Source organism: Rutidosis leptorrhynchoides, chromosome 4, assembly GCF_046630445.1.
Source record: "Rutidosis leptorrhynchoides isolate AG116_Rl617_1_P2 chromosome 4, CSIRO_AGI_Rlap_v1, whole genome shotgun sequence".
Lineage (NCBI taxonomy): Eukaryota > Viridiplantae > Streptophyta > Magnoliopsida > Asterales > Asteraceae > Rutidosis > Rutidosis leptorrhynchoides.
The window spans coordinates 459765225-459837313 of record NC_092336.1 but is presented as its reverse complement, the minus strand read 5'-3'; the positions used below and the strand labels follow the sequence as shown (position 1 = coordinate 459837313).

The 72089-nt window shown below is 35.3% G+C and overlaps 3 protein-coding genes across 5 annotated transcripts; 2 read left to right on the top strand and 1 right to left on the bottom strand.

The window, feature by feature from the left end:
• The first annotated feature begins 25429 nt into the window (after positions 1-25429).
• Positions 25430-25945, top strand: LOC139842231 (uncharacterized). The gene has a single exon (XM_071832400.1). It carries the CDS (start codon positions 25430-25432, stop codon positions 25943-25945), a length of 516 nt encoding a protein of 171 aa, XP_071688501.1.
• Positions 25946-30845: 4900 nt separating this feature from the next.
• On the top strand, positions 30846-34507 carry LOC139844440 (two-component response regulator ARR2-like). Of its 3 annotated transcripts, none has more exons than XM_071834659.1 (6): positions 30846-31255; positions 31675-31827; positions 32029-32400; positions 32501-32577; positions 32740-33819; positions 33923-34507. In XM_071834659.1, exons 1-6 carry the CDS (start codon positions 31033-31035, stop codon positions 33998-34000), a joined length of 1983 nt encoding a protein of 660 aa, XP_071690760.1. In that variant the 5' UTR covers positions 30846-31032; the 3' UTR covers positions 34001-34507. The 3 variants fall into 3 exon arrangements, with proteins under 3 accessions (XP_071690760.1, XP_071690761.1, XP_071690762.1); XM_071834660.1 differs by having other exon boundaries at positions 30847-31255; positions 32776-33819; positions 33923-34505; XM_071834661.1 differs by lacking the exon at positions 30846-31255 and adding an exon at positions 31354-31465 and having other exon boundaries at positions 33923-34505.
• Positions 34508-43635: 9128 nt separating this feature from the next.
• LOC139844439 (COBRA-like protein 7) lies at positions 43636-47307 on the bottom strand. The gene is made up of 2 exons (XM_071834658.1): positions 46767-47307; positions 43636-45278 (listed from the first exon to the last, which is right to left on the bottom strand). Exons 1-2 carry the CDS (start codon positions 47302-47304, stop codon positions 43849-43851), a joined length of 1968 nt encoding a protein of 655 aa, XP_071690759.1. The 5' UTR covers positions 47305-47307; the 3' UTR covers positions 43636-43848.
• Positions 47308-72089: the final 24782 nt, after the last annotated feature.

Sequence of the window (72089 nt, the reverse complement as noted above, 5' to 3'; positions counted from 1 at the left end):
ATTCAAGTTCTATATTGCTTGAGGACAAGCAGCGCTCAAGTGTGGAAATATTTGATAATGCTAAAAACGAACATATATTTCATAGCATTATCCCTCAAGAAAGACAAGCTTTTAGTTGCAATTGTTCTATTTACAAGTGATATTCGTTTAAATAATAAAAGGTGAAGACAAAAGACAGATTCGACGATTTGAAGACGCAAACGACCAAAAAGCTCAAAAGTACAAAGTACAATCCAAGAGGTTCAATTTATTGATGAGAAACGTCTCAAAATTACAAGAGTACGAGACGCAAAACGCAAAGTACAAGATATTAAATAGTACGAAAGGACGTTCGAAAATCCAGAACCGGGACCAGAGTCAACTCTCAACACGCGATGCAACGGACTAAAAATTACAAGTCAACTATGCACATGAATATAATATAATATATAATTAATTCTTAAAATTATATATATATCATATTATATATTAAAAAAGTCGGCAAATTAAAAAAAAAGTATTGTGAGCTGGACAGAGGGGCCATGTGATAGCATGGCTTCTGTGCTATATCCCCATGCGATCGCATGGTGAACAGTAATTCGAATTTAGCCTATAAAAAGTCGGGTTCTGATCGAGCAAAAACACATCTTTTTCTAATCTCTCTCACACGATATATATATATATATATATATATATATATATATATATATATATATATATATATATATATATATATATATATATATATATATATATATATATATATATATATATATATATATATATATATATATATATATATATATATTATAATTTTAATTTTAATTTAAGATTAATAATAATAAGGTTATGTTAGCGAATGTTGTAAGGGTGTAAGTTGAAATTCTGTCCGTGTAACGCTACGCTATTATTAATCATTGTAAGTTATGTTCAACCTTTTTAAATTAATGTCTCGTAGCTAAGTTATTATTATACTTATTTAAATTAAAGTAATCGTGATGTTAGACTAAATATTAAAGACGGGGTAATTGGGCTTTGGACCATAATTGGGGTTTGGACAAAAGACCGACACTTGTGGAAATTGGACTATGGGCTATTAATGGGCTTTATATTTGTTTAATTGAATGATAGTTCGTTAATTTAATATAAAGATTTACAATTGGACGTACCTATAAATAACCATATACACTCGATCGGATACGATGGGCGGGATATTTATAAGTACTAATAATCGTTCATTTAACCGGACACGGGAATGGATTAATAGTTAATAGGCTCATTAAAACAGGGGTGAATTATGTACAAGGACACTTGGCGTAATTGTTAACAAAGTATTAAAACCTTGGGTTACACGCAGTCGATATCCTGGTGTAATTATTAAACAAAGTATTAAGACCTTGTTACAGTTTAAGTCCCCAATTAGTTGGAATATTTGACTTCGGGTATAAGGATAATTTGACGAGGACACTCACACTTTATATTTATGACTGATGGACTGTTATGGACAAAAACCAGATGGACATATCGAATAATCCAGGACAAAGGACAATTAACCCATGGTAATAAATTAAAATCAACACGTCAAACATCATGATTACGGAAGTTTAAATAAGCATAATTCCTTTATTTTATATCTCATCGCACTTTTATTTACTGTCATTTTATTTATTGCACTTTTTAATTATCGTACTTTTTAATTATCGCAACTTTATTTACCGTCATTTTATTTATCGTACTTTAATTTATTGAACTTTAATTATTGTCATTTACTTTACGCTTTAAATTAAGTTATATTTATTTTTAATATTTTACATTAGGTTTTAACTGCGACTTAAGACATAAAATTGACAAATCGGTCATTAAACGGTAAAAACCTCCTTTTATAATAATAATAATAATACTACTTATATATATATACAAATATAGTTTGAAAATATAGCGTTAAACTTGGCTAGCTCCCTGTGGAACGAACCGGACTTACTAAAAACTACACTACTGTACGATTAGGTACACTGCCTATAAGTGTTGTAGCAAGGTTTAGGTATATCTACTCTATAAATAAATAAATAACTTGTGTAAAATTGTATCGTATTTAATAGTATTTTTCAATAAAAATATAACTATTTCGTATACACCTCTGCGCACATCAGAGAGATCAACCTGCGGGTTGGGTTCCTCTGTGGTAGCCTAGACAGTCGTGGTATATATGTGTGAATGACGCGTCTGTCACATGTGGATTATATATATACAACACGGTGGTGGAGGAACTTCTGGTAAGCCCTAGTCCGATCAACTGGTGGTTAATGGTTTGGCCGAGCCGCCAGAGTCTCTGTAGACGGCACTTGGGTGATGTTTATGTGTTAGACTATGTGACATGATTAGTATGACGGTTCCTGTATACTATTACCTATAGTTAGTTGCACTCACTTAGCTTCGTGCTAACCCCCTCCTCTTCCCTGCAGGTTGATTGTTGCTTATTTGATAGATTCCAGGGAGACGGATTGTTGGGAGATATGTTTGACTAGTCGAAACTCTGAAGTCGCGTCTTTTCTATTAAAGCTATATTAATGTTTTAATATAACACCCGGTTACTTATTTATTAACGTGTTTATCACTAAGTGGATTGTATATATATACATGTTTATATTATATATTTGGTAAATTGGTCTTCCGCTGTATTTTAAAGAAGAAAAAAAATATGGGGTGTTATAAGAGAAATCTATCAAGTTTGCTAAGTTTTATGCCATCGTCACTTATACACGTAAACTTCTTCCCACTAATTGGAATCTCTACCAAGCTATTTTTCACAATAAAATCATTGAATCTATCTGCCCTCTGTTGATGAAATTGATAGTTAAACCTTTCGGAACGATCCCTCACCTCATTGAAATCACAACATAATAGCCACACTGAATCATCATTACCCATGATCTTTTCTAGTGACTCCCACAACATTTTTTTGTTGACGTCATCATGTGGACCATAGATGTTCACGATATTGGAGAACTATCCCGAGTTCCTCCATTTACCATGAATTATCAGGAAATAATCATTCCCAGCAGCTTCAGTGACCTCGAACCAACTAGTATCCCATATTACAAGCAATCCACCCGAATTCCCTACTACCTCTTTCTGTATATATCCAAAATCACTATTACCCCACAGTGCTTGCACCCACTGATCATTTACACTTCGACACTTTGTTTCCTGAAAAGCTGCTATACTCAGTCTCTCATTCAAGCATAAACTTCTAACCCACCCAAACTTTCCCTCAATCGCGAACCCATGAACATTAAGAGATAATATCTTCATAAAAAATAAAAGTAAACAAAAAGGGCAAAGGAAATAGATTACTGATGAGATGGGGTTGGCCACCTCAGACCTATCTGCTCTCCATATGCCTTCAAATCATCATTGCCAAATGACTTGACAGGTTGCCGCACCACCTTGTGAACAGCTAGTCTTGGCTTCAATTTCAATTTTTTCCCAAAGGATATACACTTATACTTGACATTTTTGTCTGAACACGATCCATCCCTAGTAAGGTTTTTGAAACGCATTATTCGTGAAGATGCTCTACAATTGCCAATCGCCCTCTAATAACAGTCATTGCAATTAGAGATATCCATCGACTTGGATTTTGTTAATCTGCCCGAATTGAGACTTTGAATTGACTCATTCTTACTCGTCGATACACCCCCATTCTTTAGATCCGACCTAATATTTTCCCCAATATTGTTTACTGGATCAATATTGTCTGGTATGTTATTTAGCCCGCCTAAAATAATTTTATCAGGCCCAATATTACAATCATTACACGAAGGTGGGCCGTTTACAACCTCATTGGGTCCAATATAATTATTTGAACTACCCAATTGAATATTATCCCCAGAATTAAACTCGGATGGCCCAACAGTACCGGATGGCCCAACAACAACATCATTAGGCCCAACATTAAGTTGTAGCGTGTCTGTTGGATTATTCACACCATTCGATTCATCTTTCAAAATCTTTACCTCAACCTTGGGACTAGGGCACGAGCTATCATTATTTTTGTTTTTCTTGGAATTGGAGATTTGGCCGTCATTATGGCTAGCTGTCTCTGCCACTACCTCGTTATCCGCAAATAATTCTCCCAACCCATCAACCCAGACTCTTCATCTTCCAGGATAGTAACCTTCTCTTCCGGATCATTTAAATTTTTCGGTGGTACCTCACAGGAATAGTTGGAAGCGGTATCAACCTCCTGTAATTTAACGCTCTGAAAACGATAATTTTTTTTAAATAAAGGTAACCACCCAGCCCAGTGATATGCCGCGGCGCGGCAAGTCTGGGCGCGGCGCGGCCATACAAAGGATTTCAGACCAGTTTTACACTTCTCCTGATTTCAGAATACGCCTAATGGCGCGGCGCGGTACATGGGGTCGCGGCGCGGCCCTGTGCTATCGCTGGTACTGAGCTCTAACTTGTTTTAAAAATCACAATTCTACCATTTCTTTCTCACAACATGCCATTTTCAACAACATCATACATAAACAACTTAGTTAAACAGTTTTATACATCGTCAAACCTTACAAAAATCATTTAGTCATGAAAAATACGTTTACACATCTTAAACATAACATTTGGTCCCAAATCTCAAAAGAAACATAGTTTACGAGTACTAAAGTCTTAGCGTCGATAAGCGATATCATTAGAGCTAGATTCAAAATAGGGACTTGCAATACCACTTACTATATGACCATTGCTCCGCTATCCTCAAATAGGCTCCTTACCTTCGCGGTATCCTTTCGTTCCTATAAAAAGATAAACATAACATAGGGGTAAGCTTTCATGCTTAGTAAGTTATAGGCGAATGAAAGAACACATATCATTGAGCATAGACAATGCATCACTTAACCTTTCCAACCCAAAGGTTGCTTACTTAATATCGGATCCGATTCCATTTCTTACCATAGGCATAACTTACTAAGGTCAATCCTAGTAATTGTGCCTAAGCTAAACATGACCATAGGCATACACATATGCCTAAGCTACCTTAATCACAATGCATACATACATACATAGACACCCAAAGTGTCTAAGCTAGTCATACCATAGACAAGATCGTTAAGCAAGCTTAATGACCTTGCCTAAGCTAATCATCAACCATAGATACAACTATTAGGCGTGCCTAATAATTCTATCTAAGCTATCCATCTAGTGCACTTAGTCGTTGCCCTCTTGCACGGATGCAATCCAGGAACACTAAGCCACTCTTGACCCGCCTAATTTACCCCCTATAAACTCACCTTGGTTAAACGAGATTCCTTGGTCGCTTGGAGTTCCCTTGTCTTGATTAGCACCTATACTTGAGCTAATCTCGTCATTAACATAATTCAAACGAATTTACATCTTTCAAATGCTTACAACACTTTCATATACTTATACATTTGACTTAAATCTTTCTTAATCTCCTTTTACCTCATCATTCACATCAACATTCACATACATGAAATTCTTAACTTTACTTTTCACTTTTCCATTATAACAAACATTATCATACAAACATCATTTTCCTAAATACACCATTTCTCTAGTTTATCTCTTACCAACATGGACTTGTCATTCTCTCAAGCATTTCATCAAACACTTGGTGAGCATAAACCCATTTTAACTACTAGCAACCTTAATAACATCATATATCAAAACATCATTACAAGTAATAATTTCATACATGAACTTGCACCTAAACATCACTTGAATTTATTTTATACTTGCATTATGCACAATCACAACTCATAACAACTTATTAAGTTATTCTTCACATAAAATACAACAAATTTTGTGATAATTCAAGTTAGAAGTTCATACCTTTATTCTTAGAGTTTAAGAACCCTAATTGCTCAAATGAAGAAGGAATTGAAGAATTGCAACTTGCTACAATGATTAATGCACTCTAATCTACTTGAATTTTCACTTGCATGCACTTAAATCTTCCAATGGAGGATTTCTCCTTCTTCCTTGTTTAGGTCGCCACTCACACACAAGCACACTCTGAATTCTTATTTTCTTGCATCTGATGGTTATTTCTAGTCTTTTAACAATTTTTAATTCAATTATCTTTGCAATAATTGCACTTTCTACCCTCCCCACCAAAACCATATTATGGGATGTCCTTAAACTAACTTTGCATCTCTAGTCCCTTTTTAACTTAACTAACAAATCTTAAATATTAATCATTTTATTATACAAAATAATTCCAACAATAAATACATCAATATTAAATTACATAAAATATTACCTTAATTAATTGGGATGTTACAACTCTCCCCCCGTTGGATTGTTCGCGTCCTCGAGAAATCACTCTTAGTGCAACGATGGATAATACTTCATAAGCCATTCTTCGGATTCCCACGTACATTCAGGACCCTTTCTAAATTGCCATAACACCTTCAACAACATCACCGACTTATTTCTTAATTGCTTAATCTTTTGATCTAAAATCTTTATTGGCTTTTCCGCATATCTTAACTTATCGTTAACCTCAATCTCATTTAGTGGAACATACGTTGATTCATCCGCCAAACACTTTCTTAATTGTGACACGTGAAACGTGTCATGCATGTTACTCAATTCATCGGTCAAGGCCAAACGGTAAGCTACCTTCCCGACTCTCGCAACTATCTCAAATGGTCCCACAAATCTTGGACCCAATTTTCCCCTTTTTTGAAAACGAATTATACCCTTCCACGGGGAAACCTTAAGCATTACCTTATCACCCACTTGAAATTCTATCGGCTTCCTTCTTTTATCCGCATATGACTTTTGTCGATCTTGTGCCACTTTCATTCTTTCACGAATTTGATCTATCATTTCGATTGTTTGTTGCACTACTTTCGTGCTTCCTAATTCCCTTTGACCCACTTCATCCCAACATATTGGGGTCCTACACCTTCTCCCATACAACATCTCATAAGGTGCCATTTCAATGGTAGAATGATAACTATTATTGTACGAAAATTCAACTAAAGGTATGTGAGTATCCCAACTATCACCAAAATCAATGACGCGTGCCCTCAACATATCCTCAAGAGTTTGGATAGTTCGTTCACTTTGACCATCCGTTTGTGGGTGAAATGCGGTGCTTACATGCAACTTGGTTTCCTCCAATATCGTGAGGTAAATCAGGTGTCACAGTCCGAAACAATGGAAACGGGCACTCCATGTCTTGCAACAACCTCCTTCATATATAATTTAGACATTGTTTCCGACGATGAAGCTTCTCTTATTGCCAAAAATAATGCACTCTTAGTCAATCTATCAACAATAACCCAAATGGCGTCATGTTGCCGAGGGGTCTTAGGAAACTTAGTCACTAAATCCATCGTGATATGCTCCCATTTCCATACCGGTACCTCTAATGGTTGTAGTTTACCATACGGAATTTGATGATCGGCTTTTACCTGAAGGCAAGTAAGACACTTATGAACATATGTTACTATATCTCTCTTCATTCCTGGCCACCAATAATCTTTCCTTAGGTTTCTATACATTTTTGTAGCACCTGGGTGAATCGAATACTTAGATTTGTGAGCTAAGTCAGGGAGCTCACTTCTAACGCCACTTTGTAAAGGTACCCAAATTCTCCCATATCTAAGCCTTAGACCACGGGAGTCCACTATATAATCATTAACTTGCCCTTTGATCCTTTCTTTCCTCACGTTTTCGGGGGTTAATGCTTCATCTTGTGCTGTTCGGATACTTTCGAATATTTGGGGTGATATTACCTTGACTAAACTCGTTACCTTAATTGGTTGGTGGCTCGACTTCCTACTAAGAGCATCCGCCACCACATTAGGCTTCCCGGGGTGGTACAAAATTTCACAATCGTAATCTTTCACCAAGTCGAGCCCTCTCCTTTGCCTATCATTTAAATCTCTTTGATCGAACAAGTACTTTAAGTTTTTATGATCGGTATAGATGGAGAACTTTACACCATAAAGATAATGACGCCATATCTTCAAGAAAAAACCACGGCCATTAATTCTAGATCATGGGTGGGATAACTCTTTTCATGTATTTTCAATTGTCGAGAAGCATAAGCTATGACTTTCCCGTTTTGCATTAGCACACATCCCAAACCTTTCTTAGAAGCATCATGTAACATCCCAGGTAAACGTTCCCCGTAGCATGATATTGTCCGCTTTGCCCGTAGGCCCACGGATTTTTCTTGGCAACTACACACGACGAGCACTTTCCCAGGAGGTCACTCATCCTGGTAGTGCTCTCGCCTGAGCACGCTTAACTGCAGAGTTCTCATGAGATCTGCTGCGCTTGTGATCCCAAAATGTGTCATGCTAGGAAAGGTCTCCACACCCTTATAAGGCATGCTTCGTTCCCCTCTCCAACCGATGTGGGACGGATGTAACACGGATGTTACAATCCTCCCCCCTAATGGGACACAGTGTCCTCGCCGTGCACGTTTGGTCCGGGGCCTGGCTCTGATACCATCTGTAACATCCCAGGTAAACTTTCCCCGTAGCATGATATTGTCCGCTTTGCCCGTAGGGGCACGGATTTTTCTTGGCAACCATACACGACGAGCACTTTCCCAGGAGGTCACTCATCCTGGTAGTGCTCTCGCCTGAGCACGCTTAACTGCAGAGTTCTCATGAGATCTGCTGCGCTTGTGGTCCCAAAACGCGTCATGCTAAGAAAGGTCTCCACACCCTTATAAGGCATGCTTCGTTCCCCTCTCCAACCGATGCGGGACGGATGTAACACGGATGTTACAATCCTCCCCCTAATGGGACACATCGTCCCCGCTGTGCACGTATCATATGTATTTTTAAATATCTCTACGTTTAACGTATAGAAGTTACGTGTGTAGAGACTTTTACGCTAAATTGAATTGTTCATCATTACCTCTAGATGCTAAGTACATGATTGAGTTAGCTAATGGTAAACTAATTAAAGCTGATAAAATTTGCCGTGATTGTAAAATAAATTTAGCCGGAGAAATGTTTAAAATTGATTTGATACCCGTAGAATTAGGAAGTTTTGATGTAATAGTCGGCATGGACTGGATGTCCAAAATAGGAGCTGAAGTTGTGTGTGCCAAGAAGGCAATTCGCATTCCTCGTAAGGATAAAACGCCAGTAATGATTTATGGAGAGAAGGGTAACTCAAAGCTAAAACTCATTAGCTGTTTGAAAGCCCAAAAGTGCTTGAAGAAAGGGTGCTATGCTATCTTAGTACATGTTAATAAAGTCGAAACGAAGGAAAAATAGAAGAGCATCAATGACGTGCCTGTGGCAAGAGATTTTCCTGAAGTCTTTCTGGAAGAGTTACCAGGATTACCTCCATTTAGATCTGTAGAATTTCAAATAGATCTAGTACCAGGAGCTGCACCAGTGGCTCGTGCTCCATACAGACTTGCACCATCTGAGATAAAAGAGTTACAAAGCCAGTTACAAGAATTATTGGACCGTGGTTTCATTCGACCGAGAACTTCACCGTGGGGAGCTCCGATTTTATTTGTCAGGAAGAAAGATGGATCCTTCTGAATGTGTATAGATTACCGTGAATTAAATAAGTTAACTATCAAGAATCGGTATCCACTACCGAGAATTGACGACTTATTTGATCAACTGCAAGGATCATTTGTTTATTCAAAAATCGACCTAAGATCGGGCTATCATCAACTACGCATCAAAGAAGAAGATATTCCGAAAACTGCTTTCCGGACACGCTACGATCAATACGAATTTTTGGTCATGCCATTTGGATTGACGAATGCGCCAGCTGTATTCATGGACCTCATGAATCGAGTTTGTAGTCCGTATCTAGATAAGTTTGTTATCGTTTTCATTAACGATATTCTTATCTATTCCAAAAATGAGCAAGAGCATGAGCAGCATTTAAGGTTGGTATTAGAATTGTTAAGAAAAGAACAGTTATACGCCAAATTTTCTAAGTATGCATTTTGGTTGAAAGAAGTGCAATTTCTTGGCCACGTTGTTAGTAGCAAAGGAATTCAGGTTGATCCAGCTAAAATTGAGGCCATTGAAAAATGGGAGACTCCTAAGACACCAACACAAATACGTCAATTTTTGGGTTTAGCCGGTTATTATAGAAGGTTTATTCAAGATTTTTCCCGAATAGCTAAACCATTAACAGCGTTAACGCAAAAAGGGAAGAAGTACGAATGGACTTCTGAGCAGGAGAGTGCATTTCAATTACTGAATAAGAAGTTGACTACGGTGCCTATTTTATCGTTACCTGAAGGGAACGATGATTTTGAGATATATTGTGACGCATGTCTTCAAGAGTCTGAATTGTTCTTTCACTCTGCCCGTCAGTTTGCGGATGATATGCGGTGCTCATATCCAAACGAGTTCCCAGGGCCTCCTGTAGTGATTGCCAGAACTTTGATGTAAATCTACTATCACGATCGGATATAATGGAAATAGGTATTCCATGCCTTGCAACAATTTCCTTTATGTATAATCGTAATAGTTTCTCCATTCTATCCGTTTCTTTTATAGGCAAGAAATGTGCAGATTTGGTGAGACGATCAACTATTACCCAAATGGTGTCATAGCCCCATGCAGTCTTGGGTAACTTCGTGATAAAATCCATGGTAATACCGTCCCACTTCCATTCTGGGATTTCTGGTTGTTGAAGTAACCCTGACGGCTTCTGGTGTTCTGCTTTGACTTTGAAACAAGTTAAACATTCCCCGACATATGTTACAACGTCTGTCTTTAAATTAGGCCACCAATAATGCGTCTTAAGATCTTGATACATCTTTCCAACTCCAGGATGTATCGAGTATCTTGTCTTATGTTCCTCGTTCAATATCAACTTCCTTAATCCACCCAACTTTGGTACCCAAATACGTTTTGCAAAATATCGAATTCCGTCTTCCTGTATAACGAGTTGCTTCTCATACTTCTTCATTATTTCATTTCCTATGTTTTCCTTAGTAAGAGCTTCTCGTTGAGCCTCTTTGATTTGTGAGTTGAGATTCATGCGAATTTTTATGTTCATCGCTCGTACTCGAATTGGCTCTCGTTCCTTTCTGCTTAGAGCGTCAGCCACTACATTCGCTTTCCCGGGATGATAACGAATCTTACAATCATAGTCGTTTATCAGCTCGACCCACCTACGTTGCCTCATGTTCAGCTGTTTTTGATCAAAAATATGTTGAAGGCTTTTATGATCGGTAAACACAGTGCATTTAACCCCATATAAGTAGTGTCTCCATATCTTCAATGCAAACACTACTGCTCCTAGTTCTAGATCATACGTCGTATAACTGTTAGGAGTCTCCCATTTTTCAATGGCCTCAATTTTAGCTGGATCAACCTGAATTCCTTTGCTACTAACAACGTGGCCAAGAAATTGCACTTCTTTCAACCAAAATGCAAAATTTGGCGTATAACTGTTCTTTTCTTAACAATTCTAATACCAACTTTAAATGCTTCTCATGCTCTTGCTCATTTTTGGAATAGATAAGAATATCGACAATGATAACGATAACAAACTTATCTAGATACGGACTACAAACTCGATTCATGAGGTCCATGAATACAGCTGGCGCATTCGTCAATCCAAACGGCATGACCAAAAATTCGTAATGACCGTAGCGTGTCTAGAAAGCAGTTTTCAGAATATCTTCTTATTTGACGCGTAGTTGATGATAGCCCGATCTTAGGTCGATTTTCGAATAAACACATGATCCTTGCAGTTGATCAAATAAGTCATCAATTCTCGGTAGTGGATACCGATTCTTGATAGTTAACTTATTTAATTCACGGTAATCTATACACATTCGGAAGGATCTATCTTTCTTCTTGACAAATAAAATCGGAGCGCCCCACGGTGAAGTTCTCGGTCAAATGAAACCACGGTCCAGTAATTCTTGTAACTGGCTTTGTAACTCTTTCATCTCAGATGGTGCAAGTCTGTATGGAGCACGAGCCACTGGTGCAGCTCCTGGTACTAGATCTATTTGAAATTCTACAGATCTAAATGGAGGTAATCCCGGCAACTCTTCCGAAAAGACTTCAGGAAAATCTCTTGCCACAGGCACATCATTGATGCTCTTCTCTTTTTCCTTCATTTCGACTTTATTAACATGTGCTAAGATAGCATAGCACCCTTTCTTCAAGCACTTTTGGGCTTTCAAACAGCTAATGAGTTTTAGCTTTGAGTTACCCTTCTCTCCATAAATCATTACTGGCGTTTTATCCTTACGAGGAATGTGAATTGCCTTCTTGGCACACACAACTTCAGCTCCTATTTTGGACATCCAGTCCATGCCGACTATTACATCAAAACTTCCTTATTCTACGGGTATCAAATCAATTTTAAACGTTTCTCCGGCTAAATTTATTTTACAATCACGGCAAATTTTATCGGCTTTAATTAGTTTACCATTAGCTAACTCAATCATGTACTTAGCATCTAGAGGTAATGATGAATAATTCAATTTAGCGTAAAAGTCTCTACACACGTAACTTCTATCAGCACCATTATCAAATATAATAGATGCTGTTAAGTTATTAATGGTAAACGTACCCGTAACAAGCTCCGGGTCTTCACACGCCTCTCTAGCATTAATAATAAATGCTCTTCCACGTGCAGATCCGTTATTCTTCTCTGGATTCGGGCACTGGCTCTTAATATGACCCTGTTTCCCACATCCATAACAAGTAACAGTGGCCAGGGCAGTTCTATTTACATTGGTGGCAGGAGTCTTGGTGCCATTTGTATTTGTAACGGGAATCCTACAATCTTCAGCAAGATGACCCCTTCGATTACAATTGTTGCACACCACATTACAATAACCAGAGTGATGTTTGTGGCATCTGTTACATAAAGGATTTCGTCCTTTGTAACCTGAGCTTGAACCACTACCCGCACCTTGCGTAGTTTCTTGTTTCTTGTTGGATTGTTGATGATTACCTTCCCACTTTCTTTTGTTTTCCGATGTCTTGACATCGGTGTTCTTATCCAGAATAATCTGGTCCATCAACTCATTTGCCATGGTGATGGCTTCAGGAATATTCTTGGGTTTCGATGCTGTAACATTTTCCTTGACATTTTTAGGCAAACCATCTTTGTACAGTTCTATCTTCCGTTCTTCGGTTGGTACCAATTTGGGACATAGCAAAGCTAATTCCATGAATCGCTGATTGTAGTTGGTGAGTTCAGTACCAACAAATTTCAGGCTTCGTAATTCAGCTTCCAACTTCCTAACCTCGTTCCTTGGACAATACTCGTTGATTAGCATTGTTTTGAATTCTTCCCATGGAGTATCATAAGCTACATCTCCTCCTACGGCCTTCACATAGTTTTTCCACCACGTGAGTGCACTATCTTGTAAGGTGCACGATGCATACTTGGTCATATCCTTCTCAATACAACCACTGATTTTAAACACAGACTCAATCTTTTTGATCCACCGGGTTAAACCGACCGGTCCTTCTGTTCCACTGAATGATGAGGGCTTGCAACCTTGAAAAGTTTTGTAGGTGCATCCCACACGAGGATTTGGGTTAACTGCAGCACCTCTTACAGCCTCGACCCATAACATTCTATCGTTCACTCGCTGATTGATAAGTTCCTCAATTTCTTGTTCCGTCATTCGGTTCAATCGCGCCATATTCTTCAATAAGAATGAAAAAAAAATAATTATTCACATAGAATATTATTGATGTAGTGTGTATTTACAGTACATCGTAGCTTATTAATAATATGAACCGGTTATTATTATAAAAGCCTTTTCTTCTTATTAGCGTTTTATAATTATATCTAGGGTAGTACCTACCCGTTAAAGTTCATACTTAATAGCTTAGTACGGAAATCAATTACTACCACCCAAATAATACTCAACCATGGAAAATTATTTCATTTCACACTTCACTCTTTTACATATGCTTATCTTACATCAAACATCAAGCAAACCACACTAGTAATATTATACAAAACGTTATATGATCCCATGGTTTAAAACAACAGCGCATCATTTAGCCTATATCCCAAAACGTTTGTGTTCAGGGAATCGCTTAACGCTAATCCTAGCTGTCTCCCTACGTTTTGGCTGAGGGGCCGAAGAACTGGATGCCGGGATAGAACTAATAGGAATAGCGGGAATAGGGGTGGAAGTGTTTGGTGGAGTTGGTGCCACAACATCCTCACTAAACTCGGGATTTGGATTTTCCAATTCAGTAGCCTTTCATTTATTTCCTCGTTCGAACTTGTCTTTCGCAATTTTCCGTATTTCTTCCTCCTCAGGATCACTTTCCGGTTCCTCTTCAATTGATTCATCCGAAAATTGTGAGTCTTCCCCAAAGGTGTCGTTTTCATCTTCGGATAGGTTAATGACTGGGACACTATCTGAGGATTCTGGTTCGGAGTCACTGAATGTAATAACAAGTTCTAAGCCAGGCATCTATCACACAACAACTAGCACGTTAGTACCACATAATATTTACATATTAATTTTTAACCAACAAGGATAAGCAATAGTTTTCGAAATCAAACACGGTCAAAGTCCAGACTCACTAATGCATCCTAACAAACTCGATAAGACACAATAATGCAAATTTTCTGGTTCTCTAAGACCAACGCTCTGATACCATCTGTAACATCCCAGGTAAACGTTCCCCGTAGCATGATATTGTCCGCTTTACCTGTAGGCGCACGGATTTTTCTTGGCAACCACACACGAAGAGCACTTTCCCAGGAGGTCACTCATCCTGGTAGTGCTCTCGCCTGAGCACGCTTAACTGCAGAGTTCTCATGAGATCTACTGCGCTTTTGGTCCCAAAATGCGTCATGCTAGGAAAGGTCTCCACACCCTTATAAGGCATGCTTCGTTCCCCTCTCCAACCGATGTGGGACGGATGTAACACGGATGTTACACATCACAATAAACCGTCATGTTCTCATTCCCTTCCGGTAAAACTAGTATAGGAGCTTGAATAAGTTTCTCTTTAAGGAGTTGAAATGCTTGTTCTTGCTTTTCTTCCCATTTCCATTACACATTCTTACGGGTTAACTTTGTGAGTGAGGTGGCTATTCTAGAAAAATCTTGTATGAACCGTCGATAATACCCCGCTAAGCCTAGAAAACTTCTAACTTCGGCGGGATTCATAGGCGGTTCCCATCTCATTATTGCTTCAATCTTCGTCGGATCAACACAAATACCCTTCTTATTAATGACATGTCCTAAAAATTGAACTTCACGAAGCCAAAACTCACACTTAGAGAACTTAGCGAACAACTTTTCTTTCCTTAAAGTTTCTAACACTTGTCGTAAATGCACCGCATGCTCCTCTTCCTCTTTAGAATATACTAATATATCATCAATGAATACAATCACAAACCTATCGAGCAACGGTCGACACACCCTATTCATCAAATCCATGAACGCGGTCGGAGCATTAGTTAACCCAAAAGGCATTACCACGAATTCATAATGACCATACCTAGTGCGAAAAGCCGTTTTAGGGATATCCTCTTCCTTCACCTTTAATTGATGATAACCCGACCTTAGATCTATCTTTGAAAAGAAACATGCCCCTTGTAATTGATCAAACAAGTCATCTATCCTCGGCAATGGATATTTATTCTTAATAGTGACTTTATTCAATTCACAATAGTCGATACACATTCTCATTGTTCCATCCTTTTTTTTCACAAACAAAACCGGAGCTCCCCAAGGTGAACTACTAGGACGAATAAAACCTTTATCTATCAAATCTTGTAGTTGAGTCATCAAATACCCTCATTTCCGACGGATCTAGTCGATATGGTGCTTTGGCAATTGGTGTGGTTCCAGGAATCAACTCTATTCAAAACTCTACTTCCCGTTCAGGAGGAACGCCGGTCAATTCATCCGAAAACACATCCGGAAACTCATTAACTACCGGTACATCATTTATCCCAAAAACCTTCTTTGAATCATCGATCACATGTGCTAGAAATGCGCAACACCCATGGGAAAAAATCGTTTGGCTCTAGCATACGTACATATAGGAATAACACGTCTAGCCTGTTCCCCATAAATTCAAATAACCTTCCCGCCCGGTGCCTGAACTAATACAATTTTCTTTCGATATAATATTATTCCTTCATTGTCATCTAGCCAATCCATACCTACAATTACTTGAAATTCTCCCATATGCATGGGTATTAAATCTATAGCAAACTTCTCATCATCCAAAATAATTTCACATCCCTTAATGACACTATATACCATAACGGTTTTATTGTTTGCTATCTCTACCTCTAGAGGATGTTCTAACATACTTGGGTTCATGTCAAAATGTTCACAAAAAGAATAAGAAACAAACGACCGGGTAGCACCGGCATCAAACAAAACATGCGCAGGTAAATAGTTTATAATAAAGGTACCTGACACCACATTTTGGGATTCCTTCGCTTCGAGAGCGGTAATCTGATGGGCTCGGGCCCTTGGTCGGCTATCATTTGTCTTTGGTTCCGTCTTAACCTCTTTCTTAACACACCACTTACTAAATCCTTTTTATACTCCGGGCATTCAGCTTGAAAGTGACCCTTTTCAAAATAGTAATAACACTATTTTCCTTTCTTAGGACATTCGGCGGCTCTATGACCCGGTTTTCCACATGAGTAACAATCGGTAGTACCCGCTTTATATTCGCTCGTATGATTTTTACCACACCTATTACACATTCTTACTTCTTTACCACTACCTTTCCCCGACGCAAAACCCCCTTTTGACTTTTGTAGGGAGTCGGAATTAAACTTACCTTTCTTCAGGCTCATGTTTTACATTGACTTTGAATCTTGATCCAACTTTCATTTAAACGCGGCTTTCTTCTTAAGTTCATGTTCCCTCACAAGATCCATGTTCATCATTTCGGCTAAGGTCTTATACGTACTCTTATCGATGAACTCACTTATTTCGAGATTTAACTTCTCATGATAGTGGTCCATCATTAACTTAGGACTTGAAACAAAATCCGGGCAAAAACGAGACTTATCATTAAACTCGGCATTGAATACAGTTACGGATTTACTCCCATGTTCAATATTCATGAATTCGGACTTTAACCTACTAACTTCGGCGGGTGGAGCAAATTGATCCATAAACATCTCACGAAACTTTTCCCATGGAAAACTTGTTGCCACATTCTGTCCATGTGACTTAACTATAACATTCCACCACTCATAACCACTTCCCTTCATTTGGTGTGCCGCGTAAATTACCTTTAAGTGTTCAGGACATTCGCACATCATGAAAGTTTCTTCTATCTCTTCGATCCACCTTTGACTAACAATCGGATCAACTTTACCATGAAATTTTGGTGGATGACAATTTGCGAAATTTTTGAACTCAAAACGCTCATCCTTCCTTTTCGGGACTTCTACTTCCTCTTATCTCACCCCACTTCCCCCTTCTCCTCTTAACACGGGATTATTCGTCATAGGGGTCTTTAACTTTTCGTCTAATTGCTCATTAATCAGCTTCTTTATCTTTTCTAGAAAAGTTGGGGTGTATCGCACTAAGGCTTGCCCTATTTGCCCCGAAAGATCATTTGCCATCGTAATTTCATCAGATTCAGATTGTGAGTCTTCGACGGACTCTCTTGACGGGGTGTGGACATACTCATCGTCCTCTTCATTGCTTCTATTAGGAGATACAATAGCCATTCTGAAATAATACATCCAACCCATTAGTTCAAACACATGTGTCAACAATTGAGCATAACTTAAGTGACCGAAAGGATTTCCAACTCATTTCACCATGACCATAGTAGATGTTCATGCGTACTATAATGATGTAATGGTGATGGTCGGTCATCATTACACCATTGTATTACGCACTTGATCATTTATGACTCATGGTTAATGAGCATTAAATTCTTTGTTTGGATCATTCACAATCTCATTACTACACTATAGGTCTCCTCAATAAACTCTTTCCTATGGAGCATGGCATAATCTTTTAATCTTATCTATCATGCAAGTCCTAAACCGCTTATCTTCTATCAACGACGGTTTAAGCCTAGATAATCCCTATAGTGGATTATCCAAGTCCCTTAAACCATAGCTCTGATACCAACTTTTAACGCTCTGAAAACGATAAATTTTTCTTTTTAAATAAAGGTAACCACCCAGCCCAGTGATATGCCGCGGCGCGGCAAGTCTGGGCGTGGTGCGGCCATCCAAAGGATTTCAGACCAGTTTTACACTTCTCCTGATTTCAGAATACGCCTAATGGCGGAGTGCGGCACATGGGGTCGCGGCGCGGCCCTGTCTTGTCGCTGGTACTGAGCTCTAACTTGTTTTAAAAATCACAATTCTACCATTTCTTTCTCACAACATGCCATTTTCAACAACATCATACATAAACAACTTAGTTAAACGGTTTTATACATCATCAAACCTTATGAAAATCATTTATTCATGAACAATACGTTTACACATCTTAAACATAATATTTGGTCCCAAATCTCAAAAGAAACATAGTTTACGAGTACAAAAGTCTTAGCGTCGATAAGCGGTATCATTAGAGCTAGATTTAAAATAGGGACTTGCAATACCACTTACTATATGACCAATGCTCCGCTATCCTCAAATAGGCTCCTTACCTTCGCGGTGTCCTATTCGTTCCTATAAAAAAAATAAACATAACATAGGGGTAAGCTTTCATGCTTAGTGAGTTATAGGCGAATAAAAGAACGCATTTCATTGAGCATAGACAATGAATCACTTAACCTTTCAACCCCAAAGGTTGCTTACTTACTATCGGATCCGATTCCATTTCTTAACATAGGCATAACTTACTAAGGTCAATCCTAGTAATTGTGCCTAAGCTAAACATGACCATAGGCATACACATATGCCTAAGCTACCTTAATCACAATGCATACATACATACATAGACACCCAAAGTGTCTAAGCTAGTCATACCATAGACAAGATCGTTAAGCAAGCTTAATGACCTTGCCTAAGCTAATCATTAACCATAGATACAATTATTAGGCGTGACTAATAATTCTATCTAAGCTATCCATCTAGTGCACTTAGTCGTTGCCCTCTTGCACGGATGCAATCCGGGAACACTAAGCCACTCTTGACCCGCCCAATTTACCCCCTATAAACTCACCTTGGTTAAACGAGATTCCTTAGTCACTTGGAGTTCCCTTGTCTTGATTAGCACCTATACATGAGCTAATCTCGTCATTAACATAATTCAAACGAATTTACATCTTTCAAATGCTTACAACACTTTCATATACTTATACATTTGACTTAAATCTTTCTTAATCTCCTTTTACCTCATCATTCACATGAACATTCACATACATGAAATTCTTAACTTTTCTTTTCACTTTTCCATTATAACAAACATTATCATACAAACATCATTTTCCTAAATACACCATTTCTCTAGTTTATCTCTTACCAACATGGACTTGTCATTCTCTCAAGCATTTCATCAAACACTTGGTGTGCATAAATCCATTTTAACTACTAGCAACCTTAAAATCATCATATATCAAAACATCATTACAAGTAACAATTTCATACATGAACTTGCACCTAAACATTACTTGAATTCATTTTATACTTGCATTATGCACAATCACAACTCATAACAACTTATTAAGTTATTCTTCACATAAAATACAACTAATTTTGTGATAATTCAAGTTAGAAGTTCATACCTTTATTCTTAGAGTTTAAGAACCCTAATTGCTCAAATGGAGAAGGAATTGAAGAATTGCAACTTGCTACAATGATTAATGCACTCTAATTTACTTGAATTTTCACTTGCATGCACTTAAATCTTCCAATGGAGGATTTCTCCTTCTTCCTTGTTTGGGTCACCACTCACACACAAGCACACTCTAAATTCTTATTTTCTTGCATCTGATGGCTATTTCTAGTCTTTTAACAATTTTTAATTCAATTATCTTTGCAATAATTGCACTTTCTACCCTCCCCACCAAAACCATATTATGGGAGGTCCTTAAACTAACTTTGCATCTCTAGTCCCTTTTTAACTTAACTAACAAATCTTAAATATTAATCATTTTATTATACAAAATAATGCCAATAATAAATACATCAATATTAAATTACATAAAATATTACGTTATTTAATTGGGATGTTACATGTAAATCATCACGACCTAAAACGCCATTTAACAGGCTAAATTCCTCATCTGATGGACCCAAAATATCATCACTGCTATCAATATCATCTGAATTAATACTTTCTGAAGAATCTTCCGAATGGAAACTACTGCCATCATCATCCACCCTATCTCCCTTCTTCATTGTGTCAAGCTTGCATTCCTCTTCCATATTAACAAAATAGATTTTGGACTTGTACACAAGCTTGAGTGCATCTTTCACCACCTCAGGATCATATAGGCTGACCATGACCCTTCCATGTGTTAGATCTTGATTCCCATTTAAACTGCAGTTTTCGAGGACATACACCACCCCACCATTATGCTATTGATGAGAAAGTAGAGTCCATCCAACAAGGTGGAGGTACTCCAATAATTTTCAGCCAAGCCATGCGTCCCCCTGGCCAGTAAGAGAAGTCCCATAACTGAATTTTTGATCCATTTGCTAAAAGGGTGGTCGATCCTAACAGCTTCTTTGGCAGCTTCAATAGAGTTAAGAACCACCATGACTCCTAGACCACCAAGTAACACCCTTTTTAAAAAAAAATTGGAAATGATTTTTCACCATTTTATATATATAAATTTTATCAATATTTATATTAAGTCAATGTACAATTTAAAAAAATATTATTTATGACCATTTAAAACAATTTCATAATAATATAATATATAATATTAATATTAATAGAATATTATATGATAATATAATATAATATAATATTTTAGGTAGTGAAATCTATATATTAAATTAAATTAGGATATCTAATAATTCGATTAATAGATGGAAATAACTGATAGACAGACACGTGACAGGAATAAATGAGGAGTTGACACGTGGCAAGATTTAACTAGAAGTTGACACGTATGATTATTATCACGCGCTTTATATATATATATATATATATATATATATATATATATATATATATATATATATATATATATATATATATATATATATATATATATATATATATATATATATATATATATATATATATATATATATATATATATATATATATATATATATATATATATATTGTAAGCGAGGAAATCCTCCAATGAACGAGCACATTAGCTTCTCATAGAAGGTAAAACCTCGGATAATCAAGCCTCCCGAACGTGAGACCATATGTTCTCAAACATATTTAAGAAGGAATTATACGAGTACTATAAATATAAATATTCAAGTAGAATTTCATTTGTAAAATCAACGAGTATTATTAACCTTAACCAAATCACGAATAGAGGAAGAAGAGAACACCAACATAAGCTTCGATATAGACGGTTTATCTGAATCCAAGTATGAATTACTTTACTAGTATTTAGGGATTGGGATTTTCATTTATTTTTGTCTTTTGTTTGCTCGATTTAGTGTTGTTTTGTAGCGTTTAGTAGTATGTTGTTTGTATGTCTGCTTTGTTCTCGTTAGTTTCGGTTTAATTTAATGTTCAGCTCGTTTGATGTCTAGAGTTTAGTTTTTTGGTTGCGAGTCGAGCCAATTGCTACGGTTGTACGGTTGTACTCTTGTTATGTTCTTTCATTTTTCGATAAAAGAAAGTTTTAGTTTTTTCTTCGCCAAAATAATAAAATAAAATACTTGTTAGAATTTTTTTTATCATTATAAACGATAGTTCAAATTGGTAAGGGGTTCCTCAAAGAAAAAATTTATAAAGTTATAACCACAAAGTGAGATGTACTAATACAAATAAATATGACTATTAGACCACTTTTAGCTATGACATTCTTCATCAGAGTACATGACTTCACCTTTTATTATTTAATATTTAAACTTATTATTATGTATATCACTTATATTATTAATTATACTTTTTAATTATATACATTTATGATTTTTAAAAAATGAAACCAATATTTAATTTTTATCAATTAAATAACAATACAATGAATTTAAAATCGCAGTATCTTATTAACAAATACATTTACTTAAACATAATTAAAAATAATAAAGCTACTCGTCCTCTTCGTCTTCTTCTACGGATGTGTTGAAAGGTCCCACTTATGGATTGTGTGGAATACAAAAATCAGACTGAAGATTCCACATGTGCTCGATAAGCTCATGTCTTAGTAGATAATGAGTGGTTGAATCTCGTAATTCGTTATCAATGTGAATGTGTGCTTCAACTCTTTCTTTAATTGATCGTCGTGGACGATGAATAGGCGTGTACCTCTCCTCAAGTCTACACAATGTACGACCATTGTCTTCGGTGATCACATTGTGCAATAAAATACAAGTGTACATAATTCCTTGGATTCTACTAATATAATATTGTCGGCACGGGTTTTTAATGATTTGACAACACCCTTGTAGCACTCTGAATGCCCGTTCTATATCTTTTCGTATAGATTATTTAACTTTTTGAATTTTCCAGTTTTTTTATCCAACGGACTTTTGAACGATTTTACCAGTGTCGCATAATTAGGATGAATCTCATCGGCTAGACAGTTGTCTTATTAAAAGTACACCTACTAATCGTAAAATAACACGGTGGACATGTATCTTCATTTAACTTGTTAAAAAATCTGATTGATTAAGTACATTGTTATCATTGTTTGAACAAGCGGGTTCAAAGTTTGTGTGCCAAATCCACAAATCATGGTCGCTGCTTCTAGCAGAATTGTTTATCCATGATCACCTCGTGTATAATGATACTTGTATTTATATAGACAATTTTTCCACGCCCAATGCATGCAATCGTGACTACCTAGCGTTTATGGAAAATATTGTATATCTGGATGTTTTGAAACCAAACGTTGTACATCGGGTGCATTCGGTTATCTCAAATACTCAATTGAGTACAAATGAAACACACTTCTATAAAAGTTATTCAAACATTCATAAGAATTTTGTTGACCCATATGTAAGTACTCATCAGCACTAGCGTATGCAAATTTTCGTATCGTCGATTTTCAGTTTTGAAAAACATCAAGACCTAGAAACCCAGTGCATCCCGTCTTTGACTAAAATATTTAAAATAATTCGGTATTGGTTCTTAAGAGAAAGACACTATACCTTGGCATATGTGGATAACTAATGACTTGGTCATCCTATAACAGGTTCGATAGTAATCTTCGGGGAAGTTGGCTCCGGGGAAAAATAATCATCCCACAAACGTTTTGCGGCTCTCTCTCGTTCTGTAGATATGAATTTTCAAGGTGGCCATGAAATTGGTTTGACAACTTTTTTTTTTCTTTTTCATCACTTAACATATCAAGTAGATCGAGTGTTTGAATTAGATCATTAGCATTCGCAATTGCTAATGTATCCGTCGTAATATCGTCAATCACCTTTTGAGACATTTTGAATAATATTATATAATTTGATATAGTTTGTGTTCAATAAATGCGATAAACGAAATGTAGTTTGGGTTAGTTTATATAATGTTACAATTTGTATGAAAAAAAGTAAGTAAACATTGATGGCATATAGCCGTTTGAAAATAACGGATGAAAAGCCGTTTGAAATATGGGCCCAAGGTTCGTACTCCGGTATATCATTCCATGAAAAATCCCAGGGCGAAGCGCGTGAGGGTAGAAGGAGGGCAAGCTTAGGGCGAGGCTGTGCCATCAGCGCCCTCGAGGGCGAAGCCCAGGAAGAACTCGAGGACGATCCCTGATAGAAGTGGTCTTATGGAAGAAGTTTTGTAACATGATTGATCAAAATAAATTGTCACATCATTTGTTTGTATTTTCTATAAGAAAGTTGTTACAATGTGTGTTTTGTATGGTTTTTAAGAAATTGAAGTGTTAGTCGTGATGTCGTGTTTATCCAAGTTATCATGTTGAATTGTTGTATTTAATAACCTCTTTCTAGTCTTAATTGTATATAAAAAATAGTTTCTCTAAAAAAAATACATGATCACCACTTATATCTCCATATCTCATTTACTTTTGATCTTAATGTCATTTTGCATCATTAAATTTTAGTTAATTATTCAAACGCATAAAAAAATAAGTTTCAACTTTTAGTTTTTAAGATAAGCTCCAAAATTCAACTTAGGAATATAAATTTTACCTATAAATTTCCAGTTACTAGAATCGGCTATAAATTTCAACTTTAGGTAACAGTTAGTTATGTTAAACATATTTAGGTTTTAATAGATAAATAATGAGACGATACATTGCCATTAAAAAAACTCATTAAAATGTTTACTTATAAAGACGATCTTTGTTGCCTACTCATAACTCACCTGAACCCATATCATTGTTTTTCTATCAAGCTTTAATTCTAAATCTTCCTTTCCAATCTGATATTATAGGTTGAAATTCTGTTCTAAATTATGAAGCAGTGGTTCATAGTTTGAAGTATATATTCACCTCTCTCTACACCATGTTTCATCGAGTGATTTTGTCTTGTTTTGACCGAGACCAACTACCCTCTAAATTTACAAAAGTGGCTGAATTTTTTTTTTCTTTAAACAAAGTTTTTGGAAGTTGTATTATAAAACTTTAATTAATTAGGTTATTTTGACCGAAATTGTGTTGCATTATTTAACGATAAAAAATATACCATGTTTACAAAGACTCCAGAGATGGAGATGTGAGCAAATTCTCGGGTCTCGATAATACTTTTTTTTACGTGAGATAAAAGCAAATACAGGTGTTCATGTAGTCTTGTTAAAAAACAAGTCCTCTTTTTATAGGCAACAGATATATTTTATTAATACTCCAGCAAGAAATTAGAGATAAAAGACAACAAACAACAAATTATAATGACTTCGCCACTTCACTGGTGAATTATTTCAATTCAATTTATCACTATATTGATGAGAAACCCAATAAAAAGAAGTAGATGTAATAATATCAAACAAATTTCCTTTTTCAAGAGTAACATTTGTTGAGTGCGAAGTCGAGTTTAAACCAGAGTAAAAAGGTGTAGCGGACAAATCTCGTGAGTGGGAGGTTTCAGCTATGTCAGAACTGAGCGAAAATAATAGCCGAATATATTCCAGCCATATAGTTTCCATATTAGTCACATGTATATTTGTATGAGATATAGTTATGTATGGAATAGATTGACATTGTAAAAGCCAATCCCACAAATTGAGGAATGATTGTTAGGGTTAGCATTCTAGAATGATGTATTGAGATGTATAAAAGCCAATGGGCAGCTAATGAAAGACACGACACATTATTCTAATTCTAATATGGTATCAGTCGCCTAGTTATTTCTTCACATCACCTTCAATCAATCGTCTGCTTCTATTCTCTTTTCTCCTCTGCAAATATCATCCGATTCTACAATGGCCGATAATCAAAAGCTCCACCCTGCAGTAACTGTAAATAACATCCGCAACTTTATCCCTCTAACACTCGAACTCAAAGATGGCAAATACGAATCGTGGTCCGAACTTTTTCAGATCCACTGTCGGCCATTCGCGGTCATTGATCATATTATTCCATCCACTGATTCTAGTTCTTCTACCACCAGTTCAGACACAAACACTGTGAAAGATGCCAATTGGGATCGTCTTGATGCCATTGTCCTTCAATGGATTTACGGGACAATCTCAGCCGAATTACTTGGCATTGTACATGTCTCTGGTTTTTCTGCTCAAGAGGCATGGGAATGTCTCAATAATGTGTTCCATGACAATCGACACACCCGTGCTATTCATCTCACTCACAAGTTCACCAACACTCGACTAGACGATTTCCCCGATGTTTCTGCTTATTTTCAGGAACTCAAAAACATTGCAGATCAACTCTCTAATGTTGGTCCTAAGGTTGAAGATGATGTTGGTCACCGGTTTGAATGATACTTATGATACAATTGCCTCGCAAATCAGTCATATGGCCAAGCTTCCCACCTTTTATGAAGCAAGGTCAAAATTGATACTCGAAGAAACTCGTAAAGGAAAACGGGCTTCTCAATCGGCAACACAATCCGGATCTGCTTTGGTTTCGGTTACATCGTCTCAAGCACCTGCACCTTATTCCTCTTCACCAAACCCTAATCACATGAGCAGAGGTTCATCTTACCGAGGAAGAAATGGTAACCGGGGAAACTATCGGGGTAATTATCGTGGTCGAGGGAGTTACGGCAGAGGGCGTGGCCAGTTTTACTCCAACAACAATAACAACTCATTTTCTGGGCCACACAATTTCAATACTGGACCGCCTAATCAACCTTGGCAGACTCCTAATTGGGCTATGCAAAAACCTCAATGGACTGCTGCTCCTTGTCCCTATCCTACTGCCTCTTGGCCCAAGACCAACATACATTCTAGTCAACAGGGGATTCTCGGCACACGTCCTCAACAGCATGCTTATGCACACTCGGTTGCTTCCAACACTCCAACAGACATTGAATCAGCCATGTACACAATGAGCTTGAACCCGCCAGATGATAACAATTGGTACATGGACACTGGAGCAACCTCTCATATGACGGGGTCACAAGGTAAACTCTTGTCTTATTTCCATTCGAGCCACCCAAAATATATTTTAGTCAGTAATGGCAATCGGCTTCCTATCCATGGTTTTGGCCATTCCAAACGCAACTCCACTCGTAAACCTTTACTTTTGTCTAATATTCTTTATGCTCCACAACTTATTAAAAATTTAATTTCTGTACGTTGACTTACCACTGACAATAATATTTCTATTTCATTTGATCCTTTTAGTTTTACTGTGAAGGAATTTCCGAAGGGGACCACCATCCTACGGTGTAATAGCACCGGCGATCTTTATCCTCTCCACTCTTCCATGCTGCGTCATCTATCCTCTCCATCAACTTTTATTGCTTTAAATCAAGATTTGTGGCATCACCATTTAGGCCACCCGGGTGGTGATGTTTTGAAATCTCTTAGGAATAATGCTTCAATAAAATGTAATTTGAATTCTCGTACTAAAGTTTGTCAATCATGTGTTTTTGGCAAGCAAATAAAATTGCCATTTTATTTTTCATCTTCTTATACTTGTTCACCATTTGACATTATTCACAGCGATCTATGGACCGCACCTATTGCTAGTAGTAGTGATCACAAATACTACATATTATTCATTGACAACTTTACGAATATTTTGTGGACTTTCCCCTTAGGTCAAAAATCAAAAGTTCTATCTATTTTTAAATCCTTTCATTCATATGTCACAACTCAGTTAACACCAAAATCAAACAAATCCAATGTGATAATGGTACCGAATATAACAATGCATTGTTTCATCAGTTTTGTGAACAAAATGGGATGCTCTTTCGCTTTTCTTGTCCATATACCTCCTCTCAAAATGGAAAGACAGAACGTAAAATTCGAGCCATTAACATTATCATACCCACCCTTCTAGCACACTCTCACGTTCCACTTACTTTCTGGCACCATGCTCTCGCAATGGCCACCTATCTCATTAACATTCTACCTATCAAACTACTCAAAAACGTATCTCCAACTTAAAAACTATACAACCGCATTCCTTCGTATGATCACTTACGGGTTTTTGGTTGCCTTTGTTACCCATTTTTTCCCTATAATAAAATCAATAAACTTGAATCTCGATCCACTCCTTGCGTTTTCTTGGGCTACCCTTCTAATCATCGTGGCTATAAGTGTTACGATCTCTACACTCGAAAAATTATTATTTCCCGTCACGTTATCTTTGATGAAACCACCTTCCCATTTGCAAACACAAATCCATTACCTAAAGATTCATGCAAAATACTTACCGATGATACAAATTTGCAACTATATCCATCTCAGTTTCCTCATCCCTCATCCACACCAATCATGCCTACTGACACCCCTCCAATCCACCTAGCCCAACACCTGGTAGCCCACTACTTGGCCCAACAAATTCTATTCTCAATATACTCCCTACATCCACCACTAGTCCACCCGCGCCATCCTCTAGCCCAACTTCGCCACCACCAAGCCCACTATCTGATAACTCATTACCTACACAACCCACCACCTCTACCTCGTCACATACACAACATGTTAGTCCTACCTTGTCACCTGCTTCTTCTACATCCCCTTATGTTACAAATGACTCTCCACTTGACCACTCCCAAAACTCGTCACCCTCAAATTCGATTTCCTCGTCACCAACCTCGAATCCACCACCAACTCGAACCATAATCACACGTAGCATGACCGGTATTGTTAAGCCAAAAATTCCCTTTAATCTCTCGGCCACCACTACTCTTTCTCCTCTTCCAAAAACTCCCAAAGATGCTTTCTCCGACCCTAATTGGAAGCGTGCCATGGCCGATGAATATAAGGCTCTAGTGGACAATAATACATGGGTTCTTGTTCCTCGTTTACCTAACATGCAGGTTATTCAATTTATGTGGATTTATCGACATAAAATGAAATCGGACGGGTATTTTGAACGCTACAAAGCTCGGTTGGTGGGTGATGGTAGGTCACAACAACCTGGTATCGATTGTTTTGAGACATTTAGTCCCGTAGTCAAACCGGCTACCATTCGCATGGTCCTTACTATAGCAGTCTCTAAGTCTTGGCAAATTCGACAACTCGATGTGAAAAATGCATTCCTTCATGGTCATCTTAATGAAACGGTCTACATGCACCAACCTATGGGTTTTCGTGATGCTAATTATCCGGACTATGTATGTTTACTCAAACGGTCTCTATATGGTTTGAAACAGGCACCACGTGCGTGGTACTAATGATTCGCTGATTTTGCCTCTACTATAGGTTTTAAAAACAGCAAATGTGATCATTCTCTTTTCATTTTTCATCATGGAAGTGACATTGCATACCTTTTACTCTATGTTGACGATATTGTTCTTGTTACTTCAAGTAATGATTTACGAACGTGTCTCATGCTTCTTTTCTCACAAGAGTTTGCTATGAAAGATTTGAGCCCGTTACGTTCCTTTTTGGGCATCTCTGTGACACGATCACCAAATGTTTTGTTTCTTGATCAAAATGCCTATACTAAGGAAATAATACAGCGAGCCGGTCTCCAAGATTGTAATAAAGCTGCCACTCCTGTTGATATGTCCGGTAAATTGAGCTCAACCACAGGAACCCCATATGCGAACCCTACCAAGTATCGAAGCCTAGCGGGTGCTTTGCAATACTTAACATTCACCCGCCCGGATATCTCTTATGCGGTTCAACAAGTTTGTCTACACATGCATGATCCGAAGGATGTTCATATGTTGGCTCTCAAGCGAATCTTACGGTACTTGCAGGGAACTCCAACACTCGGGTTACATATAAATAAGTCTCGGTGCACTTCCTTAGTGGCTTTTACTGATGCGGATTGGGGTGGATGTCCCGACACACGACTTTCTACTTCGGGATATTGTGTCTACTATGGTGACTCTCTTATTTCGTGGTCTCCTAAGCGGCAAGATACGCTATCTCGATCTAGTGTGGATGCCGAATATAGGGGTGTGGCCAATGTTGTAGCTGAGTCGTGTTGGCTTCGCAATCTACTTCTTCAATTACATTGTCCCATTTCGAAGGCAACATTAGTTTATTGTGACAACATAAGTGCTATTTATCTTGTCGGAAATCCCGTTCAACATCAACGAACCAAACACATTGAACTTGACATTCACTTTGTCCGTGAAAAGGTTGTCAAAGGACAAGTTCGTATTCTTCACGTTCCCACCAGATATCAAATTGCCGATATTTTTACTAAAGAGTTGCCACGTTTGCTCTTTGAAGAGTTTCGATCCAGTCTCGGCATCAGTTCTCCTAACGCTTCGACTGCGGGGGAGTAATAGCCGAATATATTCCAGCCATATAGTTTCCATATTAGTCACATGTATATTTGTATGAGATATAGCTATCTATGGAATAGATTGACATTGTAAAAGCCAATCCCACAAACTGAGGAATGGTTGTTAGGGTTAGCATTCTAGAATGATGTATTGAGATGTATAAAAGCCAATGGACAGCTAATGAAAGACATGACACATTATTCTAATTCTAATAGAAAATTATGAACTCGAACCGAACAAAGCTATTTCGCTCTCGATCGTCGGTCCACACTTTGCCTCTTTGATAAGGACCAAACCGGACGGAACCCGAAAATAACACTAAAGATTCGAATCGGACTGTACTGAAAATATACGGTCCATTATTCGGTCCGAGTTGTTCCTATAAATTGGTACTCTGAACATAACTGAACCGAACTAGTTTGGTCTGGTTCTGTATCATTACACCCCTACCTATAACGAATGATCTATTACAATACAAATAATATTACTTTCGTCTCATTACAAGTGTTCATTTACTTTTCACAGAAGTTTTTATTAAAATTTACTAAACTTACTAAATGGAATTTCTAAATTAATATAATGATAATGATGATGATGATGATGATGATGATGATGATGATGATGATGATGATGATGATGATGATGATGATGCGATAATAAAAAAAAGTTACATTCAACGAGAAAGTGAACCAGTCATCCATGACATGTATGCACATGTGATATATCTTTAACATCATACATGAGCTGGATCCACACTCAACCGGAGAGACCCGGTTTCTAATCAGCAAGAATTTAAAAAATATAAAATTACAACATATATTAAATTAAATATAGATAGATAATATACGGAGTAACATATTTTTTTAGTTAAATAACTTATTTTTCTGGAATTGAAGCACAAAACCATGTGCTAACATAAATTTTCATATATAACCCATTTATAATAATTTTTTCTCCTTTTCCCCTCCTCCTTCTAAAAGTCCAAATCTTGCAAAAATAAAAATAATAATTAAGCTTCTGTTTACATCTATTTTTGTTGAATTTGGGTTTTCGTAGTTTTTACTTAAAATAATCAAACATCTGTGTTTATTAAAATTCATGAATTTTTATGTGGGTGTGATTTAATTTTGTTTATTTTTGGTAAAAATAATGAATCTTGGTGGTGGTGGAAGTCAAATTCTAAACCAACAATCAATGATACCTACCTCAAGTGGTGCTTCTTGGAAGTCCTCCGGCGTTGTCTCCGGCTCCGGCGGTGGCGACGGTGCTGTCCCTGATCAGTTTCCGGCAGGTCTTCGTGTACTTGTTGTTGATGATGACCCAACTTGTCTTATGATCTTGGAAAAGATGCTTAGGCACTGCAACTATGTAGGTACATATACACTAAATACTCATTAACTGTGTTTACTGTTCTATCTATAAAAAAAACTCTTATAGGATTACAAATATGTGGTACAAAATACAAATAAACATGACCCAGTTAGATTTAGGTTTGATAATCATAATAAAGCTTTCATCTTTAGGAATATTTCACAAAACTTGAGCTGGAATTTGACTTTTATCATCTACATGTAGCAAATAGGTCAAATTTAGATGATTTTCAACTAAATTTGACATTTTTTTTTCTCTATACTTGTAAACTTTCATGAAAGTTTATATTTTTATACTTGTAGTAGTCAATTCATTTAGGTTCAACTTTGATTTCTTCAAGATTTGTGTTTTGATTGAAGATACTTGATCTGAAATTCTTGAAATTTTACTTTTTTTTTTTTTTTTGAACAAATTTTGCAGTGACTAGATGCAACAGAGCTGAAGTTGCTTTGAATTATTTGAGGGAAAATAAAAATGGATGGGATGTTGTGATAAGTGATGTTCATATGCCTGATATGGATGGATTTAAACTCCTTGAACACATTGGGCTTGAAATGGATCTCCCTGTTATAAGTAAGTCAACCACTTTAATTTTGACTTTTCATTTTTCAATCTGTTCAGTATATTGATTCCCATCCATATTTCATGTTCATTGGGTTCTATTTCTTGATTTATGCCTCATTTTTGTATTAAATTGTCAATATATTTGGTATAGTTTCATTTCTTGGTTAGCTACTTCAAGACTTTGATTTGATTAGTTTACCCTTTTTACAGTGATGTCAGCTGATGACAGCAAGAGTGTAGTTATGAAGGGTGTTACTCATGGGGCATGTGATTATTTAATAAAGCCCGTTCGTATCGAGGCATTACGTAATATATGGCAACACGTGGTTCGAAAAAAGAAACACGAGTGGAAAGATTTTGAGTCGTCAGCCAGTGCTGATGATCAGAAACCACCTGAAGAACCCGATTACTCCTCTTCCGCAAATGAAGGGCATAACTGGAAAAACGCAAAAAGGCGAAAAGAAGCGGAAGATGAAACTGATGAACGAGATGATTCTTCTTCATTAAAGAAGCCTCGAGTTGTTTGGTCCGTTGAACTCCATCAACAGTTTGTTGCAGCCGTTAATCAGCTTGGAATCGATAGTATGAACTGTTACCATTCATTTTTATATATTATGTCGATAACGAAAATTAGTAATTAACTAATTACTAATTGCTAATTTATTATTTGTGTTATATACAGAGGCTGTCCCGAAAAAAATCCTCGAGTTGATGAATGTTCCCGGACTAACTCGAGAAAATGTTGCCAGTCACCTTCAAGTAAGCATCTTTGTGGATTTACACTTTTTAAGTTTACGCAAAAAATGGGTCAATGTACTATAAGGGTTTACTAGGATTTCTAAAAAAGGAAGAAAAAAAAAATCTTTTTTCAATTTTGACTTTGGTTTGTTCGTTATTGACTTTTTATGTGATGCATTGAAGACGTTTCATCCTCATAACTCCAAGAATTTGGTGCAGAAATACCGTCTTTATCTTAGAAGACTGAGCGGATCACAGCATCCAGGTGGAATGACAGCTGGCTTTATTGGTGGGCCCGATGCAGGTTACAGTTCAATTTCGTCACTCAGTGCACTTGATCTCCAAGCTCTAGCTGCAAGTGGTCAACTCGGTCAACTCCCTCCGCAAAGTCTCGCAACTCTTCAAGCTGCGGGTCTTGGAAGGTCAAACAACTCCAAGTCACCTATTTCCGTATCCCTTACGGATCAAAGAAACATTTTCAGCTTCGAAAACCCGAAGTCAAGATATACAGAAGTCCAAAGTCAACATTTGACTAATATTAATAATAGTAGTAATGGTGGTAAGCAGATGAATTTGCTTCCCGGGATCCCTACAAACATGGAACCGAAGCAGTTCGCGAATTTGCGTCAGTCAACTCAACATTCTTTTGGAAGCATGAATAATCAAATTCTAATTCAAATGGGTGGTCAAGGTCAAGGTCAAAGTCAAAGTCAAAGTCAAAGTCAAGTTCAGTCAAATACAAACCCTCATCATGGTTTAATGTTGCCACGTGGCGGAGTGGTTGACATGTCATACAATTCTGTGGTATCACCAACCTCGTCAACAGTGGATTTTTCGGGGAATCACAAAACTGATTCGTCTGGAAGTGCGTATTCTCTTGGGGGTAGTTTGGGAGTTCCAAATCTTTCTACTGCATCATCAACACAACCACGAACCGGGAACTTAGATGCAAAGCTCCCGGGACGAGCAGTAGTTCCAAGTTACGATATTTTCAATGATTTGAATCAAAATGGATTGCGTGATTGGGGTGGTTTACAAGATGTCGGTTTGACCTTTGACCCGTCTCAACATACAGTACTCGGAGCTAGAACCCAACATAATGAGTCAAACGTTGGTCAACAAAGTAACACTTATGTAGGTGACAATTCATTAAGGGTCAAATCCGAAAGTCTTCATGATGAAAGCTCTCATAATATGAATAATAATACTATGTATACCGAACAATATGGTCAAGATGATCTACTAGCAGCGATCTTAAAGCAAGTAAGTAATAAATGCAGATAGAATTTTTAAATTTAATGTATTTCAAGAACGTTAAACGATTCCGAAATTCTAATGTTTAACTATGTGATATGTGATGTAACAGCAACATCAAGAAGCGGTTGGGCAGCCGGAAAACGAGTTTGGGTTTGATGCATATGCATTGGATAATCTACCTGTGTGAGTTAGACTTGTACTCTGCGCTTCAAGAGAGGTACATTGTTTTATAGCTGGAACACTCGGTATGCAAAGGCATAACGTGTAGCAATTTTTGACTGCTTTAGGTAAGGTAGTGTACAAAACAAAACCTGAACCCGTAGCAACGAGCATACAATTATGATTTCTAGGATTGTGAAATTTGTTTTATGCAAAGATGTCAAGATTTAATATAGTTCTCTTTATTCGGTCTTGGAATAATACGATGTTATGTGCATTTTATACGGTTTTTTAACCTAGATTTCTTCGTTTGGGCGTATGGTCGCTTGCATAAGCATAGTAGTGAGGTTCTCTTTTGGGTTATTTTTTGTTGAATATAGATCATGTACACATCTTCGTAGCTTCCGAAAAGGCTTTTGAAGCGACTGCACTTTGATCACATATGTGATCGTTTTGGAATTTTAAAAGCAGATTGGACCTGGAAAGATTATGAACTCCTCTCACATTGATTTCGTCGTTTAGTTTGTACAATTATGTTGCAATATTGAATCCATAATATCTACAGTCAATTAAGTTAAGTTTCATTAAGTTTTGTTTAGTTTCGTTAAGTATAAAGAAATCCATTTGATAGCGTTAGGGCCTGTACCATTTAATGGTTTGTTTCCGTACAACTCTTAATTCAGTAATTAAAATTGCAGTTTTTTTGTCACTTAATCTGAAAATTGGGAAATGGAGGGGCTGTTTAATTTTTTTTCCCTGAATTTGCTTATGTTTCCATTTCTCTTATTCTGGAGATGTGGCTGATTCCATGTTACCTAGAAACGTACCAATTTTCAGATTAAGTGATAAAGAAACGGCAATTTTAATTACTGCATTAAGAGCTATACAGAAACAGACCATTAAGTGCCAAGTAAACATGCCCGGAATCAGATACCCATAAGAGGCAAATGGAAACATACGCAAATTCAGAAAGAAAAAAAAGTAAAAGCTTCTTAGTGTCGTTCCTTTTAACAACTTGATATACGTTTCTGACCTCAATTTAGAACCATTAGTAGACAGGACTTCAATGAAAAAGACCCTATTCCGTAAGTTTGGATTACATCAAATTGCTTTTAAAGTTATGGGTTGTTGATGTTCAAGAACGAAAAAAGATTCGGCAAATTAATCGGAGTTGATATTGACCGATATAACCCATATGAACAGTAGTATACGACGCTCAAAAACAGCAGATCTATTGCATTCTTTCCTATACCCTTTAATGAATTTGACGATATCGGAACACCCTATCTTCACTACCTGTGATTATAGATCTGATATTATTGATAATATTAAGATGATGAAATTTCTCAAATATCCCTGTGTTGTATCTTTTTATTTGTTTTCATACATCACAATTAAAAATTAAAAACTGCCCAAGCTATCCTTAAATTGATATTTTCATTCAAACTCATCCCTAGCCTAAAGCCCTAACAATTGTTAACTCCTGTTAGGTGTAGGGATGAGATCGGTTCCAGAACCGTACCGAACCGTACCGGAACCGGTTAGTACCGGTACCGAAATTGGATAAAATTGAGAACCGAAACCGTATCGAAATTTCAATACGGTACCAGTTTCGGTACCGGTACGAGACCGGTATTTTTCGGTTTTTTACCCACTTGGTACCGCAATTTTTTAACAATGGTGTAGATAATGTGAGTGGCGTGGTATGATTCATTTGCATGTTTGATATTTACCTGTTTGGTAAAAATGATGAAAATGTAACACTTGAGGTACTTATATCAATTGCATTAGTGTGATTCTTTTGAAATTTTGATGACGATCATGAGTCTGAAAGTTTGGTATTTACGCGTTTGGTACCAAACAATGTAGATTTATTCGATGGGAATCGATGATTTATTTACATCATTGATTCATGCATATTAGATTACATGGAGAGTGTGTGTGTGTGTATATATATATATATATATATATATATATATATATATATATATATATATATATATATATATATATATATATATATATATATATATCGTTGTAAAGTTTGAAAACTGTGAATATTTGGTTTGTTCCTGTAAAAAGACTTCGAAATATGGAGGATGGCATAGTGTGTCTAGCAAAATGCAAATCAAGATTAAAAAAACTAGAAAAGAATGGAAATTCTTACAAACACCACTATATGTAGCCACATTACCATACTCTTATTAGAATAAATGCATACATTGTTTGTTTGTAAAAAAAATATTCAGCAAAAAATCATGTAAACATATAAGTTATATGATATGGACCTATTATAAAGAATAAAATCTGGAATGTTAAATTTCGGTACCAAATACCGATTTTCCGAAAAAGGAGGAATGAAAACATATAAAAGGATATAACACATGGACGATTTGAACAATTTTGTCTAATAAGATTTATTCTTTTCTTGATTACGTAATAAAGGTTGTTTTCTTTATCAACAATGGAAAATTATATAAATAGAGGTTGTTCATTTTTCAATTGGAAATTATGACTTGTTCATCCTTTGTTATTTGCTCGACCTCCTTGCTAGTTGATTTGTTTATATACATTTCATATTTTCTTCGTTGTTAAAAAAAGAACATGGCGCTTAAGTCAACAAAACGACACCAAAACCTCACCTAATAGTATGTACGGTAATAATGGTAATTGAGTATCAATAGACCATCCCACTTGATTTTTGCCTAATTAACAGGTCTGAATCTTTTTTTTTTTTGTTTTTTGAAAGGCAATCAAAAACAAAGATATGCAATGGGACATACCCCCCATTACATACATAGATTATATACACGAAATTTAAGCTATTTCAATACTTGCGGAGCTTGCAAGCAAAAACATGAATTACATAATAGAAAGATAGCTACTATGATTACTCAACCAACTTAGCCAATCGAATTTCCTCCCTCTTGATCTTTGTGAAATCCATTCAAACGATTTAATTTGGGTTTCGCTTAATGCCACCGAAAGACTCCAAGACTTGTTCTTGAACGTTACGTTGTTGCGATTCTTCCATATATAGTAATCACTAACCCATTCGACCGCTTGCTAAATCTTCAATCCGAATGTTGACGCATTAGCCGAACTGATAATGTTACCTAGCAAAATTTCCCCCGAACTTAGATTCATGAAATTACCAAGTTTTCACCAATTGTGAACACGGTTCCAAATTTCCATTGAGAACTTACAAAAAATTAAACAATGATCCACACTTTCCACATCATCATCACATACCGGACATCTAACGGAAGGCAAATCAATGCCACGTTTGTCGAGTTCAATTCTTACCGGCAAACGTTTCTTGACCGCTCTCCACACAAAGATTTCTAGTTTCCTCGGAACAAGATGATTACGAAGCGTTTGATCGGGAGCAGCAACATTTGATAGCATCTTCTCATCTACAATTTTGGACATGCCTTTAACTGTATACAGGCCGCAATTCGAGTTGGCCCAGATCCATTTATCTCCACGCGAATGATCAGATTTTGAACCTGCAATTAATAATAAAAGCTCATTCAATTCCCCTAAGGTCCTGCCCGTTGGCGGTCTTGACCAGGCCCATTTCGCTTCAGCAGGATGGTTTACTGAATTAATCCTCCTACTTATCACAGTATCCTTTTCTGTCTCCAGACGATATAGCCTCGAGAACAATTTGCTGAGATTATCGCTCCCGACCCAATGCTCGTTCCAAAAAGATGTTGAGGTGCCATCGCCAATTGATTTGATGAATGAAGACTTGAAGTTAACTTGTAATTCTTCAATGTAATTTCCTGCAAAAATAATATTGTGCCAAATACCCGAAGTTGTGGAACAACATAAGTTGCGCCCCAACTCCAAGCCACCATTCGCTGTAACAACCCCGATCCGTTTAACCAAAAATGGAGTACATTTTTTTTTATTAGTTAGGTCCCATTAATACAATACATTTTCAACTCTGTTTTAATCAAAACATAACATCGTAATGATACGTTTAACAACCTATCATGACCCTTGGTACACAAATTACACTTTACAAAATCATTTGTAATAATGACTCGATCACAAGAAATACGGGTTAATACACAATAACCCAACCCGATACCAAGAGCATAATTCCGGGGACTACCAAATCCCCAAATCCGCGTCCAAAACTCCAAAAGCTACCCCATCGAGCCCAAGCGCTCCTACACATCTAGTCTAACGACTAGCTAACTTCACATATACAATACCTGAAAAAGGTAAACAACGAGAGGGGTAAGCTTGAAGCTTAGTGAATGCAATAATTATATATATACATATATAACCTACTTACTTGCAATCACTTACACAATTACCGCATACACGCTAGCAATATAATTAGCATACCATCGTAAAGTATAACGCTAAATCTCCAATACGCAAGCTAGCACAAACAATAGCATATAACTTGAACAATATAATATGCTACATTACAACACCAATAACATTGATGTTCACAACATCCATTAGTATTCAAGACTAGCCCCGCGAATGGTATCATCAACATCGAACTTAAACCCCATTCGCCCTATTTAATGTGGTATCGTCAACATCGAACTTAAAACCCACATATGAGGTATCGTCAACATCGAACTTTAACCCCTCATCAAAATCACTACAATAGTGGTATGGCATCGTCAACATCGAACTTTAACTCCATACATTAAATAGCAACTCGCACGAGGATATGGTATCGTCAACATCGAACTTTAAACCCATACCCCACAAGTAAATAAATCATATATATACATATATAATTATTCCACTCACCTTGTGAACTCGAGCATTACAAACCATGAGCGAAATCTCCACCACACACAATCGAGCAAGATTTTACCTATAATACGCATATAGGTATACACATAATCAACATATAATCTCATTTGGACTCTTGACCCGCCCGAATGAACAACAAGTGCAAAATATACCCTTTTGCACTTTTAACGCTACCCGAAGGTCCAAAACTAACGAGACTAGTTCTCACGTTCTCGAAATACCCAAATATGTCAACTTTAACCTCTAAACGCATACTAGCTCGTATTTTAAACAAAACCCATTCCATGGTTGACCAAGTTTGACTTTATTGCTAAAACACCAAATTTTAACCTAAAATCACTTCTCGCGAGTAATTACATAAAAAGCATCATTTAACACTTAACACATGCGTTTAACATCCAATTAATCCAAATTAGTGTCATCCTCAATTTTGACCCAATTCAAATTGCTCATTTTGACCAAAGTCATAAAACGCCCCAAAATTACTAACGACTAGTGATTATATTTTCAAGACAACCACTCACACTTAAATCAAGTATTTACCTACTTGATTTACCAAAACTTGACTTAAAACTTAATTTGACAACGAATCGAGCTTACTTGTCCCGAAATACCCATTTGACCCGTTTTGACCTAAATTAGGGTTTACACCCAAAAACCAAGTCAACACAAAAGTTCTAACGTTTAACCAACACACGCAAGACCCAAACTCATAATTTCATCACTCAAAAGCCACTTTGACACATAAACCCTAATTTTGACCCATTTCAAAATTAGTCAACTCAAATACACCCAAAAGGGTTCCAACGCGTCCAAAATCACTAAAATAAGTGATTACACCCAAAACCAAAGCCTAATCATGGTCAAAACATCAATCAACCCAAAACCCGCCATGTATCAAAAATAACTAGTTTCCATAAACCCACTTCATCATCTAAATGAGTTTTACAACTAAAAAGCTAAAAACCCTAACTTGAATATCAAATCATAAAGATGAATTTCGGAGTTAGAACTTACCATCACTATCATAACGTAGCCGTGAATGAGGAGAACAACTTTAACTTTTGAGACCCGACCCGAATCACTCTTCTTCATCCCCGATTCGAGCTTTCTCTCTCTAAACCCTTTACTCTCTCTCTAGGGTTTGGGGTGTGAGTGGGAGGGAAGAAAATAGAAGGAAATGAGGTTAAGATAAGATGGGGATCAGTTTTATGGCCAAAGACCCGTCCATATGTGAAATACCAACTTTGCCCCTCATTTAACTCATTAAAAGGCTGAAAAGTACCAGAACGTGCCTATTGTCGCGCCGCGGAGCAGATTTGTCGCGCCGTGGCCCAAATGGTGGTTTTAGATCACTTTTTTTAAGCTTTCTGACCCTCAAAATAGGCATTTGTCGCGCCGTGGCCATTCTGGTCGCGCCGCGGTATTTGCCTGTTTCATCTGAACTTCAGCAAACTTGTTTTGGCCATAACTTTTTGACCGTAACTCCGTTTTCGATGAATCAAATATCGTTGGAAACGTAATAAGATTTTCTTTCCAATGGTAAGGCTTTGAAACATCAACACAAACTTTATTTGGGGTCGAAAAGGTACGTACACCTTGTGACTCCAAACAACGTCCAGTTTTCCTTCGACGTTCGAGCAAGCAACACGTACATGCTTCGTACACTTCATACACGCATCGTACACCATAATGACATTATGTACAATAAATATTGGGTCTTACATTCGCACCATGAATACTAAGAATTATTTTTACCCAAAATGAGTCGGTTTCGGTTTTAAACCTCCACCACCATTTTCCCAAAAGAGATAAGTTTTTCCCTTTTAGTGAACCCAAATTTAGCCCCCCACATTCATATTAAGTCATCAAATCCTCCCATTTAACCCAAGAATTTTTTTACCCGATTCCGTCCCGCCCCAAAAAAAGAACGTCTAATACTCTCAAGTAATTTAAGAACACACGAGGGAGCACGGAAGAGCGTGAAAAAGTACAACGGAAGACTATTTAAGACCGATTTAATGAGGACTAATCTTCCTCCAAATGACATCATTCGCATTCTCCAATCCGAAAGTCTACATTTGATTTTTTCAAAGACCGGTTCCCAAGACTTCAACTTCGACATTTTTGCTCCAATTGGTAAACCAAGGTAGGTGAATGGAAAATTACCTACTTGGCACCCGAGCATGCTAGCCGCTTGAGATTCATCTTCCACACTAATACCAATACCAAATAAACAACTTTTGTGGAAATTTACTTTCAACCCCGACGCCAACTCAAAGCATGTGAGAAGATTACGAATGTTGTGAATATTTTCCCGGCTCCAATCCCCTATGAAGATGGTGTCATCGGCATATTGAAGATGAGACAATAAGACTTTGTCATTCCCGATTTCAACACCTTTAAATAACCCTTTTTCGGTAGCCGCTTTTGCAAGTATATTTAATCCTTCGGCCGCAAGAATAAATAGAAAAGGTGATAACGGATCTCCTTGTCTTATTCCACGACTTAACGAAAATTCGTTTGTGGGGGACCCATTAACAAGAATAGAAATAGATGCGGAAGTTAAACATGCTATGATCCCACTTACGCCATTTAGAAAGGTGATAACAGGTCTGAATCTTAATTATTAAAGTCGCACTCTTTAACTTACACATTTCAAATATATAAAGTTTTTTCCTTCCAAATTATTCAGGTGTTTTCTGTCCAAACTATTCGAGAAATGAGTATTTTTTACTCAAATACACAACCTATTCCAGTCTCTCCTGACAATTTTCATAAAAATCTCAAAATATTTACGCCCTTAAAATAATTTTTTTTATTTATATACCACCGTAGAAAATCATCGTAGATCCACCATAGTTTTACGGTGAGTAAAGATCCACCAAGGGGAGGCCTAGAGGAGGAACAAAGTGATCGACCGCTTAGGACTCACAATTTTCTGGAACCCAGTTATATACATATACATATACATATATACATATACATATATATATATATATATATATATATATATATATATATATATATATATATATATATATATATATATATATATATATAGATATAGTGGTAGGATCAAGGGGGAAGTAACCAATCGGGGGGAGCAAAAACTTTTTTTTTCGTTTTTTGAATAAATTTTGTTCACGAACATTATAGATTGGATGAAAATATGAACATTTAATAAAGACACTTTGTGATAAATATTTTTATTTTGGCGAAAAAACGCTCGAAGAAGTAGGAGTATATAACAATTATCGTGTTTTTCGAGCGTATGTTAAGATTTTAGATATTAGGGTTTAGCTATTAGGGTTTAGATATTAGGGTTTATAGGGTTTAGGGTTTAGATTTAAGATTTAAATTGAGTTTTTAACACGAACGGTTTAGAGTTTAGGGTTTAGTGTTTAGGGTTTGGGGTTTTGGGTTTAGGGACTAAACCCAAAATACCAAACCCTAAACCCTAAACTCTAAATCGAGCTAAATTTTACCTCACAAAACATGGGAAAAAAAACGTTAAAATTCTTCACGATCAATATTATCTTAAATGTTATTTTTGTCGACCGTTTTTTCGCATAAATAATAACATTCATCACGAAGTGTCTTTTTTAAATGTTCATATTTTCGTGTGATCTTGATGCCTGAAAAAAAAAATTAAAAAAAAAACGAATTTTTTTTTTTTTTGCTTCCCCCCACTTCCCCCCGATTGGTTACTTCCCCATTGATCCTGCCCCTATATATATATATATATATATATATATATATATATATATATATATATATATATATATATATATATATATATATATATATATGGGCAGGATCAATGGGGAAGTAACCAATGGGGGGGAAGCGCGGGGAAACAAAAAAAAAATTCGTTTTTTTTGGAATTTTTTTTTTCTTGCATCAAGATCACACGAAAATATGAACATTTAGAAGAGACACTTCGTGAGATGAATGTTATTATTTAGGCGGAAAAACAATCGACAAAAATAACATTCAAGATAATATTGTTCGTGAAGAATATGAACGTTTTTTTTCCATGTTTTGTGAAGTAAAATTTAGCCCGATTTAGAGTTTAAGGTTTAGGGTTTAGGGTTTGGTGTTTTGAGTTTATTCCATAAACCCAAAACACCAAACCCTAAACCCTAAACTCTAAACCGTTCGTGTTAAAAACTCAATCTAAACCCTAAATCTAAACCCTAAACCCTAAATTTCTAAACCCTAATATCTAAACCCTATAAACCCTAATATCTAAACCCCAATAGCTAAAACCTCAACATACGCTCAAAAAACACGATAATTGTTATATATTACTTCTTCGAGCGTTTTCCTGCCAAAATAAAAACATTTATCACAAAGTGTCTCTACTAAATGTTCATATTTTCATCCCATCTATAATGTTCGTGAACAAAGTTTTTTCAAAAAACGAAAAAAAAAAAAAAGTTTTTGTTTCCCCCCGATTGATTACTTCCCTCTTGATCCTATATATATATATATATATATATATATATATATATATATATATATATATATATATATATAATCAGAAATTTGAGAAGTAGAAGAACTAGGAAAACGGAACTGAAGCAGCATCACAATAGTTAAAAAAACAACAATCAAAGGCCCTAAGAAAAAGAAATCAAAATCCACTAGTATTCTAGCCAAGATGAAAGATCTCTTTTTTAAATAGTTTATATTATTCGTTTTTAAATAGTTTATATTATTCGTTAACGTCTAAGGACTTTATTTTTCACCTCGTTCTACGCCCTTAAATTCTCGAGCTTGACCTTGGATCCACCGTTGAAAACCATCCAAGAACACAAATTCAAAGAGGGACCAACAAGCTCACATAAAAAAAAATTACGTCACCTAATATAATTTTGAAAACCACAAGTGGTAACAAATAAAAGTAACAATCAATATCAATGTGTACCATATTTGATATTACAACATATTCTATACAAAATGAGTCTATACCATCTCTTACCATTCCTTAAAAACAATTAAACAATTCTACAAAAATCAATCATACCACTAACCAGAAACACTCCAAACCTGAATCCAAGTCTGTTCAAATAAATTTCCCTAATGCTGTTGCATCAACATCAAAAAGATGATGAATGAAACAACAACCGAAAATACGATCCCAGACACTGTTCGAGAAGAACCACTCGTTGGAAGTACACTAGGAAGAGCACATTCTTCACCGTTAAAGAAAACTTTATTCGGGAACCCATCGCCGCCAGCTACATTAACCCCCGGTGTTAATTTCTTAGTAAACGAGATAACCGATTGTTGTTTCCCGGGTACTCGCGGGTCCCGCTTTGGATTCTTCCCATCAACTTCCCCAACTAAATAATTAAGCCCAGGTAACCCTTGCATGAATATCGTGTTATTCACACCATTAATCTCAACACCAGTCCCGTTAAACGAGTACGCTTTTTCAAACCCAAGGGCAGTTTTGTCCATTTCCGTAGCGACAAACCAGTCAGCAAAAGAAGTATCGTCCCAGTTGAAAAGAGTGATTCGGGCCGTCCACCCACCACGATAGTCAGTAAGTAGGTGCCAATTCAGACTGACCCCACAGTGGTCCCCACACGGTAACGGGTTCGGGACACTTCGGCGTTGGATGCTCGCCCAAGCCGTCGAAAGCAAGCTTCGGTTATCAAACGGAACTAAAAGTGCTTGAGCCGGGAGAAACAGCGCAGGTGCGGTTGTACTACACGTTTTGGAACTTGTACCACTCGGGCAGCCACACGCGCAAGTCGGGCAGGGTATGATTGACTCGTTATAATAAGCAGAAAACGATACACAACATCTCGGGCTCGAACCTTTCGCTTGTGTGATATTGCAAACCACTTGCCAGCTGGATACCGCAGTTGGGCCGGGTAGTCCGCTAGGGTCCGGGAACTCAGTTGGGCTGACCCGAACCGGTGGCCCACATTTGTAATCCGGGTTCAACCTGCCACTGATTTTGAAATTCTGTGGTGGGATGATCTCGGACCGGTTTAAATCCGGTGGCATTTTGAAAACTTCTAGCAGGAACACTGACTTTGACTTACTGGGGTCCATTGTCGGGGGCAAAATCGTCCCGTTACGGCAACAAAACGGGATCATTCCTCGTTCGGTATTGTTGGTCATTTCTAATGGCAAGTCAATTATCGTGGGCCGTCTTTCACAATTTAAAACGGTTGAGAAATCGGTTTGCTTGTAATAAGCACCTTGTGGGCCGAATATGCATGCGGTTGAATCACGAGTGTAAGGGTACGCGCCTTTTATGTCGTTGATGAACTCGTCTCTCATCCAGTCCCAAGTTAGGTTCCAGTTATCGAGGCGGCCAAGTGCGTTATGGTTCTCGATGGTTACCTGGGCCCAGTAGCTTGAGTCGTAGGTCCGGGTAACATCGTACATGATTGTGAGATCGCCTTTTTGGCGTGGAAGAAACGGGTCGGTTACGGTATCGTTGGTTACTGCATTTAGATCTTTCATACAGCATACGTTCATAACTCGTGTCCCTGAAATATTAAACATCAAGTCAAACTCATGGTCAATGTCAATACAATCACTAGTTGTATGCAATTGATAGGAAAAATGAATGATTCAGAACACGTTATTAACAAGTAAAAGTCAAATTAATGGTCAACTAATTGTTTATCAAGCATGGTACTGAACATGTTAAAGTCAAACAAACATAATGAAAGATCAAGCTAGTTATCTCCTAAGATTAAAAAAAAAGGTAATTCGGCAGATTTGAATTGTTTATAAGTGAAAAAATGAACAACGATAATCAATCAATAATGTAAATAAAATTTAGAATTGTGAATAAACTAAGAACAAGTCAAAGTCAAACACATATTATAAGGAGTAGTACTTAAAAGACTCGGTTTATCATTGAGGGTGCTAATGAATGGTTCAAATTAGGTCAACCAGCTTTCTTTCATGGCTATCGAACCTCAAACCCAAATCAAAGATGACTGAACGAGGTTAAATTAGATACGGAGTATAAGAAATAACTAAACAAAAAAAAAAAAAAAAGCTAAACCTTTAAAACAAAACCCATCTGAAGACTGAACAAATTAAAAGCCCTTAAAAGAATTGGTCACAATACTGATATACAAATAATGTTTTGAAGAAGTCAAAATTTCGAAAAGAATCACCTACATCACATAATTAATAATCAAACCTAAAACTACACGTTTAAACCATTTTACATCATTACTTGTAACTTACAGTAATTTTTTTTTTTTTTTTTTTTTTTTACTATTTTGGGTTCCACCGGAAAAACATGAGACGGGCGTTTACAATGTTTTTCGAATGCAGCGGTTTTAAAAGTTGAATTGAGTTTTACAGTAGTTGAAGTTTAAATGAAGTGAAAGTATAGCAGCATCACTTTCAAAAGAACTCAATATAATAAGTAGTATATCAAATTAATAACAATTATATAATGAAATGGTCAAGCAATTAAGATGAATGCACCATCATAAAAGTTACTAAAAATTAACAAACAAAAAGATCAAAGCAGCAAACTCTAGTAGAACCCATTTCAAGCATAATCAGATCAACAAGTTCAAAATAATTCTTCACCTTAATATAAACAAGTTTAATAAAAATCACTAGGCACAACAAATATATAATTGTGAAGCTTGTAAAACAGAACCCAAATCAAAGAAATGTATATATCAAGTAATCATCAAACAGTTGATAACAATACACCATTCCCAAATTTCAAATCTTTTAACAATTTTCAAAATATCAAACCAACAAATTTTGAAGTAAAATTGATAAATTGAAATTAAATCAATAAAATTCCCATATTATCCTATATATCAATCTGAACAAACAATAGTAGACATCAAACTTAAAGTTTTCTTTTTACATTTTTCTTCAAAATTTTCAAACTAACCACACAAAAAAAAAAATTAAATAAATAAAAATCAAGATCCTGTCTTTATGCCGTATCACACAAAATTATGATAACAAAAAAATAATAATAAAGATTGTACCTTGCATAGTAGGTTTAGGGCAAATAAATCCATCATTAGCCAGAGATATATTTGTAGGCATAGGAACAGCGGGTGACCCAACTCCGAATTGGGTACCAATCAAATCAACAAGAACCGACATTTGATTCACATCACCAGCAGTCTCAATAGCAGTCTTAAGATCCGAATTTGGAAACCCAGCAAAAACAGTACCATTATTCCCAACCGGACCCGGTAAAGAAACCGACCCATCAGCAATCACAGCATTAGAAGCAGACACAAGATACTCATCATGTTGAAACCCAACAAAAACTCGCCAAGATTTAAGTTCATCAGCTGCTCTGTTCAAGATTTGTAAAGTGGAATGAAATCTGTAAGGTTGAGTTGATGGGGTGGTGGTATCGGGTGGGAGTTTGGATCCGTCTATGTAGGTGTAGGATAAGAAGACGCCGTTGCAAGTGGCGTTTGGTGGTGGTGGTGGTGACGGCGGTGTTTGGGCGGTGGCGATGGTGGTGAGAAGGAGGAGAGTGACGGTGAGAATAGAGAAAGGGAGAGACATAATTTTGAATTTCCTTTTTTTGTGTGTTTTTAGATTAAGAAAAAGGATATATAGATTTGAGAACAGGGAATTGGTGAAAAAACGCTGACACAGCTTAATATTAGCTGTAATAAAATCAATGGTATATGGTACTGTATATTTTTTTAGTTGCGGAGTAATACTAAAATTATTACTTTACTAAATAAAATTTAAGGAATACGAGTATATACAAACGTGTGACGTATAGTCCATTTGGGTGAATAAATTTAATATTTTTCTTGGTGATGTCATTAGAAAAATGAAATGAATGTATTTTTACTCGAATGTCACGATTTATTTGAATTACTCAAGAAAGTAACTTTTTATTTTTTTATTTTTTTTTTTTTTTTATGAAAAACGTTGGAACTAAAAGTATATAGAAATGTAAATTTTCATGGTGTTAGTTATTACCATTACCACTATATATACTAATTGTAACCAACTTTTTGGTCGTTTCTATTTCTTCATATAATATTGTTGGTCTACTAAAATGAAGGTGGTGGTGGTATGGTAAGACTCAGGCCTTTCAATGTGGAGGTCACGGGTTCCTGCCATTTACAAAGTTATTCTTTATCATGGCCACGGAGATTCGCCTGCAATGACTCTGGGCTGCTCGCAAAGCGAGTAGTCGCTCTGTAATTAGTCAGTTTAAAAATGGTTGGATAACCAGGTTAATTAAAAATATATGTATATTATTGGTTTACTTTAATTTGAATATTTTTCCAAAAACTTTTTTTGAGCTGAAGTACGATTTTTTTTAAAACATCGTTTATGATTGTCATTAAAATTATAGTTACGATATGCAGGTTCGCAGTAGCGATTCCAGAATGTAAACTTAATGGGGTTCTAAATTTTTTTCCAGTACTAATTACATTTGAATGTTAGTGGTTGTTTACTTCCAAAAAACTACAAGTTCGGAAAATACATTGAGTCCGAGTAGTAAAATATAGTGGCGTCATATACATTTTAAAGGAAAAATTATAGATTCGAAAAAGATATGAGGTGATCTAGTTAAATTTAGTGTTGTCCTATACAATTTACAGTGTATTTTCTACTAAAAAATTTCAAACTGGCAGTGTCTCGTGACCCCCACGGGTCACTATATAGACTCACCACTGCAGGTTCGTTGTTCAGTACATAATGATTTGAATCTCATGATATGCTTCTACGACTAAGACTGCATTTGAAATGGCACAAGGTTAACTGAACGGTTCACGCTTCGGATCTCTTTGTCACTGATTTGTTTCAGTACTGAGACTCTGCAACGTTCCCTATTTGGTTCTCCAAGTTCGCGTTATATCTCGTTCCCTTCTATTTTGTTGTCTGGTTTTTGAATTGATGATTCGTCTCAATTGTACTTGCACAAGACCTAATTCTTCGGTCCATTTGTTCTAGCTTTTTTCGTTTAATGTAACACTCCTGTAAATATTTTTGTGTTAATGAAATATATTGTCTTGCTTTTTAACAAAAAGTGTAGTTCTTATAAATGTAGTTATTTAAACATATACTCCAGAGAGATGAGAGAGATTCTAGGAGAGAGAAATGTGAGGGAAAACAACCAAACACGAGCGACGGAAAGGGAGAGATTCACAGCGGGCACGAGTAATTTTCGAGGGAAATACAATGGTGACTCTAGGAATGACTTTAGGTGGATCTTCGGCACGAGATTGACGTCTTTCATGTTCTTCAACTTCCATGACGGGTGGACAATCACTGATTTGTGGAAAATTTTCAAAAAATACGGATCGGTCTGGGACGTTTACATAGCCAGAAATAGACTAAAGAATGGCTGCAAATTCGCTTTTGTTCGTTTCGGGGATGTAACGAACGAAGATTTTCTATTCAGATCTTTAGAGGGGATTTATTTTGGAGAAAATAAAATTAGGGTGTTCAAGGCAACAGAGAGAAAAAAGATCCCAGAAAGACAAACTTCTTTCCCTAATTATGGTGAAACAAACAGACAATTTCATGTTGGACATTCTGGTGTCAAAGTAACAGAAGGGTGGTCCTTCAGAGATGCAGTCCACAAGAAGGGTGATTTAAGGGAAAGGTTAGATAAGAAAAAATTCATAAGAAGGGAGGAAGATTTTCCAGTATTGAAACCGGTCAACCGAAGCAATGATCTAAGAGATAAGTTAAACCAAAAGAAAGTGGAAAGAGGTAATAGAGAGGGACCGCGTAGACAGTTTACAGCGGCTAAGATGGTGGAGATTGAAGATGATAATAACAACGACAAGATACTGCAGTCATCAATCATTGGGGAAGTGTCATCACTTGAAATGCTGGGAAAAGTGAATTCATTATGTAGGATGGAAGGGTTTATTAATTATCGGATAAAATACATCGGTGGTCTACAAGTCATGATAATTTTAGATTCACAAGCAACTGCAACCAACATTCTGTCCAACCCTAATATTCCGATTCATAATTGGCTCAAAAGAATACACAGTGGGGAAGATCAACAATCAGCGGGTAGGCTAACATGGATCTCAATAAGAGGTGTCCCGGTATCATGCTGGAATAAGAACACCTTCAAATCGATAGCGATATGGTGGGGGTCAATTCTGAAAATGGAAAATTGTTAAATAAGTAATGAAGAGCATCAGAATCTTATTTTGGGGAAAGTGTTGATAAAGTGTGGTTCATCCAAAAGTATCAATGAACAAATTATGTTAAAACATAAATCTAAAGTGGTTCATATCAATGTATATGAGGAACAACATAAGGAAATTGAGATAGTTTTCCAGAATCCAAATGAAGAAGTAAATGGTCCAGAGATTAATTTCAGTCCAAAAGCAAGCTTCAAGGAAAATAGTGATAATGAAGAAGTTGATCTTGATGAGGGCAATGATAGCTTTGATACAGAAGACGAAGATGATTTCCAGGTAGATGACACATTTGACAATAGTGATGAGGATTCCGGCGATGAAGATACGAAGGCTGCCAGAATTAATGAATGCAAGCCGGATGTGACGATCGCTCTAAATCCATATGGACGAACACATCATTCATCGATTTCATTGCGAGGTATTTGACCTCTATATGATACGTTTTGTAAACATTGCATTCTTTTGAAAAGGCACACCATAAATGAATATTTAAATCAAAGGTTTTCGACATCTGATGATTTCTACATATAGACAATCACTGTAAATAATAGTTTACAATAGTACTTCCATTGACAATGCAGTCAAAATAAGATACATGGTGATGATTTGGTGAATGCAACGTTTCCTTGAAAAATATGCCATGTACGACTCCATGCACATAGCTTGTCTAACATATAAGCAAACAGCGGAAGACTTCTAGGAAACCTGAGAATAAACATGCTAACAAGTGTCAACACAAAGGTTGGTGAGTTCATAGTTTCAGTGTTTCACATAATCTGTATATAAAAGTGGTTCACAAGATTTCAGTTGTTTCATCCAGAAACGTTTATCAAAAGTTTGTCAATAGATTCTACGTAATAGAGCACCCTGGTAACTAAGCTTTAACATTATAATGATAAATACCCAATTCGTTTTAATACACGCAAACCAACGTGTCCTAAACTCAAATAACACACGTCCGTTAAAAGTCTAGCGCTCTAGCTCGGACTGGGATGTCAAGCCCTATGGATCCATATACTGTTATTCGTGCCCACCAGTCCATATCCTATGTACTGGCAGCTACTAGTTACCAAAGCTAAGGGATTTTCGGTTCAAACTCAGTGTAGAATTAAGTATGTACTTGTATCCATTGCGTTTAAAATAAATTGCATGTATTCTCAGCCCAAAAATATATATTGCAAAAGCAATTAAAAAAGGAGCAATGAAACTCACCTTAGCAGCATATAAAGTTGTTCACCAAAATGTGACCGAAACTCGAATTACCAATTAATCGTAGATCTCAACCTAGAGAACATATGTTGGTCAATAAATGTCTATTAAGCTAGGTCAGGTCATAGTGTATCACAATTCTAATGCTCGAGATCGACATATAATAGTTATCCAAAGTCGTTTCAAAAAGTCAATTTTGACAGTAGTTCAACAAAACGAGACGTGCCTTATATAAGGATTCATTTACTCGGTTGGTAATATTTAAAAGTTCACTTTATTAGTCTCGTAAACAAGTTATTTAAATCTTAATTGCAGATTCAAAAGCAATTTCAATTAACGTCAAACATAATTCAGTTGATCATATCTTTTAATCCGTTCATCGAAACTATTCGATATCTAAATGAAAAGTTATTGATTTTTCGCCAGCTTTTCAAAAACATGTATATCATATACCTTTTACCAGTAATATATGTATTTAATTAGTGATTCATTGTAAACTGTTTAACGACGAAATTTAGCATACAAGCATATATAAATATATATACTCGAGCACTAGACATGGATACATAATTAATATATATAAGATAAGATATGAGTACTTACGTATCAGTATTGAGATTCAATATTGTAGGAAAGTACGTAGACGTAACGGAGATGATAAACACTAGGTTTGATTCACAAATATACCCCCGAACATTACCCATAACCTCCTTGGCAATAACTCATAATTTCCTTAGCTCTATCCCGCTTGAAAACCATTTTGAAAGTGACACACTCGTAACCTCGTCGTAGTATTTTATGTATAATATTAATTAATAATATTAATAATAATAAGATTAATAATAATATTAATCTTAATAATAATAATAATAATAATAATAATAATAATAATAATAATAATAATAATAATAATAATAATAATAATAATAAATAAAATAAATACGGAGTAATATATGATTAGAGAAAGAAGTGTGAAAACTGAGCAATTTATAGAACCTTTTCTGAAAAAGTACCCCATGCGATCGCATGGGATTTGTGCTTCAAGGCCATGCGATCGCATGGCACCCTGGGACAGCTCACAAATTTTTAACTTCTTGTTTGTCGACATATATAACAACCCTCATATTTTCATGCCTGAATTGACTAATTTGACTATAGGGTTGTTATCCATACGTAATATATAATTAAATTTGACATTGATCAAATATTTATTTTTAGTGGACACTTTTTGTTAACTAAAGTTTACACTAATTATATAAAATAACTTTAGTTAATATTAATGCGTATTATATTTAAAACTATATGTAACATAATTATTAATTAAATGATAAGTTATTTTAATCATTATATATATTTTTAGCTTATAAAAAATAAAAATAAAAAGAAATAAGATTTTTTTTATAAATTAAATAATGAGCCCATGAATTTTGACTAAATATTTTGTCAAACTTGGCACCTTTATTTTATTATTTTTTTCTTTTCACCAACCATTTTTTACCTATAAATACATGGCTCCTCATTCATTTTTTCTTGCCAAACACAAAAACTTAAGTTATTCTCTCAAAAACTTGAAGAAATTTGAGGTACTTTCTATTTTTATTAATTTTTTTCAATATTGTCATTTATATTTATATTTATTATATATTCTTTGTAAAATTCGAAATTAATTATGTTTATATGTTATAATTAGTATTATAAGTGTTATGATACATAAAAATAATTTTGATAATTTATGGAATATTATTTATAATTAAATACAAATTATGTAGTGTTTAAACGTAAAAACAATGTAAAATTCGTAATAAATACTTTTAACCAAAAATAAAATATATATAATTTTTTTATGAGTTTTTAAAACTTAAATAGATCTGAAAAAATTATAAAAATAATTACTTGGTTCGAATTGGTATTTATTATATAATTAAACTCTATTATTATGTAATTCGAAGGTAAATTAAGAATAAATATAAAATAATAAAAAATATTTTTTATATATTTTTCTACAGGTTATTAGACTTATAGAAACTTATAAAAATTATAAAAATAATTATTTGGGTTTATTTAGTAATTATGTAGAATTAAAATTGTTTTGTGAATACATTAAGGGTAAAAACAAAAATAAATACAAAAATATAATAAAAACATTTTCTTAAATTTTTCTACTAATCTATATGATTAACTATGACTATAAAAATTATGTATGTAATTTTTAGATATTTAATTTATTATTTAGACATTTTTAAATAATGTTCGATTAATAAAACACTATTATTTTTGAAGTAATTTAGGTATTTATTTAAAGGTAATTATATTTAATATATATAAGACATACTAAGGTATAATAACTAAATATTAAATAAAACTTAGGTTATATTATCACATATATAATTATTAAGTACATTAATAATTCGTTGTGTGTATACACCTAAAGTGAAGGTTAATCAAAGATAATGTATAATTCATGTGAACTTCATGGCTACTCACGGTCGTAAGTGAATGATGTCTAGGTTTCTATTTATGGGTAAGCTTGTGGATCTCGAATGCCATAACTTAGATTCTGGTCAAGAATCCTGGGCCCCCGGTTACATCTGGTCATTCCTGACTTATTTGATAGCAACGAAGTTTGAGTAGTGTTGTACAACATCTTGCTAAAGATTAACCCGAACTTTCTAAAATTGGAAAATTACTATAAGTGGAAACTTTCCATAAATAGTAACCTTCCGAAAATGGAAATTCTTTAATGAACCATTACCATCAATATAGTACTATATACTATTGTCTGTTAGGCAATGTCTGATCATACGTTCTACCTCTAGGTTGAGATCTCGGTCACGTCCTTCCGTTCAATTCTTTCGTGGAATACTCTTTTGTGCTACTAAGGTGATTTTCATAGCCCCACTTTTACTGTTTACTTAACTATTTATAACTTTTGGGGTGAGACACATGCTTGCTTTATAACTGTTTTATGCTTAGACACAAGTACTAAATTGTTAACTATGCTGTCATGCTTTGATTCATGCTAAATCCCTACCGTAATATCGTTAATTGCTACGTTTAAATGCAAACTTAATTATTGTGAGTAGGCCTATTGAGAGTAACGTCTCTAACCATTCGACCGTTGGTCTTTGGTTACATAATAATGATTCCACGACACTGACAGTACAAGGTGTCATAGGGTAAACTTGTTTAGTAGCGATATTACAAAATGCAGCAACACTTTTAGATTGATATTTCTATATCAATCAACTTTAAACTAAATCTTGTGGTCTAAAACTTTGGATATTATTTATAAACCTGTGAATTTCACTCAACCTTTTTGGTTGACACTTTAAGCATGTTTTGTCTCAGGTGATGATTGAGCTAGCTGTTTGCAACTTTGTGATGATAGATTTGATGCTTGCATGGAGTCCACATCGCATATTATATTTTAGTTCATAAACATTTATTTTACGTTTTAATAATAATGTAAACATGTATTACTGCTTCCGCTGTTTTATTAACGAAGGTTTTATTTAAAAAGTCTCATATAGAGTCGTTCTCGTTTATACAACTGTGTTATGATATGATTGGTCACAATTACCCCTGGTCCATTTTGGGGGGTGTGACAGATTGGTATCAGAGCAGGCTGATGTAGAGAACTAGGATTGCATTTTATGTGTGCCTTATACAATTAGGTACCTTAGCAATGTAGGACTACAACTTTTCTTGACTATAGTGCCTTTAATTGTTGCCTTAAACTGTTAAATGCTACACTATACTTTAGAAACTTTACTTATCTTAGAATGCCGAGCCAACCTAAGAACTCTGCTCACTTTCATAAGTACTATTCAATTCCACCACCACATTTAAATGCGACACCGTTCTCGACATTCCTATGTCATTTATCATGGTTTTGTGTATTACATATGTATTACATGAAATATTATCCATAAATTTTTGAAACTCCTATATTTGTTACTATTCATACTCAAACGTATATAACACTCTGTTATATCACGTACCTATATGCTTTATGCCTTTATGCATCAGTTTGCGAACCGAAAAATGTCATTGAGTTATCGAGAATCTCAAAGACATTATAATATCATCACTACTCATATTCATTACTTTTATACCTTTTATTTCTCGTTATTGAATTTTCTTGACGGATGGCGTCTACGAAACTCTAGAATTGAAGGGTTTGGATTACCGATTTAAAGGATCCTATAGCTCAAGCCCCTAGACCTGAATAGGCCATTACGAATTGAAAGTCTTTAATCGAAAGATTATCAGATTACATACTTATCATTTTATAATCTGGACACGTCATACTGCTATTATTGGATTATAGACACATCATATCTTATTATATCTTATCATATCTATCTTAATAAACTTTGTCTAACACTTTTCCTAAATTTCCTCCATAAATTATGAAAATCTTTTTGCTATATATACGTATATCAAGAAGACAAATATATCATTCAATATTCAACACTCATCTCATAACAAAAACCCTTATTCCGATCAGATAATATGGATTTCTCACTTGATTCCTCGAACTCCTCAAGCTCCAATGGCCGCGTAACTGGAATGAACCAACCAATTAGTCATCATCTATTTTGGATGAATTGGGGATGGGTTCGTAGTAAACTTAATCAATGGAGACAAGAAGAAGGTGATCCCTTCCACCAACCGAATTCTCCTCTTGGTGAAGAACCTGAAGCACTTACCGGCGAACCCGTTCGGAACACTATTTTCACCCTAATTTCCAGGGTATCCAGTCACGAATATATAATATCTAAAATTCTATATCTTATTCATCCACTTGTCCGAACCGCCAATCACCCCGGAATAATAGAAGAAGCCAATGAGCTTCGCGCTCGAGTGGTGGCTCTGGAGAATATGGTGCGAAACCTACGAGCACCAGCAGCAGCACCAGCAGCATAACCAGCATCACCACCAGTACCAACAACATCACCACCAACAGCATCAGCTTCACCAACAACAAACACCATAATATGTACCTCGGATATCAACATCATACGCCCCATAGATACCAAGGAATATTAGTAATAATGAGTTAAGATGTATTGACTCATTCTTCCTGAAAATTATATATGTATACTTTATATATATATATGGTTTGGAACAATAATAAATCTTTTCGTATTAAGCTATTACGTGTGAATCTTAACTAGTATGTACTACTTGGTTAATTCATATCACTAATATGCTATGATGTACATCCCTCGTTAATGACTTAACAATCGTTAATCACTGCTTCATCACAATAAACTCCATTTCATAATAAACTAATTGTATTATTCAAATACATGTTTGGTTTTACACTTTCATTTTCGATGTACTCAAAACTCTTTAGAAAACATCATTCGTGCCTTGTGAATTTCACAAGAATTCTACGAGCATCAACATCATATACCGAGGTATATCAATAACAATGAACGATGGAGTATTGATTCATAACTTCATTAAAGAAAGATTCTGCGATGATTATGTAATCTCTCAAGTTTTGAAGATTATTTATTCTCGCTTCAACCGCAAATCAAATGAGTTTAATAGTATATTAACTCATTAAATCTATATTATACGTGAAGAATACATATATGAACGTATATCTTCATAAAGATTGTAATTAAAAATCTTTTTGTACAAACTGTTAATTGTGAAAATATTTTAACGGGTAGGTAAAACCCGAGAAATATTTATATCTCACATTAATATCTTACATTGTACATTCTTCAAATTCTGATTCAATAATTAGTAACTATACTACTTACATCTACATATGTATCCGTTCACTAAAGAACAACCGTTTTCATACAAATTTAATTACCTATTCTGATTTGGACATATCGGGATCCAAGTAAAGCTTTAGCAAGTGTAATCTTCCTAAAGATCACTACATGCATGAATTATTTTCATTCGTATTCTATGATGAATTATCACATCAAACCACCGAAATTATTGTTCATTACTTTTGAAATCAACAACGCCTATTCATCAACCATTAGATCCGTTGACGATTACAATCAGCGTTTAATCATCTAAAAACGAAATTTCTTGAAACCATCTCGGATTGATAACTGATGAATCAAATATGGCTGCATTAAATGCAGAGGAAACAACAAAATTGTAGATGGCCTAAATGGCCAGGAGTTTGATGATAAAGAATGGGGTATTGGGAACGCTCGATAGAAAATTTGGTGCTGAAAAACGGATTGAGCAAACCATGAAGGAAACCGTGGACAAATCACAAGGATTAAACCTGTAATCAAAGAATCTAGATGATTCGATTTCTGATGAAAATCACAAAAGATCTCCTTACGCATTCTAAATCCTTACAGAAGAATTTTTCTCATTATCATTTTATCTTAGAAAATTCTAAGATATCATCGTATCTTTCGTTATAAATATCCTCCATATTTCTGAAGATACATTCATAACTACTCTTGTCCGAAATTATTTATCACTTCGCACTTTCTGTGTTACATAATAAAGGAAACTGTTTTAGTTTCTATATTTCTATAACATACAAGTTTAAATTTTGAATGATTTGAGGTAGTGTTGGGAATTGAAGCATGATTTAGTATAATATAATGATGTCAGGCCAACGTGATTATATTACAGTAAGTCATGCTAAATTTTTAATGGAAGATGATGATTCATAGACTTTATAATCATCATTTGCCATGTTACATGACTTTTACATTCTACTTAATCTCTGAACATATCAAGAACATATATTCTTGATAATTCTATCCTCAGTAATTCTGGTAATTTACTAAATCAAATCGTGATATTACGCTTAGAACATTAGGATCATTCAAAACTTCATACCTACAAATTTTGGACCATTACTCGCTTAACTTAGAGTCGAGAGCAGAATAAAAAGGTAAAGAGCTCCGACATATAAGGGAAAATACAAAGCCCGATAACAACACGGAAATTACAAATCGTGTATATCAATGCGTATAGCAACATAAAGACACGGGAGAATTAAAAATACTATAACCCCAAGAGCATAGTAGAAGTAAACAGATTCCTCCGGTGGTAAAAGAAAAAGAAGCATGACTGCATATATGGTCAATAACAAGTATCAATACAGGATTGAGCATATTAACAAATCTTTTGGAAGTATAAATCTAGGAAGAAAGTATAGAACTGGTGAAGATAATGAAAGGGAAGAAGCTAATTTATAGCAAAATTTCCAAACACAGCAATTGAGGCAATTCACCGCATTTAATCAAAGAAATCCCAAAATTCCGTAAATACCGGAGAATCAAATCTTATAGATTACGAAGATTTCCTTTAATCCCTTGAATTCCGGAAATCAATCGTGACTACGTCAAAAGTTAAGGCGAACATTTAATTTACTCATTCACTCTTTTACGATAGCTTCATTTATACTCTTCCTATAATCGAATCGTTTTATCCATATTATTCAATAGTGATAAAACTTTATTCTTCAACTTATATTCATCATTACAATATTCTTGTTGTAAACAATGATGATCTCTATCAAACTTCATGACTATAATTTTCATGAACTACTCTCTGTTTTGTCTACCCTAATATTGTGGCATAACCACTCAAGGTTTTAAATGAGCTCGATATTATTCATAACACATTTTATATATCCAATTTACTGAAATGACTTGTATAACATCATCATTTTGAATGATCTCCGCATTAATAATAAAATGCACTTCGTAGAAGAACTTGTAGAAATTATGGTTTGTATGAATTTAATTCTTGAAACAGAACAATATTCTATCTGTTGGAATTCACGCAAGGCCCCGAGCATACCTGGGAACGTGAAAACCAAATAAAACGTAGATATCCTCGTCTATGTACGAACAACGCCGATTGATGGCAACAACTAAATTTCGGGACGAAATTTCTTTTAACGGGTAGGTACTATAACAACCCTCATATTTCCATGCCTGAATTGACTAATTTGACTATAGGGTTGTTATCCATACGTAATATATAATTAAATTTGACATTGATCAAATATTTATTTTTAGTCGACACTTTTTGTTAACTAAAGTTTACACTAATTATATAAAATAACTTTAGTTAATATTAATGCGTATTATATTTAAAACTATATGTAACATAATTATTAATTAAATGATAAGTTATTTTAATCATTATATATATTTTTAGCTTATAAAAAAATAAAAATAAAAAGAAATAAGATTTTTTTTTTATAAATTAAATAATGAGCCCATGAATTTTGACTAAATATTTTCAAAAACAAAAACTTATTAAAAACATTTTTAACATGTTTTTATTATTTTGTCAAAATTGGCACCTTTATTTTATTATTTTTTTTCTTTTCACCAACCATTTTTTACCTATAAATACATAGCTCCTCATTCATTTTTTCTTGCCAAACACAAAAACTTAAGTTATTCTCTCAAAACCTTGAAGAAAATTTGAGGTACTTTCTATTTTTATTAATTTTTTTCAATATTGTCATTTATATTTATATTTAATGTATATTCTTTGTAAAATTCAAAATTAATTATGTTTATATGTTATAATTAGTATTATAAGTTTTATGATGCATAAAAATAATTTTGATAATTTATGGAATATTATTTATAATTAAATACGAATTATGTAGTGTTTAAACGTAAAAACAATGTAAAATTCGTAATAAATACTTTTAACCAAAAATAAAATATATATAATTTTTTATAAGTTTTTAAAACTTATATAGATCTGAAAAAATTATAAAAATAATTACTTGGGTCGAATTGGTATTTATTATATAACTAAACTCTATTATTATGTAATTCGAAGGTAAATTAAGAATAAATATAAAATAATAAAAAATATTTTTTTATATATTTTTCTACAGGTTATTAGACTGATAGAAACTTATAAAAATTATAAAAATAATTTTTTGGGTTTATTTAGTAATTATGTAGAATTAAAATTGTTTTGTGAATACATTAAGGGTAAAAACAAAAATAAATACAAAAATATAATAAAAACATTTTCTTAAATTTTTCTACTAATCTATATGATTAACTATGACTATAAAAATTATGTATGTAATTTTTAGATATTTAATTTATTATTTAGACATTTTTGAATAATGTTCGATTAATAAAACACTATTATTTTTGAAGTAATTTAGGTATTTATTTAAAGGTAATTATATTTAATATATATAAGACATACTAAGGTATAATAACTAAATATTAAATAAAACTTAGGTTATATTATCACATATATAATTATTAAGTACATTAATAATTCGTTGTGTGTATACACCTAAAGTGAAGGTTAATCAAAGATAATGTATAATTCATGTGAACTTCATCGCTACTTACGGTCGTAAGTGAATGATGTCTAGGTTTCTATTTATGGGTAAGCTTGTGGATCTCGAATGCCATAACTTAGATTCTGGTCAAGAATCCTGGGCCCTCGGTTACATCTGGTCATTCCTGACTTATTTGATAGCAATGAAGTTTGAGTAGAGTTGTACAACATCTTGCTAAAGATTAACCCGAACTTTCTAAAATTGGAAAATTACTATAAGTGGAAACTTTCCATAAATAGTAACCTTCCGAAAATGGAAATTCTTTAGTGAACCATTACCATCAATATAGTACTATATACTATTGTCTGTTAGGCAATGTCTGATCATACGTTCTACCTCTAGGTTGAGATCTCGGTCACGTCCTTCCGTTCAATTCTTTCGTGGAATACTCTTTTGTGCTACTAAAGTGATTTTCATAGCCCCACTTTTACTGTTTACTTAACTATTTATAACTTTTGGGGTGAGACACATGCTTGCTTTATAACTGTTTTATGCTTAGACACAAGTACTAAATTGTTAACTATGCTGTCATGCTTTGATTCATGCTAAATCCCTACCGTAATATCGTTAATTGCTACGTTTAAATGCAAACTTAATTATTGTGAGTAGGCCTATTGAGAGTAACGTCTCTAACCATTCGACCGTTGGTCTTTGGTTACATAATAATGATTCCACGACACTGACAGTACAAGGTGTCATAGGGTAAACTTGTTTAGTAGCGATATTACAAAATGCAGCAACACTTTTAGATTGATATTTCTATATCAATCAACTTTAAACTAAATCTTGTGGTCTAAAACTTTGGATATTATTTATAAACCTGTGAATTTCACTCAACCTTTTTGGTTGACACTTTAAGCATGTTTTGTCTCAGGTGATGATTGAGCTAGCTGTTTGCAACTTTGTGATGATAGATTTGATGCTTGCATGGAGTCCACATCGCATATTATATTTTAGTTCATAAATATTTATTTTACGTTTTAATAATAATGTAAACATGTATTACTGCTTCCGCTGTTTTATTAACGAATGTTTTATTTAAAAAGTCTCATATAGAGTCGTTCTCGTTTATACAACTGTGTTATGATATGATTGGTCACAATTACCCCTGGTCCATTTTGGGGGGTGTGACAACATAATTTTATATTAAATTCATATGCATAGTTGACTTGTAATTTTTGTTCTGATAAGTCGTACGTCATCACTCGACTTATGTCCCGGTTCCGATTTTTCAAATGTCCTTTCGTACGCTGAGAAAACTTGCATTTTACGTTTCGTGTCATGTACCTTTGTCAAAATATAGCCTTAAATTATCCCTAAACTATACCACTCAAAGTATATCTTAAACTTTCGAGTATTTTGGTCATTTACTTCTATAAATCATCGTCTAGCTATTTGTTAATATATATATAATAACAATTCGTTTTTATGACCAAGTTAATATTATATTTTATCGTATTGTTAAATATATATTTTCAATATTAATAAACACGTTTTGAAATACATATCGCAAGTTATTCATATATCTAACTCCAACAGTTAATATTCCTTATTATTGTATGTGTCCAAATTACGTTATTTAAACAAACACTTTACCATTTATTCCGAATACCGTTAAGAATGAATGATTTCCCAAATCAACGTGGACCTCACAACAGAGACCCATAATAATATCATAATCCTTAAGGGACTCATTAAATATCTGTTAATTCAATCGTTTGGCATAATCTTTTAATTCTGTAGTTAAATATATCAATCAGATAATCAAACCAATAAGTTTAATGCACAGAATCATTTACTTAACATTTTGTTATGTTTTCAAGTTATAGTATATGTACCTATTTACATATAATTGTTCGCGAATCGTTGAGAACAATCGAAGGGTAATTGAATAATTCAAAATTTTGAGATTCAACTTCATAGACTTTGCTTATCGTGTCGGAAACGTTAAAGATTAAGTTTAAATTTGGTCAGAAATTTTCGGGTCATCACACCGGATAATTCAAAAGTTAAAGATCAGGAGTCGACCTTGGGAAATGGGGGAAAAAATCATTATGGCATCGGTGATCTAGTGAAGTCAGATGGTAATTCCAAGAGCAGAAACCCTAACCCTAATGATGAGGTAGACATTGTATTGGAAACCCAAAAACTGTTACCCTCCCCTCTCACTAATAATAACTGTAACCAAGGTAACTCTAAACCTATCACCCCACAATTCCCGTACATGTGTCATAGTGAGCCAACAAAAGTTAAAAACCCATCGATTAATAAAACAAGCAGTTCAGTACCCTAATCAATCGAATAAAACACTCAAATCTAGTAGTAAACCAATTCACCTCAACCCATAAATATTGCGAGCCCAACAAATCACCCAACTCCCAAAATAAGCCCATTTCCCAAATCGAGCCCAAAATTTCAGAAACACAAAACATTCACTGGCCCAATGCAACCCCTAGCCCAATCCAAACCATCCCAAACCCTTTAAACTCAAACAACTCAAGTAATTCAACCTTTCCAACAATTCCAAGCCCAAACCTTAGCCCAACCTCCTCTAACCACCCACCTAGCCCAACCTCTAAACCACCTAGCCCAACCCAGCCATTGAATATTGATCCCAGCTCATCAAAAAAATCACTATCACCTCTCGACGATTCTGTTTCTCCAACTTACCCACCCAACCAAGCGCCGATTACACAATCTGAGTTTTCCAGCCCTATCTCCAAATTCAGAATCGATGAAAACCCAGAAGCCCCAATCCCTAAACTGAAATCAAAACCAAAACATTGTACCAGAAGCCAGCTCTCACCCACAAAAACAAATCGGTCATCATCAACAATCTGTCTAAATTGTGTGCATACTACCCCAGGGAACTGGAAAACTACTTCAAGATTAATGAGATTGAAAAGTGTTGCTAGAATGGGTAGCAACAAAAAGAAAAAAAAAAGTGTGCAGTAAATGTAACCAAATCCCAAAACCAAAACAGAAAAGACCATCGAGCAATGTTATGCCAACGAAGAAAACAAAGTGTAATGTTAGAGGCTCAGATTCAGTTGCAACGGCTAGTTCTTCTCATTCGAATGCAAGTACCAATAGAATAACCAACTGTGGAGGAACAAACTCAGGAAATAGTGGAGAAATATATGAGTATGGGAAGAAGCTTGGCCTCAAATGGCCAAATGCGAAACCAAATTTACATTAAGTTCCTCTTGTCTTCTTCGAAGTTAATTGTTACCAATGAAGATTATATCAATTAATATTAGAGGATTTGCGAAAGATGGTGCTTTTGGTTGGGTCAAATCTCTTTGTAAGGAAGAAAAGCTCGATATATTGGCCATCCAAGAAACCAAATCTGGGACCGTTAATAATTTTTGGATATCGAGTCTATGGGGGAATAACACAGTAGGGTGCGTACAAAAAAACTCGATAGAAAATTCGGGGGTTCTTATTATTATGTGGAATTCAAGCATATTTGAGGTAGAGGATGTGGTGGAAAAAGAATTCTTCTTGGCAATAAAGGGGAATTGGGTCCATTCGAAAAAAGAAACAATTGTGGTAAATGTGTATGGACCTCATAATGATGCCGGGAAAATAAGATTGTGGGATTCTTTAGATTTAGTAATGATAAATCTAGATACAAGTTGGTTGTTGTGCGGGGACTTTAATGAAGTAAGGGACGAGGATGAGCGTTTTAATAGCATATTCATTCCAAACCGTGCATCAAGGTTCAACAATTTTATTACAAATAACGAGCTAGTGGAAATACCATTAGGAGGAAGAAGATTTACCCGGATTTGTGATAATGGTATCAAAATGAGCAAACTTGATAGATTCCTTGCATCCGAAAAATTCCTTAATCTATGGGATGATTTATCGGCGTTAGTTCTTGATAGAAAGTTCTCGGATCATTGTCCAATATTACTTAGAGATAAGTATATTGACTTTGGCCCTAAACCATTCAAGTTTTTCAATGAATGGTTAAATGATGAAGGCGTGGATAAGGTAATCAAAGATGCATGGGATATTGAGGTAAAAGGTAGTAGAAAAGATTGTGTATTTAGGAATAAATTGAAAAATGTTAAAAATGCACTTAAAGATCGGAGGAATACTAAGTCTAATACTCTCGATCAAGAAATTAAAGAATGTAAAGTAAAAATGGATAAATGGGAAGTATTAGCGGAAAATAAAGTTTTAAGCGAACAAGAGAGATTGGAATGGATGGAGTGTAGGAAGAAATGGTTAAGCAAAGAGAGATCGAAAGCTAATATGCTTTGTCAAAAGGATCGAATCAAATGGATTGTAGAAGGTGACGAGAACTCGAGCTATTTCCATGCTATCATTCGGAGAACGTACAATAATAATAATATTCGGGGTCTTGTGATAAACGGAATGTGGAATGAAAATGCAAATGACATCATGTGTGCAATACATAATCATTTTGAATCACAATTTCAAAAGAAGGGTAACAATCGGCCATCAATGGCAGAATTACAAAACCCGATTCTGACCTCGGAGGATGCGACGGGTTTAGAAGGTCCAATCAGTGAACAAGAAGTTTTTGAGGCTTTAAATGATTGTGCGAGCAACAATGCCCCTGGGCCTGACGGGTTCAACATGGGGTTCTTTAAAAAACATTGGGAGTTAATCAAAAATGATCTAATGAATGCAATTCTTTGGTTTTGGGATAAAGGTGAATTCTCGAATGGATGCAACGCATCTTTCATCTCACTAATACCTAAGACGAAAGATCCATTAGGATTAAATGATTATCGACCCATAAGTCTCATCGGGAGTTTCTATAAGATTGTTTCCAAGGTTTTAGGTAATAGAATTCGGAAAGTGATTCTAAGTGTGATTGGTATTGAACAAAGTGCTTTTTTAAAAGGGAGCTACATTTTAGATGGAGTCCTAATTGCAAATGAGACCATTGATTTTTTACGAAGATCACATAAGAAAGGTTTGATATTTAATGTAGACTTCGAGAAAGCTTTTGATAGTATTGATTGGGATTTTCTTTTGGAAGTTATGTCAAGTATGGGATTTGGAGAAAGGTGGTGTAAATGGATTATGTCATGTTTAAGATCGGCCTCGATTTCAATCCCAGTCAATGGATCACCGACAAATGAGTTTTCCATGGGGAGAGGAGTGAGACCAGGGGATCCCTTATCTCCTTTTTTATTCATAGTGGCGGTTGAAGGATTAAATATCCTTGCTAAGTCGGCGGTCGAGAGAGGCTTATATAAAGGTATAGAGGTTGGTAGAGATAAAATTGTTGTATCGCATTTACAATATGCGGACGATACAATTTTCTTTGGAGATTGGAACATTGACAATTTGAAAAGTCTCATGAATCTACTTAAATGCTTCGAACTCACATCGGGTCTTAAGGTTAATATTGGCAAAAGTTGTATTTATGGTGTAGGAGTTGATGAAAATGAGTTATCAACATATGCAAGCATTTTTGGTTGTAGCATGGGCAACTTTCCTTTCACCTACCTTGGATTACCTATTGGATTGAAAATGAAAAAGTTGAGTGATTGGAAAGTAGTCATTGAGAAATTTAAAAGTAAACTTTCGGATTGGAGAGCACGATCGATTTCTTTCGGTGGTCGAGTAACACTTATCAAGTCGGTTCTTTCGAGTCTTCCATTGTATTACTTTTCATTATACCGTGCCCCGCCTTGTGTGATAAAAGAACTTGAGAGAGTGAGGAGAGATTTCTTTTGGGGAAATACCGGGGATGGGAAAAAAATAGCTTGGGTAAAATGGGAAAAAATAATGCTACCGTACTCGGAGGGTGGGCTCAATATGGGCTCGCTAAATTGTAAAAACTTGGCCTTATTATGCAAGTGGTGGCGGCAGTTCCATACCGAGTCTAACTCTATATGGGCCAAAGTCATCATGAGCATGTACGTGCCTTCCGGTGGACTAACAAGTTATAATTTGTCATCTCAGATTTCTTTTTGCAGTTCCTGGAGCTCTATTGTTCGAGAAGGCAATTCATTATCATCACTAGGGCTGCAGTTTAATAAGTCATTTCAGAAAGTTATAGGTGACGGCACCTCCACGGAATTTTGGAAGACCATATGGATCGGTGATGAAAGGTTCGAGACTAAGTTCAGAAAGCTATTTCAATTGGAGCAAAATAGCGATGCAAAAGTTTCTGATCGAGTTTCCTGGCAAAACAACCAATGCATTTTCAATTGGGAATGGTCCAGGGAGTTAAGGGGCAGAACGAGAGGTGAATTAGAAGCATTGATCCAGCTGATTACGGGTTACAAACACAGCAACGGTGGTGCAGATTCCTGGAGATGGTTGATGATGTAGCGGAGGGGTACGTGATAGTACTATATTTTACTACGAAATACGTTACAAATTACACAAGTTTTAATTATTTATTTACAAAATGGATATACCTAAACCTTGCTACAACACTATAGGCAGTGTACCTAATCGTAGAGTAGTATAGTTTTTAGTAAGTCCGGTTCGTTCCACAGGGAGCGGGCTTATTGCACACTATATTTTTAAACAACTATATTTGTACAAAATATATATAATTATATAAAATAATATATAAAAGGGGGTTTACCGTTTAATGACCGGTTTGTCGATTTATATTTTAAGCGAAGCGTATAGTAAATGACGATATTTAAATAACAATATAAAATAAATAACAATAATTAAAATGACAATAAATAAAAGTACGAGGAAAAATGAAATAAAATATATTATGCTTATTTAAACTTCCGTAACCATGATGGTTGACGTGTTGATTTTAGTTTTATGCCCATGGGTTAATTGTCCTTTGTCCTGGATTATTTAATATGTCCGTCTGGTTTTCGTCCATAACAGTCCATCAGTCATAAATATAAAGTGCAAGTGTCCTCGTCAAATTATTATTATACCCGAAGTTAAATATTCCAACTAATTGGGGATTCGAATTGTAACAAGGTTTTAATACTTTGTTTAATGAATACACCAGGTTATCGACTGCGTGTAAACCAAGGTTTTACTACTTTGTTAACAATTACACCAATTACCCTTGAATGTAATTTCACCCCTGTTTTAATTATTCTAGTGGCTATTAATCCATTCCCGTGTCCGGTTAAATGAACGATTATTCGTACATATAAATACCCCGCCCATCGTGTCCGATTGAGTGTATATGGTAATTTATAGGGACGCCCAATTGTAGATCTTTATATTAACATTAACAAACTATCATTTAGTTAAACAAATATAAAGCCCATTAATAGCCCATAGTCTAATTTCCACAAGTGTCGTTCTTTTGTCCAAACCCCAATTATGGTACAAAGCCCAATTGCCCCGTCTTTAATATTTAGTCCAACATCATGATTACTTTGGCTCAAATAAGCATAATAATAACTTAAGTACGAGACATTAATTTAAAAAGGAGAACATAACTTACATTGAGTATTTATCGCGTAGTGTTACACGGACAGAGTTCCGACTTTAAAAACCCGTAAAAATAACTTTTACATAACCCAAACTAATCTAATATAACACTAATCTATACTATATATACATATATATATTTATTTATATTATACTAGGGAGTATTATTATTATTATTTATTTTTATATATATTTTACATGCAGAACTCGAGAGCTTTTATAGCCAGAACTGAAATTCACTGCTCCGCGAGTCGCGGCCATTTTGGCCTTCCAGCTCCGCAAGTCGCGGAGGTTCCAAAACCAGCCCACAAGTTCAAGATCCAAGGCTGCCGACGGTTTTTATTTAAATATATATAATATATAAATAATTTTTATAATTATTTATATATTATATTATATTTATATACATAGTAGACTCGTAATTTTTTTTCCGTTGCGTCGAGCGTTGAGAGTTGGTTCATGTACCGGTTCCGGATTTTCGAACGTCCTTGCGTACGCTGAGATATTTTGTACTTTGCATTTCGTAACTTGTACTCTTGTCATTTTTAGACGTTCCTTATCAATAAATTGAACCTTTTGAATTGTATCTTGTACATTTAAGTTTTTTTGGACGTTTGTGTCTTCAAATCTTCATTTTCGCCTTTTGTCTTCGCACTTATTTATTTAAACAAATACAATGAAAATATAATACAATTACAAATGAAAACCTATTATTTAGGAGGGATATTACTATGAAATATATGTTCCTTTTTAGCCTTATCAAATATCCCCACACTTGAGCGTTGCTTGTCCTCAAGCAATACAGAACTTGAAATAAAAACATACATGAATCACTTTTTTATTCATCACACTTTGTACATCAGTGATTTTGATATGGTGGTATAAACAATGATAGTAATGATAGAACCATGGTTAAAGGTGGGTGTGTCATCCACAGTTGCCTCGGGTTTAGGTCAACGACACTTGCAATCAAATAGCCGATTTACTTTCGGTTTCCAAAGCAAAGTGCATATTTGAAAGGCGGTTTACAGTCCCACATGACTATGAAAATGTAGATCCTTAAGGAATTTGGAACTTTATGAAAACATTTGATCTTTTGAATATTCAATCTAGCTTTTACCCTAGATAAGTTTTCCGGAATAACCCTTCACCGGTGTTTGCAAAATATTTTTGTGGGTTTTGTGGGTTTCAGATTTGAAAATTTTAGCTCAAAACTTATGGTTTTGTGTCACCCACTTGCTAACCTTGTATTAGGAAAGCAACACGTCCAGTTTACTTGCTCCGTATATTACCTTTCGGTAAACTACCGTCCGGTTGTAAAGGAAAGCGATGAACAAGAAACTGTTAAGGCAAAGTCTAATGACATGCATATGATTATGGTCTTAAAACGTGTTGGATGCTAGTACTATCCTTTGTAGGAGCAATAGTAAAGATCATCCTATGATTTTTCGGTCTGGCACAAGGTCCTGTCTCCGACCATGCTATGCAACCACCGTTCTTACGGTTGACACCTGATTTGGTTCAGGTGACCTAATGAATTCCAGGTGAATTCCTAGGATTTTACGTTCAATGGTAATGAACGCATTGAAAATGGGTTTTCAGAAAACAAATCGGTTTTATTTTTGATCAAAATATTTTCTCGTTCAAGCTCGAGTTTAGATATCATTGAATTCCATGAGTTTGTAATTCTCAATCTTTAAGGTCAATCTCTAGGATTGAGTAATATCAGTCTTAAAAGCTGATTTTTTGATCTTTAAGGAGATTATCCTTTCTGGAGATCTGATTCATTAGTCTTATCAAGCTAATTTGCACGGTGCCCCCCATTGTACGAGATAAATCCTTCTCATGGTTAGGATAAATCTGACCACTTGGCGACCCTGTTTGATGCTGAGGTCCGTGGATTTCCTGCTGATTTTAGAGATGACTTTTCTAGATTTTTCGTCAACCTACAGCTGGTCTGGACGACAACTTCTTGACCTAAATCAAGAAGCGCGTGTCTTTTTTGGAAGACTTTACTTCCTTTAAATGATGGAATTGATTCATCGTGTAGATCCATCTTTTCTTTTCTTTCATCGGGTAAAATAGTTAATTTAGTCCAAAACAAAAGCACCTGCAATAAACTTTACAGAAACATGTGATAGATAGTTTTTAATTGAATAACTTGGCACATTCTCCCCACACTTAGTTTCTTTCTTTGCCTTTTTATTCTCCTTTATTCCATTTTAAATGAATTCAATCGTTTTAGGGTGTTTCTCAATTTATGTCCTTTCCGAGGTAACGATAATTTCGGTATTAACACCTAGTTTTCACCGTTCATAAATATGTATAAACATAATTTTGACTTCATTTAATTGAAAATTTTTCAAATTTTCACAAAATTTGGCAAATAAACCAAGTGCAAACCCGAGAGAATTTATAACCCTTCCCCACACTTGAGATCATGCAATGCCCTCATTTGCATGAAATCAGACTATAATTATAAATTCATGAGGGTTATTAGTGTAGAAAAGTGATTAAGAAACCTAGTTTGTACTTACAAAGCTCTTCGAATGATAGATGGCGCGCCTCATCGTTCATTCCTTAATGTTGTTTTATCACACATATTTTTCTTCAAAAACGGTTGCTCTTCTGAACTGTTTGCTAATTTTGAAAATGCGTCTTTTACCCTAACTTATCATGTATTTTTGTTAACGAGTTATGCACTAACCCGAACCCCTAATTTAAAGTTAAGTGGGGTTAGACTTCCCCACACTTAGCTGACGACATGTGAAGTCGGTAGAATAAGTTCCACGAATTAGAATAGTGAGCCAATTATTTATATCTCGGGTGGTGTATAATATATCAATGGGTTTAAAGTTTAGACTCACCCGATCGTCACTACTTAATTCTTTTTTAAGTGTAGCTTTTAGTAAATGGATATGTCTCTTTTCTGGTTCTTGGTCAAATGGATCGATATATACCGACATACATATTTCTATAGGGTGGACAATTCCTAATATTTCCTTCCGGTTATTCTCGGGATCAAAGTTTTCACCTCTATTACCCAATTGGGTGAAATCCGAGGTGTCATTATCTATTATAGCTCGTAGTTCATCTTCGGTAGATGACTCTTCTATAGAGAATATTGGGTTGGAAGGTTGTGGAATGGTGAAGTTCGGTTTGGTCTCGGGGTTAAAATTTTCAACGTTATCGTTTTCCCAAGAGTACCAATTTGTCACCCTTATTTCTTCTTCATCATTCATTGATGGATTGATGATTTTGTCTGTAGAGGCTAATGTGTCGATATGTTGTGAATTTGGTAAGACTGAATAAAAAGTATCATCGGGGTAGTTGGTGATTTCGGAGCTCTCGAATTCATCAAAATTCGATGATATGGGATTTTTTTGAACATGTCTCCTCAGATCAACAGGTGTGTAATTTGATAGAGTTTCAGCTTGCCGGTTTACAAACTCTCTCATTTGTTCATTTTGAGCATCGAGTTCTTCGAGTTTGATTTTTATAATGTTTAAAGAATTTTCGGACACGTAATTTTCCTCGTCTTCTGGTTGTTGACTTTGGATATATTCTTGGGAATAATCCCAATTTGAATTGTGTTCTTCGTAATCGTTCCATTCAGGTTCCGTGGGTGCGTAATTTTCCATAGGAACGTAATAGTAACATTCCCATGTTGAGTGATAATCTCCACAGATTTCACAACCAGTTATTGTTTCGTCGTTCGCGATCCAAGATTGACCGAATGAATTGTTATCAACACTCGTTTGAGGGTATTGATTTAATTGATTTTGGAGTTCAAAAAGAGTTTCCAAGGCCCTGTTTTCAAAATTTTCCATTTTATTGCGATGGACAAATTTTTAGCTACAATGTGGTGCGTTCACTAATTATCCTATTAGTTATAAAAATAGAAAAACTTATATAAGTTGTCCAATTAATAGACTTTTCTGCTTTTGCCCACGTTTCGAATAGCCAAAAGATGTAGCAGGGAGCCAGGCACCTTTAAATCGGAAAAGCCACAACTCAGCCACTAACAAATCCAACTATTACTACGAAGCAGAAAAATGTCAACGTCCATTAATTTAACCGCTTAAATAATTTTTCTTTCCGTTTGAGATATTAGATAAGAAATAGAGAAAAATTTTAAGTCCTAAAAACTAAAGCGTCGAGAAATAAGAAAGAAAAAGAATGCGCGTCGAAAAATG

Bases quoted from the DNA above. Each gene is read 5' to 3' on its own strand.
- LOC139842231 (XM_071832400.1), top strand. From the start codon at position 25,430: ATGGCCGATAATCAAAAGCTCCACCCTGCAGTAACTGTAAATAACATC.
- LOC139844440 (XM_071834659.1), top strand. From the start codon at position 31,033: ATGAATCTTGGTGGTGGTGGAAGTCAAATTCTAAACCAACAATCAATG. The intron at 31,256-31,674 runs GTACATATACAC...CAAATTTTGCAG, and splicing joins TAGGCACTGCAACTATGTAG to TGACTAGATGCAACAGAGCT. The intron at 32,401-32,500 runs GTATGAACTGTT...TGTTATATACAG, and splicing joins TAATCAGCTTGGAATCGATA to AGGCTGTCCCGAAAAAAATC.
- LOC139844439 (XM_071834658.1), bottom strand. From the start codon at position 47,304: ATGTCTCTCCCTTTCTCTATTCTCACCGTCACTCTCCTCCTTCTCACC. The intron at 45,279-46,766 runs GTACAATCTTTA...TTAATATTTCAG, and splicing joins CCCTAAACCTACTATGCAAG to GGACACGAGTTATGAACGTA.